This window comes from Jatropha curcas, chromosome 1, assembly GCF_041381405.1.
Source record: "Jatropha curcas cultivar XTBG-Jc1 chromosome 1, XTBG_Jcur_1.0, whole genome shotgun sequence".
In the NCBI taxonomy this organism is placed as follows: domain Eukaryota; kingdom Viridiplantae; phylum Streptophyta; class Magnoliopsida; order Malpighiales; family Euphorbiaceae; genus Jatropha; species Jatropha curcas.
This window is the reverse complement of record NC_143151.1, coordinates 11,824,510-11,896,598: the sequence shown is the minus strand read 5'-3', so window position 1 is coordinate 11,896,598 and position 72,089 is coordinate 11,824,510. Positions and strand designations below refer to the sequence as shown.

The following is a 72,089-nucleotide window of genomic DNA, read 5'->3' as shown; positions in this document are numbered from 1 at the left end:
CTCCATCCAAAGCACTTAATGTCAATATGAAGCAAAAAGTCAACTGTAAAGAAGACAGATAATTAAATGAAACTATGAATCTATTCGGTAAAATTAATTATTTTAATAGCTGTTAGATATTTTAATAACTTTAGCTATTAACTATTTTAATACGCCGCCTTAACTTAATTTTTTATAAAGACGCTATTTTTTTTTTTTTACTTCTAAAAGTTAGTTAACGTCTATATCAATCAAGCTACTTGTTAAAAGATGGTGGGCTAGCTAAAAAGGTGGTGGGTCGTTAGGACCACACTCTTTCATCAAACGCCCCCTTTGCTATGGTGGGCTAGCTAGACAAAAGAAATAGGGGATTATTAATTATGGCCTAATGTATCAAAGTAGTTCTATTTTCTTTTGCTGTACAGAACACTTTTTTCTTTTTTCTTCAACTAAACTCTTCAAAACAATGCCATTTTATGTTCGCAAAAAACCCCTAATTTTTCTTTCTCTTCGCTCTTTTTATATCAAAAGAAAACCAGATAAATCCCTTTTTAATGATTTAGCCTTTCTCGTCAGCCTCTATCCCCTTTGTTTCCAATATTTTGGCTGCCTTTGTTTTTGGGCCAGTCTTAATCGGTCATATGTGAACTATCTACAGGTTACAAAGTACAAATTGATTTTGTAGTAAAAACATCCTTGGATGTGTTGTGTGTTCTGTCTATTCTCTTCTCAAAATATCATTTCTGACTTTTGAGTTGAGTGTTTGTGTCCTTTAAATTTCCTCATATATGTTGTTAATTTTAATCTTCTACTCCTATTAGGAATAGGTCTACATGCATTGGGCTTATATTTTACTTATTATATTTTTTTAAATTTCAACGCAAATCGTTGATTCGATGCGATTCATGCCGATTCGTGCAATTCGCTTCCAATTCAATGTGGTATCTGATTCGCCCTTAAAATATGTCTCGTTTTACCTTAAATTTGATAGGAATCGTACGATTCGTATCGTGAATCATAGGATTATAACAACAATTGTGTTGTGTACTTCCAGATTTGAGCAATTTTCATTCCTATAGATTTTGTTGTTATATTTAAAGAAGAGAAAAAAAATAGCTATAAAATGATACATGTTCAATTATTTTTTATTATCTCCAGTGACAAAACAAGGAAAAAACATAAAAAGAATGAGATTTACTTTCCTAATCGGGTCCATGGCTCACCCGTAGACCAAACGAATGAAAATAAAATTTTTATTGAAACCAGTAAGTGGATGTAACTTTTAAAATTTTTTTTTTATTTTAATTGATTTGGTCTATAGACAGAGTCATGGATCCAGTCTATTACACTATCTCCCATAAGCCAATCCAGTAGCAAGAGAATAACTACTCATTTCAACTGCTCCTGGTAAAAACTATAATATTCTTGTTTTTTCCCCTTCAATATATTTACTGAAACAAATAATGTTTAAAGTAAAGTTCTACAAAGAAATGAATGAAATTCGCTGGTACTACTACAATTAACTTATTTCCAACAATTGGAAATTGAAACTTGAAACTCCAATGTTGGAACCCAATCAATCAGGAAGAAAAATCTATTGAGAAATCGGTGTTTTATGCTTAGATTACATAGTTGTATTTAGTCATTTCTGATCATAGCCTAACATGCAGGATCTAATGCACTGAGATAACCTTATGTGTTTATAACCGTATTACCTTACTCCTTAATTGCAGAACTTGAGTTCCTAAAGAAAAGAAGTTTGCATAATTAAAGTTCAAATCTTTTCAAAAATTGTTGGAACATTAGAGGAAAAAGAATGAAATTATTTCAATATCTATTAGAATGATCAAAGTATAGTTAGGTTTTGGAGATGAAAGCTAGGTACATTCCACCAAGAGAAGATGTTGTTATGCAAAATGAAGTTTAATATGCTTGTTGACCTTACTCTGTATAACTGCTCCTATCTAATGCTTGTTGACCTTATATGTCTTATGTTGGGCCAAGGTACCACTTGCTTAGCTCTGATACCACTTGTTGGACCTCAGGTACCACTTGCCTCAGCTCTGATATCAGTTGTTACGCCCTTTCAACCAATTAAGAGAAAATTAACGCAGCGGAATAATCAACATTGTGATACACAGAAATTTATAGGAGAAGTTAGCGAATGAACTGTGCATTCACAGCCTAAAAACGTGCTACTTTTGTTGAGTTTCTTTGCCAATCTTAGAATTGCTTTGCCAACTTTTGTTAACTTTTCCCTCTTTTCCCAAACAAGTGTGGGTCCCACATGTCGGAGGGACCCACAACACCTTACATGTAGTAATCCTGATATTAATTATAGGAAGCTAATTAGTAGACTTAAGTTTGCATGACTCATATTAAGATGAGAGTGAAATTGCCTCGTAATTCCTTGTAAAAGCATAGAAGAAAGTTCCTCTTAGTCATTCATTACCTTTGAAGTGACATCAATGTAATAATAACTTCATTTAGATTTAGGAGGTAAAAAAATGTTGCGTCAATGAAGTGATAATCTTCGAAATATTTTCTGTTATATTCCTATTATTAGTTATAGATCAACACTTTCCTCTTAAGTTTTAAGAGGTTCTAATGGATGGTGTTAGAAGTGTGGACTTACTTTTGCCTGCTTTGCATTGCATATTCTACTTCAAAGCTTTATTCCAACATCCGGAAGCTTTTGAATTTTCTAATCATCTACCCAAATTTAGACATCTTTTGGCATTGCTGCTGCAATTGTTGAAAGTAGCAATGTGCTATGTGTTCTAATTAAAGACAACTGGAATTGGTTTTATGGTATGTATGGCATTTTCTTTCTACAACATTCTTGAACATTTTAAATATAGTGTAAAATTGTTTCTTTGTATAAACATCTTTCTTTTTTTTTTTTTTTTTGGTTGTTAACAAGATGGTTCAAAATGCAATGCTAAACATTTCTTACATCGTAAGATCAGTTTCTTCTGATCATATAACCAAGTCATTTGAAGTCCTAGCATTTCCACTAAATCCATCTCCTACACACCTTTCATATGTCCATCAATAACTCATGTCATTTTTTTTGTGTTCTGCAAGATTTTTAAGAGTTTTTTTTTTTCTGATTCAATATCGTTGTATGTTCTTTTATTTATGAGAATTTTCCATTGTTCTGTTTCTGCGCAATGAGGATTCTGATCATGAAAAAGAGAGAGTAGTTGGTACTCTGCACTCTGTGGACATGTTTGGAGAAGTTGGTGCACTTTGTTGCAGGCATCCAAAGCTTTACATTTCCAACAAAAACACTTTCCTAAATTCCTGAGACTAAAAGCAGTTGTTCTGGTAGAAAGTATGCAGACTAAACAAGAAGATTATGTTGCTAAAATAAAGAATTTCCTTCGGGTAAATTTAAATGTCGATTTACGGAATTGTCTTCTCTAAGTTTTCATTCTCTAAGGTTTGATTTTAATATTTTGCATTGCAGCATCACAAAAAACTTAAAGATTTGAAGATTGCAGAATTTCAGGATGAGGGTGGAGAAGAAGATTATCCAAATATAGCTGTCAATTTGTTGATTGTAGCCAAACCTCAATACCAAAATATCTAAAGCAACATTTTCACAAACATCGGCTATGCATGTTCATCTGCATCAACAAACCAAATAATTAATTGAAATCAAACTCTTAATCCAACTGAATTTTGCATTAAACACCATTGATTCTTCAAAGAAAACGAAAAATACCGCTTGTGTTATCCAAAGAATCAATAACTTGCATTGTGTGATTTTTGGCCGTCAAATAAGTACATGAGATCGTTTTACTTTTCTTTCTTTTAAAAAATAAAAATTAAAAAGAAAAACAAAAGAACCGGTCACCCAAATCTGCTATATCAAGTTCCCTTCACACGTTGAGCATGTGTAACATTTCACTACCAATACAGAAATTCACTTATCTGTATGGAAGAAAAAGCCATCAAAAGATAATGAGCTATGACTGAACAAACATCGATTAGAAAGTATATTGCTTAATTCCGTGAAACCAACCAGCAAACAGCCCCAGTATAAATAGGCCAAGAAACCCCATAAACTATAAGATCTACATGCTTCAATTTCCACAGAACCCTAGGAGAAATATGATGAAAATCTGCAAAAAGGTCAAGACTTCAAGGAAGCAAAAAATGAGATTTCTTTTAATCTCTAATACCATTCAGAGTGAAGACCCGGGCAATTTTTCATTTATGAAGATTCATCAGAGTTTCAAGTGAAGTAATATAGAATGAGAGGAATAAAAGAATATAAAGAGCAACTTTGTCCATTAATAAAATTTGCTCTGTTAATAACTTATATTGCTCTATGGGGCTTCTGAACGAGTATGAACAGCCTAAGGGCCAACACCAACAGCAAAGCAAAGAAAGAAGAATCGAGAAGCTGCCGCCCTAACCAAAAGCAAAAACCCTAAAAATAAAACACAACATTTCCTATTTATATTAAACCCATATAGCATACCCGTTTCACTTAACCCAAATCCATGTAACAAACCCATCAACCCATATTGTACAGCTGTAATTTTAATTCAGTTACAATAGACAGTATACAATACAGTAGGGCCTAGAGTAAGCAAATACAGCACCCTTGTAAATATAAATAGTACTCATTGTACAAACTTCGGGTAATGAGAAGAGATATACAGTTTCTTCATTTTTGTTTGTTTTCTGTTCATGGTATCAGAGCCTCCTCTGATATTTGAAGTTTTAGAGCTTTCTTCAAGCTTCCTTTCCTGAAATCAATGGCAGAAATTTATGATCAAAACAATGAAAACACAAATGTGCAATCAGAGACTTACAAAGTTTCTGCATCTGAAAATTCAGCTTCAAATCTCATCAATATTTCCTTGAATGGCCGGAATTTCTTATCATGGAACAGATCCATGACCATAGCCTTGAAGGCCAGGGACAAATATGAATTTGTCACTGGTGAAGAACAAGAACCTGCAGCTGGATCTCCATTGAGAAAGAGATGGCAGAGGATCGACAATCTGGTAACATCTTGGATCTTGAACTCTATTTCTAAAGATCTAGTTGAAGCATTTTTGTATTATTCCAGTTCCAAGGATCTTTGGAATGAATTAACTACCAGGTATGGTGAATCAAATGGACCTATGATTTACCAAATAAGGAAAGATATTTCAATAACTGTGCAAGGTAACCAAACAATAGCAAATTACTACACTAAATTGAAAAAACTCTGGGATGAGTTGGCTTGTTTAAGGCCCATTCCCAAGTGCACATGTGGAATTGCAGAAAGGTGTACCTGTGGAGTTGTGAGAGCAGCCTCAGATCTAGATAGAGAGGAGAAACTTATGCAATTCCTCTTAGGACTGAATGATACATATGATAATGTTAAAAATCAAATTCTGCTTATGGATCCATTTCCAAGCATGAGTAAGGCCTATTCAATGGTACTAAGTGTTGAAAAACAGAGGGAGGTGAATACTGCAATCTATGACTCAAGTGAGAATAGCAGCGCAATGTATGTGCAAAAATCAAACTACAATAGTAGAAACACAAGTAATAGCTCCAGATCTAAAGTTGACAAGCACTGTGATCACTGTAATGGAACTGGCCACACTAGAGAGACTTGTTTTAAACTGACTGGTTATCCAGACTGGTTTGTTGAACTCAAAAAGAAAAAGAAAGCTCAAGCACATTTTGGACGAGTAGATGATGAACAATCAATTATTAAATCAGGAGACAATGAGAATGATGTATCCAGAATGGTGAGAATGGAGGTCCAGCGTGCAATCAAGGGCAAGATGCAGTATGATGATAAGGCAGAGGATACACCTGTAGCTAATGCAGTCAGTTTTGCAGGTATTGTTTCTCATTTTCATTATAATGTGCATGATAAGTATGATTTAGTTCCATGGATTGTTGACACTGGTGCAACTGATCATATGACATACATGCATCATCTGTTTCATACATTAACCAAATTACCTAAACCAAGAACAGTGACTTTACCCGACAACTCCACTAGAACTATAACACATGTTGGCAAAGTCATAATGCATGACAGATTGGTATTAAAGGATGTGTTATATATACCAACATTCAAATGCAATTTATTATCTGCATCAGCCCTTGCAAAGGACAATGCACTATCGGTGAAAACACTACCTAACCACTGTTTGTTACAGGATTTGCAGACTGATGAAGTAGTAGCGATTGGCAAGTTGTTTGGAGGCTTATATTTTCTTGATAAGAAGTGTTTTGTACCCATTCCTACCACTAAAGCTTTACACACTTGTACCAAACATGATGACCATTTGAAACTATTATGGCACCTTAGATTGGGTCATATTTCTATGGCTAGACAAAATCATGTAATAAACTCAGATACAAACAGTGGTTCTTTTGAATGTAATGTTTGCCCCCTTGCAAAGCAACAAAGATTGCCATTTTCTCCAAGCTGCAATATTGCTAAAGGCATGTTTGATTTAGTACATATTGACCTATGGGGACCCTATCCTATCATTTCTTTGACTGGTGCTAGATACATGATTACTATAGTAGATGACTATAGCAGATACACATGGGCCTACATGTTACCAAATAAACAACAAGTCCACTCAATTCTTGACCATTTTATTAAGCTAATAGACACCCAGTTTCATACCAAAATTAAAACAATAAGGACTGATAATGGCACTGAATTTGTAAATCATATAGTAAAGTCATTGTTCCTTTCTAAAGGAATTATACATCAACTATCTTGCCCTTATTCTCCACAGCAAAATGGAAGAGTGGAGAGAAAACATAAAGAAATTTTGAACATTGGAAGAGCCCTCCTATTTCAGGCTAAGTTTCCTAAGCTTTTTTGGTCTGAGATTCTCCTATCTGCTGTTTACCTAACAAATAGAGTGCCATCTGCACTCTTAGAATGGTTAAGCCCTTTTGAAAAACTGCACCAAATACAACCAGACCTTAAACACTTAAGAGTTATTGACTGCTTGTGTTTTGCAACCAATACTAACCCACACAAAGACAAGTTTGACCCTAGAGCTAAGCCATGTGTATTATTGGGTTATGGGGCTCAACAGAAAGGTTACAAGTTATATGACATGCACTCTAAGCAGATTTTCTACTCCAGGGATGTTGTATTCAAGGAAACTGTTTATCCTTTCCATCACAACACACCTTTTGAGTCATGTACTTTTACGATACCAGACTGTTTAGATAACACCAACCAGGAAACCCCAGAACACACAACCACTATACCTGAAACACCAACACCAACAACACATGACAACATGATTAATCTTGACCAAACAAGACAACAATTTCCAACAGCTGCTGAACCATACATACCAAATAACCAGACAGAACCTACTCAAACTTTACTACCGGAACAATCAATTCAACCACTTAGAAGAAGCACAAGAAATTCAAGACCACCAACTTGGATGACAGATTATATAACCAATTGTGCTAATTCAAATTCCACACATCCCTTACTCAACTCACCCTATTCACATGCATATGCATCTTTTGCATCTAATGTCAACAAAATCCATGAACCTTTATCATATAATCATGCTATTTCTGATGAAAATTGGGTACAAGCAATGCAAACTGAACTCAAAGCTTTAGAAGACAATGGTACCTGGATCTTAACTGAGTTACCTAAAGGGAAGAGGGCCATCGGATGCAAGTGGGTCTACAGAGTCAAATACAAACAAGATGGGACCATAGACAGGTATAAGGCTCGCCTGGTTGCTAAAGGGTTCAATCAAAAACTGGGCATTGATTACAATGACAGTTTTTCTCCTGTTGCTAAAATGGTAACTGTGCGAATCCTATTTGCTCTAGTAGCTAAAAACCAATGGACTCTTCATCAACTTGATATTAACAATGCCTACTTACATGGCTATATTGATGAGGACATCTACATGCAACCTCCAGCTGGTTATTCTAAAGCTTCTAAAGGCCAAGTGTGCAAATTGACTAAGTCACTTTATGGACTTAAGCAGGCTGGCAGAATGTGGAACCAGGAGTTGTCAAACACATTGATCCAGTACGGTTTTCAACAGTCAGTGAATGATCACTGCCTATTTACAAAAGGGGCAGATACTGACTTTCTAGTGCTTATTGTCTATGTGGATGACATTTTAATTGCAGGGCCTAACATTCAACTTATCTGCAACATTAAGGAGTTTCTCCACTCTAAGTTTACCATTAAGGACCTAGGTGATGCCAGATTTTTCTTAGGAATTGAAATCCTACGGTCCCCTGATGGCGTCTACTTATCACAGCAAAAATTTATTCAAGACATGCTGTTAGATTCAAACATACAGCAAACAAAACATGCATCCACGCCATTGGTACAAGGTCAAAAACTTCAAGCAAATATGGGCCCATTACTCACAGAACCAGACAGTTACAGACGTTTAGTGGGGAGATTGCTTTACCTCAGCTTCACTAGACCAGACATTACTTACTCAGTCCAGCAGTTGTCACAACACATGCAAAATCCTTGTCAGGGTCACATGATAGCTGTTTTTCATCTTCTCCGCTACTTAGCTTCCTCCACAGATCTGAAACTGTTCTTCCCCACTTCCTCTACGCTTGATCTTCAAGCATATTGTGATGCTGATTGGGGGGCTTGCCCTGACACTCGACGGTCCCTCACAGGCTATTGTATTTTCATCGGTTCCTCGATCGTGTCATGGAAAACAAAAAAACAACAGGTGGTTAGTCGTTCCTCTGCTGAGGCGGAATACAGAGCCATGGCTAATACAGTGTGTGAAATCATTTGGCTTGACAAAATATTAACAGATTTGCGGGTAAAAATCAAAAAGCCAGTACCTTTATTTTGCGACAACCAAGCAGCACTGCATATTGCCGCCAACCCTGTCTATCACGAACGCACCAAGCATATTGAAATCGACTGCCATCTCACTCGACACTACATTCAAACAGGCCTTATCGACCCACAGCATCTTCCTTCCGACTCACAACTCGCTGATTTCTTCACCAAACTCTTACCCATCTCTAGATTTCGAATGATGACTGTCAAGTTGGGCTTGGTTTCGTTCCCCCCGCTCCAACTTGAGGGGGGCGTGAACGAGTATGAACAGCCTAAGGGCCAACACCAACAGCAAAGCAAAGAAAGAAGAATCGAGAAGCTGCCGCCCTAACCAAAAGCAAAAACCCTAAAAATAAAACACAACATTTCCTATTTATATTAAACCCATATAGCATACCCGTTTCACTTAACCCAAATCCATGTAACAAACCCATCAACCCATATTGTACAGCTGTAATTTTAATTCAGTTACAATAGACAGTATACAATACAGTAGGGCCTAGAGTAAGCAAATACAGCACCCTTGTAAATATAAATAGTACTCATTGTACAAACTTCGGGTAATGAGAAGAGATATACAGTTTCTTCATTTTTGTTTGTTTTCTGTTCAGCTTCATTTGTTTGATCACTGTCTTCCAGGTTTGTCTCATTGGCTGTCACATGATGCTATTGGAATTGCTCATATATATCAGGTCCTGCTATTAAGGTTTTTGCCTTCTTCTTTTTACCGAAAAGAAAAATGATTATAGAATACAATTGAATTCTAAATTTAGAATAATTTTAATACTGTCATGATTGTAGAATAACTTTCTTGTTCTGGAGGAGGAGGGCGATATATCTCCTAAAATTGAAACACACATCACAAATCAGATATCGTATAAATGAATTATGTTAAGAATTTTATCATTATCAATGATGATAATGTGCAATTAACAACCCCCAATTGTAGCCCAGCCATGCTGCTGTGATAAAAGACAATCAGATGCTTTCGAACAAGTTTAGCAAGTTCCTAATTTATTTTGTCAGAATCCACAATTTCATAAGCATGAACCTATGTTCTACATTGACAAAGCCCTAGCAATTAACAAATCTGAGCTCGAGCTTGGCTTGTTTAAAAATAGCCAAGCTCGAGCTCAAATTGAGCTCGGCTTGATAACCATAAACGAGCTCGAGCTCGAGCTCGAAATTTATTAATCAAAACGACATAATTTTAATATATGTTTAAATTGATTTTGTCTTATTGAGCTAGCTCGCGAGCTAATGACCCAAGCTCGAGCTTGGCTCGTTTATTAAACGAGCTCGATAGTTCCGCTTAAGCTCGGCTCGATAAGCTTATTGAACAAGCATGAGCGAGCTTCTACCGAGCCAAGTCTCGAGTAGCTTACCAGCGGCTTGTCTCATTTACAGCCCTAGTACCCGCTACCCATTTAATAAATATTCAAAAAACTTTTAAAATGATTATTTTTGAAAAGAAAAATTATATATATATATATATATATATATATATTTATACTCCTTTTTTGTTATAATTAATGTTATAATTATATTTAACATTTATATTATATTTTTTATTAAGTCAAAATAATAAGTTTATAATTTTTACTTACTTTTTAATTTTTGAAAAATGAAAATAAAAAATATTTTTAATGTTAAACGTGTTCGAATATTTGAGTAATTATAATCGGGTTTGGGATGGATTCGGGTATTAAAAATAAAATTCTAAACGGATTCGGGTACCTAAATTATAATCGGGTTCTGATAATGCATTTTAAGTGGGTATCCAACCCATTGCTATCCCTAAGTATAACCGAATGAACTTGTACCTTACAAGACACATTAATTTTTAATTACATTTTAATTTACTTCTAGGGAAGCACTAATAGGTAAGTTTATAATGGGTGTGAGGATATGATCTAAAATTGTCAGTGATATAGATTAGGTTGAATACATAAAGTCTTGTGGCCTTCTCAATTTTTAAAATGACCTTGTGGCACCTTAAACTTTACTTTTTTTTTTTTAACAATTGCACATCTTGCCATGCTGGAAAATTCCAATTGGAATGCATGGGCCATAGGGAGAGTGATGGGTAAAGAATTGTCCAATGTGGACTCTTCCATAGCATATGATTTAATTATAAAAAACTATTATGGGATCCACATTGATTACCAATAATTCTTGTTAACACAGTTGTACTTTATTGCTGCTATTTCTCTTCTTTCCTTCATTAAGTGAATGTAAAAACACAAAAAGTACAGATATGTTTTCGCCCCATTTGAGATCCCTTTGAAACCCCGGAAGGATCTCGGAAAACGTCTCCTTTTATTATTTATCGTTGTTTATTTTGGAAAAAGGTGATAAAAATCTTTTTTTGGATACGCGATGCCGATAAATCGGTCTTATAAATTATTTTTGAGTCGTCACCCATTTTTTCGGCAATGGGACCGTTTCCAATTTTAATTTTATTAAATGACTCCATTTAACCCATTTTTTATTCAAGGCCAAATTATTTAGAAAAACTGGTCAGGCAAACCAAAGAGGTTCTGGATAAGGGAATTGGGTACGTCGGTCCGTTGGAAACCGACGCCCGGAAAACCGGCCTCTTTTTAATCTACGATTTCTAATTGATTTTATTTTAGAAAAGCCAATTATTTAAGTAAACCCAACCCGAATAGATCGAACCGAGTTCCTATGTGGAAAATTAATTAACCGTCCCAAATAAATTCATTCATTGCATTCATTCATAAATTAATCATCACATCCACTATTCATCCACAATATATAGCAAAAATAATTAAAAGACCCGCTCTTGCCTTATGGTTAAAGGCGGGCCACAAACCGAGTTTAATAATATCATTAATGGGAAACAATAAATATTAAATCTTAAAATCTCACAATCACAATAAATTAATTGATTTAGTTTGATTAAGACTTAGTTTGCCCATTATTGGTCATTTTTCGTATTAAGATTAAAAATCTACTTAATGACATGAAATTAAAATGAGATAAACAAAATATTTTGAAATTTAAAGGCAGTCGCGTCACGCATCTGTTCTATGAAGAACAGTCGCGTGACGGAACTCTTGTCATTTATTCCGGAATTTAGAACAGTTGCGTCACGCGGGTGTTCTATGAAGAACAGTCACGTGACGGAACTCTAGTTATTGTCCTAGAAATTGGAATAGTTGCGTCACGCAGCTGTTCTATGAAGAACAGTCGCATGACGGAACTCCTAACTACGTGACGGAATTGTTCGTGACTTATTAAAATTCTCAGGTATGTTGATTATTTATTCAAAACAAAATATTAAATACAAATATACAAACAAAACGAAAACTAAATACACGAACAGCTGCGTCACGCGGGTGGTCCAGTCCAGGTTAAGGGCTTTTAGACATGAACAGTCGCGTCACGCAGGTAGTAGCTGCGTGACGCGGCTGCTCTGGTCCGCAACTACCTTTCAAACTACCTTTTTACGTGTTCTTTTTGTCAAAAGTGATTAAACTCAACTCAGAAAAGTCCAACAATAGGGCAAAATCACGTCTAATCAATAACAGACCAACTAAATACTACGAAAATAAGATTTTTAAGAAATAAAAGACTAGAAATGAAAGAGAAAAGTTGAAATGGTTACCTAGTCCTCAGATTTGAGGATTGCATGCACTTGGATTGGCTCAGAGACAATGTTTCACGACCCCAGAAGTGTAGACACTGAGTTTTTTCACAAAGTAAATCGTTTTCTTTTTTTTTTTTCTTTCTTTCCTCTCTTTTCCTCTTCTTATCTTTTTTGTACTCGTTGATTTTAAATCTAAATATCTATGACTTGATCTTCCTCAAGTTTACTCACTTGAGTTCTTGAGGAAGAACTCTAGCCGTTAATCGAAAAACTTAAACTCAGAACGTTATATTTCTTAGAGAAAATGAGAGAAAAGTGTCAAAAGTCCCGTTTTTATTGTAAAATGTTGTATTTATATGGGTAGGGCAACAGAACATAGTCGCGTCAAGCAGGTAGAAGCTGCGTGACGCACCCGTAAGCTGCGTGATGCAACTTACTTTTCGTACAGTTGCCGCGTATCCATACAAACAGTGCAGGCCGTTGCATGGGCGCGCCCCAGAGGTGTCAGCCCTGTTAGAGCTGCGTGACGCGACTAAGAGTGCCGTCACGCAGGTAATAGCTGCGTGACGCAACCCTAACGCGGGTCAGACTCTTTGGGCCGGTTTGATTCAATTTTTTGGTTTAAACACTTCTGGTTGATCGTGATGCCTTATCCCTTATCCTCATATCATCATCGGGTCAGGTGGGGGCATAAAATTACACGTCAACAGTTTGCCCCCCCACTTTATCATTAATTGTATAAACGATTAATGTTAAAGTGGTCCATTGACGTGCCTCCTATCTGGCAATCACTCCCGAAGCTCGGTTTGATCGGCTTGCAAAAATGCTGAATTAATCATCTGGACACCTTCTCAGCTCGGTTTGATCGGCTTTGTCGGCTTCCGTCAAATATGTGAATAAATTCAAAGCTCGGTTTGATTGGCTTTGAAAACACCTCCGAGGCTCAGTTCGATCGGCCTGAAGGGTTTGAATATCTGGTCACCTTCTCAACTCGGTTTGATCGGCTTTGTCGGCTCCCGTTGAATCTGAAGAGACATCCTCGAGGCTCGGTTTGATCGGCCCGAAAGACGTTGATTTGATGAAAAAGTCTTCAAAGCTCGGTTTGATCGGCTTGAAGGACTTTGATCTGGCCACCTACTCAGCTCGGTTTGATCGGCTCTGTCGGCTCCAGTCGGTTTTAGAAAAGGCATCATAGAGGCTTGGTTTGATCGGCCCGAAAGATGTCGGTTTTACCCTGGTCAACTTCGCAATTCATCATCATTGACTGGGGAAGAGATTTCAAACAGCTTCGCAATATATCATCACTGTTTTGAAATTGTTCTGATTAGCTTCGCAATGCACCATCACTAATCAGTAAGACCTATCGGCTTCGAAAAACCATCACCGGTTGGCCTGAAAAATTGTTCACAAGAAAAAGAGCAATATCCGTGTACAAACAGATCTTGCCTTCTGTTAGAAAAATATTGGAACATCACATGTTCCCATGCATTAATTATGAAAACAGATTCACATTAAGGCAAAAGGTTATACTTTTGCCCCCAGTCCGGAATTCCGACCTAGGACCAAAAATATCCACTTTTGTAGGCATATTTTAATCATTTTGCAAAAATTTTAGCAAAAATTTCGGCATAAAAGATTTAACAAAAATTTGTTATCTGCATTTTCAAGTATACCCTTTATGATATAGTGGTTGAAAGAAAACTGACCTAAAGGTAATCTGGGCAATTTGGTGTTTCTGCCCCCTGTGCGGTAAGTAGACAAAAATTGCTGAAGTGTACGAGCCGCACATTGACGTCAAATTACTGAAGTGGACTGTCGTGGACTTTTAAATGGGCCGCATGGGCTTGTTGGGCTCGAAAGGAGATAATGGGCCCATTGCTTTGGACTTGGAGAAGTGGGCTTGGGCCCAACTGTTTACTATAAGTAACTTCTTTCTTAATCAATTCATTTTCACTTATTCATAAACCATAAGCGATTGAAAACTCTCTTAATTGTTCAACTGAAAACGATGTCTCAGATCTCAGAAATCCCCACTTCTGCTTACACTCCGGAGATGGAGACCCTCGGGGCCCTATCGGATATTCCGACCTTTGACGGCGAGCCGGTGCCGGTGAGCCGAAATTCGCTGACCCCCGGGACACAGCCGCTGCAGCTTCTTCCATTGCCGGGCACAGAGTTCCCGGTGAGATACGAGACGAGCCGGATGCACGGCTTTCAGTCCGAGGTAAGTAAAAAAAAATTTTCGATTTTACCGCTTTTGATCCATAATTGTAGCATATGACTGTTTTTTATAGTTTGTGCCTGTGTCAACAGTCGCGTCACGCAGGTAGGAGTTGCGTGGCGCGGCTGTTCTTCCGTGAACAGTTGCATGACGCAGCTGTTCTTGTGTGAACAGTTGCATGACGCAACTGTTCGAGGCGCCAGAAAACCCTAGCTTGCCTTGAACTTTAGAATTGACCCCTTTTCATTGTGTTAGAACTCGATTTATTGATGCTTGCTTGTTGGTACATCTAGACGACTTGATTTTGCCCTGAGAATTGCATGAGAATAACACAAATATAGTGAAATTAGGCTTAAATCAAAGTACTGCGTACCTTCGACAGTTGCGTCACGCAGCTGTTCTTTGGAAGAACAGTTGCGTGACGCGACTGTTCGTCAACGAGGCAAAGCCTTGAGCAGTTGCGTGACGCAACTGTCGAGATGCGTGGCGCATCTGCGTAAGTGCGTGGCGCATCTGTTCTTAGGGCAACAAATTTCAAACAGTTGCGTGACGCAGCTGTGGAGTGGCGTGGCGCGGGTGTTGAGGTGCGCGACGCAGCTGTGCTTTAAGGTGCGCAACTTGGGCAAGGTTGCGTGAAGCAACTGTGTAGGCGAGTGACGCAGCTGTGTAGTTGCATGACGCAGCTACGGTTCAAACAGAAATTTGGGTTTTTATTTTTCCTGTCATAGAAGAAAATGAATAATTGGTAGTATTATATTTATTGAAATTGGAAATTTTTCTTACAGGTTAATCTGGGCAAGGCCCACTCGGGTGGATCAGCCACTGATGCCTCCGCCTTCTGGGATTTGCTTGACCCGCATATGCGAGCTCGGGTCGTCGCTGCAGGCTTTGGGGATTACGCTGCAGGATTGCGCCGCACACAGCCCCGTTTCCCGCCCGCTATGCGATATGCATTCATGGAGCGGTGGAACGATTGCACGCACACCTTCGTGTTCGGGTTCGGCGAGATGACCCTCACGCCTGTAGACTATGCTGCCATCACAGGCCTTCGCTTCACTGGTCCGGTCCCCCACTGGATGCTCGGTACCAGACGGCTACTCTCGGAGCTCAGCTAGTCCGCTCTCTGCTCGGTGTCACCACACAGACCCGGTACACCGTGCAGGGATGCGTGTCTTATGAGATGGTCTTCCGGTTCTAGGCCGAGAGGATCAGGACCAGACTGGCTGCTTGGAGGGAGTTGCCGGTGGAGGCCCGACTTGCTGCTCCTGCATACACTCGGGAGGAGAGGGACCAGGCTGCTCGGTCCTTCTTGTTCTACATCATATCATCCCAGCTGCTATGCACCTCCCAGAATAAGGGAGACCCGGCGGTGCTGGCATGTCTGAGGGATTTGAGCCAGGTCGGGTCCTTCGACTGCGCCACACTAGGTTTGGCTCATCTCTATCACGGTCTGGATGTCTAGACTCGTGGTAGCGGTGAGTCAAACTGGCTGTTCATCCGGCCTCTAGAGGTAACATTCTTTCACTCTTCAGCTTCTTCTTTATCATTCTTAACTGTTCAACTAACTGATATCATTTCTTTCTCTGTTGCAGGTATGGTCATACGAGTACCGTATCTATCCGGGTGGTCCGAGCGGTGACTCTCCTGCCGAGTCGAGGAGGATCCCTCGTTATCTGGCCCATTGCCATCACACTTATGCCAGTGGCGAGGATCCTGAGTATTGGAGGAGCTTCCTTAACGACCGGGAGCTGTCCGACGTAAGTACAAAAAGAATCTATGAACATTTAGCTTGGCATTCTCCCCTTTTATTTTAATGCACAACAATTACTGATTTCTTATTCTTTTGCAACTGTTCCTGACTCCGTGGGATTGCGAGGCCTGGAGGACCTACCCGAGCCGGGAGGTGGCTAAGTTGCACACCAGATCAAGGCTGCTGATGCGAGGGTACTGGGCTGATCGATACTTCCTCGGAGAGAGAGTTTTCGACACTCTAGTGGCCCCAGCACAGCGGAGGGTGCCTCATGCCCCTCCTCGGCACATGTGTCTCCTGGAGGGCTTGACCCGGGAGGATCTGGAGGTGGAGTACAGGGGCTTCTCAGCGAACGATTTTCTGTCCGTCGGTGATTTCCCCTCTTACTTCGCCTCTCGGATGCAAGCGTGGCTTCCCGAGATTCTCAAGTACACTCAGGTGATTTTTCTGATCTTCGGTCTTATTTACTTTCACTATTATTTTCACTGTTTCAGATCACTGATACCATTGCTTTCTCTGTAACTTAATGCAGGAGCGGAAGATGCATAAGACTGCGGCTCACTACAGGGCGGAGGCAGCGGCTGAGGCGGGTGCTGCGGCTGCTCCGGCCGGTGTAGTATTGGGTGACGTCCCGTTCCCACCGGACATGGAGGTGGTGCTAGACCCTGGTCTAGGCTTGGGATCGGGCATCGTCATTCCTGCTGATCTTCGGCAGGCTCCTCCTCCGGTGCAGCTGGACCCTGAGCATACTACACATGTAAGTTATAAACCGAATTTACAAAGTTAAGAACACTTGACCTGAATAGCCTTTTAATGGATTTTCTTGTTTGCAGGTGCCGGCCCAGAGGTACCAGGAGATTTGCCAGCGATTCGGGTTTGCCCAATCCTACATCGGTCGGCTCTACTCTGATGTACATGAGCGGGTAAGTACAGCCTTCTTGTGTCTTATCCTTCTTCCTTATTATTATTTTTATCTTTCCTTCACATCTTTGTTCTGCAGGACCTGGAGATCGGTAGGCTGCGGAGGCATCAGTCTCGTCAGTCTAGCGCTGTGAGCCGACTCCAGGTGGAGGTAGAGCGACTTCGGACGAGGCTGGAGGTTGAGGGCATCCCGCTCGACTCTTCTGAGGAGGACGAGGACGGCTTTTCTTCCGATGATGCTCCACCGTCTCCGCCCCCTCAGGCGGCTGCTGGTCCGAGCCGTAGGCAGCGGTAGTCCTGCTCCGCAGCTCGGCCACTTTTGTGGACATTTTTTGAACATTTAGAATATTTAGTAGTATTTTATTATATTATTATTATTTTTAGGATGATTGTACATTTATATTATTTTTATGATATTATTTACCCTTTTCTTTTCTCTCTTTTTTTTTACAGTATTTTGTTCTTATTATATCACCATACCTGTTTATACTTTACAGTTGTGAGATCTATTCCTGCAAAAATAAAATATAAACAAACAAAAGCACAAAATAGCGGTGTCCCCCTTTATTCACAAAAATGGTTCACCTTGTTAACAGTCCATGGACCGATTTATTGTAAATGAATAAATGACATAAAATGAAAGAAAGAAAGAAATAATAAAATAGTGGATTTAAAACAAAATACTACAAAAACCAATTACTGAATAACAGTGGATCGTAGTACTTACCTGATAGGGTGATTAACGCGGTCATAAAGATTCGACCGTCTGATTGTACTAACCGTCCTTCTTATTGATTAATGCGGGTTTAAATGCTCACCAACCCAAGCAGTCCATACATGAATAACTTTCCAACTACCCTTGACAGTGGACATTATGTCAGACAATGACGACGCTTCGCTCATCGATCCCTTTACCCTTCTATAAATGGGGGTTTCACTTCATTTCTCCTTCACATCCATCATTCGAAGCAGATCAGTTTCTTAAGTGACCTTCTTCCATGGCCTTCAGAAACCAAGTCTCATCTTTCGTCCAATCCATTCCTGACGATCTATGGCGAGTTCCTCCTATGAATCAGCTCGTTTGGCTGAAATATTTCAAAGATTTGAAACTTGACTATGGTTTCTTGTCTTGGCTCGTTACTCATTTCAATCCTAACACCATGGTTTTCCGGTTTGAAGACTCTGAAGTAACTCCGACCTATGAGGAGATGTGTGCCGTGATGGATCATCATCCTGATCAAGACGAAACTCCGGCTTTACCCCCAGGTCCTAGGTATGATCTAGCTGAGATTACGGCCTTGTGTCCGGTTTACCTTCCTGATGGCATAAATGTGGATCAAGGCCTTCCCTTGGAACCTTTCTTGAACAGGGTTTTGTCTACTGATCTAGATCTCCCTTGGATCCGACCTTGTTGCTTCTTGCTGTTGAATGTGTATGCCATGAAGAATCATCAGCCCGGAATTGGAGATTTCCGACTTCTGACCGTTGTTCGTGACATGCAATTGTACCATCGTATTGTCTTCATGATGATCATGGGAGAAACAATGTGTTGGGTCAGGGATATTGCCCTTCACATTACCGACTTCAATGTTCATCATCGCGGTTGTCCACTGCTATTGCAAGCCTGGGCTCTGGACAAATTAAGCCTGATTCCTCCGGTTCCAGCTAGCTTAATTCCGACCTATGGGGCTGCATTTTTCAATCTCGGTCTCGGAGACGCTTCGATTTTGGGGATAACCCTACTATTCGGTGGACTTGTCCTTGGTGGAGGATTAGACTGGTCACAACTGGAAGTATGAATCTCAACTATGTGTTGTACGCCAATCTAGACCGTTCCATGGCCTATTTCCCTGATAGGATCAGCCGTCAGTATGGGATGATACGGCGTGTTCCCAGAGTCCATAACTTCGAGAGTGGTCTGATAACACCACATCTGTTGACCAATTTGGCTGATCGTTGGCGAAATCGAAACACCGTGTATTTAGATGAAGGAATGATGTAGGACACCGTGACACCCGCATATGCCAACTGGTTCTTTACCCCATAGTCATGTCATGCTCTGTGAAAATTGGTTTCTATTAATAGGCCCCACTAGAATAAATTGTTGTTTGTTGCTTTTTCTTTTGTACTCAGGCCATGAGCTTTTATTTGAATGTATCTGCTCTCCTTTTAGTTAATGATCCCGATGATCCTATCTTTATTAATTCCTGCTTTCTGCACATATGAATCAACAACAGACAACAAATTTTTTCTTTCGAAATCGTTTGTTGCGTTAGTTATTTGGGCCTCCTGCCCTTGGGTTAACAAATGAAAGCTCATAAGAAAGAGATTATTCTATAAAGATAAAAGCTTACACTGGGAAATAACAAAGAATGGGGGGACTATTTTATTACCTGCACAAATCAGACAAAAACAACAAATGTAACTCCTTTATGTATGCATGAACCTATATGTGTACTAAGGTTTATTCAAGGTTTTATATTGATCTTTCCGGGGAAATCACTAAGAAAGTGGTGCTCGTCCCTCCGATCAATGTCTTAAAAGAGTTCATTGTTTAGGCAGGACCAACAGCCGGAACATTTTAGACCAAATGAGTCGATCTTTGTTTAAATAAGCAGAGAGGAAGGTCTTGCATTCTTCGGCTATAACCCCGGAACAAAAAGAAAAATTTTGAAATTCAAATCCTTTATTGATCTTACTTCTTTTCAACATTATACAGAAGTAAACAGAACTTATTTTAATACAATGGTCATTTGCTCTAACTACTCGGTTTCCCATTCTCCTTCAAGTCGAGTTGATGACGTTGAGCAACTAGTCACAAATTTATCACGAACGCATGGCATGGATTCTGCATTTAAACTAAGCACCACGCGTTGATCCCGAAAATTTTATTTTATTATCATTTTTATTCATACTCTAACTTTTGCCTAGGCCGCCCTTTCGGGTTTTCAACCTAGCGAGCTTAATTTTTGCCTAAGACGCCCTTTCGGGTTTTCAACCTAGCTAAAAATTTTTTTTTTAATCGAAATCATCATTTCAGGCATAGAATCTCTTCATTTGATCCTGATTGATAATTCGGTTGACAGGCTCCCCTTCCATGGTGACTAATTCAGCAGCGCCTTTTGCTAATAACTTGTGAACTCTGAACGGTCTATGCCAGTTGGGCTTAAATTTCCCACCAGGATGATTCTGGGCTTCGTGATCCAATAATCTGATAAAAACCAAATCTCCATTCTTTAATGCCCTTGGACGTACCCGTTTATTATAAAAATGAGCAATTCTTCTTTTTCTCATCTGATCCTGGAATCGAGCATTCAGTCTTTTTCCGTCTAAGAGCGCCAAATCTTCATACCTCTTCTTGACCCATTCTTCTTCGGTCAGACCAGCTTCTACCAAAACCCTGAGAGACTTCTTTTCGAGCTCTATCGGTAACACTGCCTCCATTCCGTATACAAGTTCAAAAGGAGAGGCCCTATTTACTGATTTGAATGTAGTGCGATGCCCCCAGAGCGCGAAAGGAAGTTTCTCAGCCCAGCTTTTGTACCTTTCACACATCTTCGACAGGATTCTCTTGATCTCCTTATTCGCAGCTTCTACTACGCCATTAGCCTGAGGGTGATAAGGAGAAGAATGGTGATGCTCAACCTTATATCTATAAAGCAATTGGCCAACATCTGCTTGAAAATGAGAACCGTTATCTATAACTATGTGATGGGGAACACCATAGCGACAGAAAATGTTCTGTTCAATGAATCTAGCAACATGTTTGACGGTTAAGGTTTTGTAAGATTGAGCCTCTATCCATCTAGAGAAGTAGTCAACTGCAACGAATATATACTGATGACCGTTCGATGCTGCTGGCGAGATTTTCCCAATGACGTCTATACCCCATGCAGAAAAAGGCCAAGAAGGAGTTGTCGGATGGAGTTCGACAGCAGGTAAGTGGGTTTTATTGTCATGATATTGGCAAGCTTTGCAATGACGTACATACTGAACACAGTCACCTTCCATCTGCATCCGGAAATAACCCTGTCTCATCATTTTTCTTGCTAGGCTCATGCCGCTTAGATGAGTACCGCAAACTCCTTCATGCACCTTCCTCATTATGTCTTCTCCCTCTTTCTTACTCACACATCTCAGCAACATCCCATCCCAAGCTCTTCTGTAGAGTTCACCATCGGCTAGAACATAACTCAAAGCCATTTTTCTGAGAACTGCGCGGTCTTCTTTCGTCGCGTCATCAGAAAAAGTACCGTCTTTCATATACCTCAGAATATCCGTAAACCATGGTTCTTCCTCCGACTCTACCTGGTTCACAAAATGTTCTTTATAGCACGGGATATTGGCTGTGGTAATGATAAATGGCTTCTTCGGAACTTTACTCAAATCCTGCCAAGCCGATGCTAAGTTTGCCAAGGCATCTGGAATTCTGTTATAGGTTCTTCCTATGTGAGTGAAAGTGATCTTGTCGAATAGTGCTGCCTTCTTCAACAAGTACTCGACATAGGGTTTCAGCCTTTCTTCCTCTACTTTCCATCTCTCGTTGGCATGTTCAATAACCAATAACGAATCTCCTATTACCTCGACCTCCTTAGCGCCGGATGCAAGGAGAGCTTCCATCCCCATAATGCATGCTTCGTTTTCCGCCATGTTGTTAGTGACCGGGAACAACAGTCTCTTGCACATCGTGGTAACCTCGCCATTAGGTGCTTCAATTACAATACCAGCTCCAGCTCCATTTCTGTTGGCTGATCCATCAAAGTACAATTTCCAAGCTCCTGTTTCGACACATAGTAGGTGCTCATCTGGAAACTCCAATTCCCAGGGTTCATCACTTGTAATTGGATTCTCTGCCAAGAATTCTGCTACAGCCCGGCCTTTGACCGTTTTCTTTGTTACAAATTTTGCATCCACGCTAGACATCTGAATTAACCATTTAGACAACCGTCCTTCTAGAGTAGGCGTTCTCTGCAAATACTTCAAAGGATCAATTTTGGAGACAAAAGTGACCTTGAAGGAATCAAAGTAAGGCCGCAACTTCTTTATTGACCATACTACTGCCATGCATGTTTTCTCCACCAAGTTGTACTTCTCCTCTATAGGCAGTAGTTTCTTACTAATATAGTAAATAGCCTTTTCTACTCCAGCGGCGTCCGGTTGTACCAACATTGCTCCAACTCCTGCATCTTCTACAGACAGATACAAGATCAAAGGTTCTCCTGGTCTTGGTGAACTAAGCACCGGTGGATTCATCAAATATTTCTTTATGTGATCAAAGGCTTTCTAGCAATCCTCGTTCCACTTGACTAGCTGATTTTTCTTCAGTAACTTGAAAATTGGAGCACAGGTGATGGATAACCTCGAAATGAACCTGCTGATGTACTGAATTTTACCCAAGAAGCTTCTCACCTGACGCTCTGTTCTTGGCGGTTCCATATCCTGAATGGCTTTTATTTTATCGGGGTCAACCTCAATCCCGTTAGGTCCTACAACGAAACCTAACAACTTCCCTTTCGTTACTCCGAATACGCACTTCTTGGGATTGAGTCTCAAGTTATACTGCTTGACCCGTGCAAAAAACTTCTCCAGCATTTCTGCGTGTTCTTCCTGTGTTTTTGTCATGATCACCATGTCATCCACATATACTTCTAGCCCTTTATGGATCATATCATGAAATAACGTTGTAGCCATTCTCTGGTATGTTGCCCCGGCGTTCTTCAGTCCGAATGGCATTACTCTATAGCAAAACGTTTCGAAATCCGTGGTGAAGGCCGTCTTGTGCTTGTCCACTAAAGCCATCAGTATTTGGTTGTATCCGGAGAATCCGTCCATGATAGAATAACATCTCATTCCGGCAGCACTGTCGATCAAAACATCTATGTGCAGAAGTGGAAGGTCATCCTTAGGCGAGGCTTTGTTCAAGTCCCTGTAGTCAACACAGACCCTTATCCTCCCATCTTTCTTCAGCACCGGGACTATATTTGCCAACCATTCCAGATAATGAACTACTTCTAAGAATCCTGCATCCAACTGTTTCTGGACTTCAGCTTTGATCTTATCCTGCCACTCTGGTCTGACCCTTCTCCTTTTCTGCTTTACTGGCTTAACACTCGGATCAGTAGGAATGAAGTGCTCTGCTATTGATCTGTCAATCCCTGGCATGTCCGCATAGCTCCAGGCAAATACCTCTGAATTTTTTCTAATGCATTCTTGAAGATTCTGTCTAAGCTCAGGTTTAAAGTCTGATCCGATTTTGATTATTTTAGGATCTTCAGTGGTGCTTAAGTTAAATGCAAAATGATGCAATGCATTTATGTCAAATATGCGCGTGATATAATCAATGCCATGAACGTGACAATCAGGAAAACAAGAAAACAAGTAGTCAAAGTTCACTTCCATTGATTGAAATAAAAGAGGAAAACCATCCATATTGTTCTCAAAACAAGCATCAGAAAAACAAAATACAGGATTAATTGCCTGCTCAATACATTCATTACAAGTGTTTTTTATCGCCTGGATTACTTCATCGGCATCTGCATCTTCTTCTTCCTCCGGGGTAGCTCCCACCTTCTCTTCGGCTAGCTTCATCTTCAATACCTTCCTCTCTACCTCTTCGGCATCTTCAGCAGTTAGAACCGACTGGAGGATCCGTGCCTTGGCCTTCTGCTCTTGCACCAGCTTGGAAGCTTCATCCCCAGTCCCCAAAAAGTCTTCAAACTCTGATATCTTCTTTGACCACTCAGATTCAGTGCTTACTTCCGTCATACACACCATAAACTCAGTTCCATCCACCAGCTAGTCCAAGGACAGTTCGGGCGACTTGATCAGCTTCTCCTCATAGTCGGTCATAAATATCTCCAAGCCGGGGTAGGTCGTCCCCCTACTCTGAAATTCTCCTTCGGCTTGTGGAACAAAGAAGATATGATTCAAGTTTGACCCTCTGACCGGAGACTGAATCTCATACCTTTCCTTTTTTCTATTTTCAGAGTATCCCAATCCGCGCTTGTCTTGCTGTCCAAGTGCCGAGGAGAGAGGTTCAAACCTTCCTTGCAGCTCCCGACCTAAACCCTTGTCGTACTGCCAATGCATCTTCTTCATCATCTTTCTCAAGAAAGGACTCATTTTATTCACTGCATTCTTGCTCTTGGTGGTGGGCGCATCAATCACTGCCACCTGAAAACCCGATAACGGTACCGCCAGCTCTAAGCCTTCCACTGTTGCCACACTCAGATCCTCTTATGCATTGACTGTCACCATGTCTGTACCCCATGGAATTTTTACTTTTTTGTGCAAGGTGGACGAAACTGCACCTAAAGGATGGAGCCAGGGTCTTCCCAACAAAAGAGCATAGTTGGTTAAGATGTCAAGCACAACCACGTCTATCCAGCTTTCCACGGCCCCTGTGGATATCTTTGCTTTAAAAGTTCCTTTTGCATTCCTCATGGTGTTGTCATAAGCTTTGACCACCATATTTGATGGTTCAAGTTCTGACTCTTCAATTTTAAACTTGGATAGCATCTTCAACGGGCATACGCACAGTGCTGATCTGTTATCCACCATTACGTTCCGGGTATCACGTCCATTGACGGCGATCTGGATGTACAATGGCTTATAGTGGTTTCTTCCTTCTGGTGGGAGGTCCGAGTCAAAGAAAGTGACCTCATCTATTCTACGCTGTAGCACGTTAATCATATCAACACTTGGAATCCGAGCCGGCACCCTGACAAAAGTCATAGCTTCAAGTAAAGCTTCTCTATGCTCCTTAGATGCTATCAGCAAGTCCCATATTGAAATATCTGCTCTTGTTCTTTGCAACTGACTCAGTACCGAACTGGCGGTCACCCCACTAGGTACCCTATTCTGACTGCTTTCTCCAACCTCGACAGTCTTTTTGTGCCCTTTCACTATCTCCTCTTCTTTCTTTTTCTCTTTCGGCTCCTCTCCGCCTTTCTCTGTTACTCTCTTCTTTGTTCCATCAGCAACAATTCTTTTCCCTTAGCCTGTACACTGCTCTCGGGATTGTATACTCGCCCACTGTGGGTTAAGCTCTGGACGCCTACCTCATTCACGTCCTCTTCACTGCTATAGTACCATTATTCTTCTTGTTCGGCTAAGCTCTTTTGAATTACAAGCTAGAGTTGCTCATCCTCATCTTCCGGCACATCACCCACCTTCACTGTGATGCTTTTCTCAATTTCAATCTTCACTGGCATCTTCTCTTCCTCATCGCTACTGCAGTCATCCCATATATTCAACATTGCGCACATCCGCTCCCCCCACTCGGCCTCTGCCAATACCACTTCTTTCGGTAATCCACTCCCGATTGCGTTGACTGATCCTCCCGACTGAGTCTTACGGGGCGGATAGTTATACTGATATTGGGGAAGCGGGTTGTTCTTAGTGTTGGGCTTGTTCCTCTCCGAAGGCTTGGTAATTTTCCCGCTGTCAATCAGATCTTGGATATCGTGCCTTAATTTGAAACAATCGTCAGTCGAATGTCCCTTGCACTGATGGTAATCGCAGTTTTGGTCCATATATCTCCCTCGCACGGGTTTAGTCGGGTCGACTGGCAGCTTCGACAGCACTCCATTCTTGATGCATGATCTTAGCACTGTACTCAAAGGTCTTCCTAAATCGGTGAACTCTCTTCTGGTTCTTTCATTAACTGCCCCCACTGTATTACTATTTCCCGACTAGTTCTGATTACTACTTCCGGCATTTCTATCACCATAAGAAGTCCAGTAGTTGCCAAACCCTCTATTCTTCTTCTTTTCCTCCTTGTATAGCTCCTCAATGTTCAAGCCAGCGCTTTGAACTAAAGCAAAATCAGTGAGAGGCTGGGTTAACATCCTTTCCTTGAAGAAGGGCAACAAGCTCCTACTGAAGATTCTGATCAACTCTTTGTCTTTTGGCCTTGTCTGAACTCTATACAGCTTTGTTCTCCATCTCCTATAGTAGTCGGAAAAGCTTTCATCCTTCCCTTGTCTTAAGCCCTCCAAATCGCACAAACCGAACTCGTCACTCTCGTCGGTCTTGAAATGCTTGAGAAAAGCGGTCTGCAGTTTGATCCAATTCTTCTGAACCTCCTCATCTAGACCATCATACCACCTCCGATAGTCCTTGTGTAATGTTTGCGGGAATGCTCGCAAAACATCTTCCTCATTGTACCGGTTCATCTGAGAGACTCAGAGAAATTCGAACAGGTGAGAACGGGCATCATTGTCTCCTTCGAATATAGTATGCTTGAATGTCTTAAATGAGGCAGAACTGGTTGGGTGCAAAACATACTCGGTTATATGAAAGTTGGTGACCAGGTCTTTTTCCTTTACTGCAGCCATTTTATCAAATCTTTCTTTCAACTCGGCAAGTTGCTTGAGCACATCATTCTCGACGGGGGTAGTGTTTCCCATAGAGGTCTGATTATCTGACACAGGATCTGGAATTTTCCTCTCTTCAACCACAGGTTGGCTGCTAGAAGGGGGAGTATTTTGGTTTTGGGCCCTATCTTGGGCGAGAGCAGCGGCTACAATCTGAGCAATGGTCCTTATCTGAGCTTGAGAAAATCCGGGCTCATCCCCTATATCATCTGCCATTTCTACTGGATCTGGATTGGGCTCTGAATCTGATGAACTTAAATAGCTCACTGAACTGACCGGAATAAACTCGGGGATTGGGGATGTTCTGACTAGACGCTGACCAGGACGTCGGTTCCAAGCTCTCGAAGTAGTTTCCCGAGAAGGATCAATTCTGACAAAAATGTCTGAGTTAAAGTAGGTCCTGCATGTATGCATGTGAAAATGAAAGCACATAGGATGAGAAATGCATTTCTAATGTGCTAAGGCCAGCATGGAAATAAGATCTCGATTTCGACGACTGGACCAAAAATTCGATATGAATAATACGTCAATAACTTATTTTGTATTTGAACATTTCGGGCATTATCTGTCGTCGAAAGTTCCTTTTGGATTTACAATCAACTATTTTCTCTCAAATCCCTAACTTTTGCCTCGGAATGAAAGAATCTCCGAGCGGGATTTTGCCATTTATTATTTTGTTGTATGCTTACTTTTTGCCTTGGGACATATGGCCCCAAGCAGGATTTTCATTTCATTTTGTTACAAAATTTTGTAATCTCTCACTTATTTTCAGATAATGCGAGAAATGTAAAAATACAAAGGAATCGCAACCCCCTTATATCTCCCTTTTCTTTTGGGTATTGATTCACTATAAGTGATTGCATAATATTATTCGAAACGAATTTGAAGTCCAGTCTCAAAATCAAGGTCAAATGTCCATACCGAACATTAGCTCTTATTAATGCATGGCTGAAAAGAAAAATATTACATGGTGCATGAATGTCACAACATATGTACAGTTTATATCATACAGGGGAACGGGAGTTGGGAAATGCATGCCTTCCAACCTTATTTCTCCCACACACGGATTCCATTGGTATAAAATTCCGACATCTGTTTCCTAGGAATTGGTCTAATCTCGACAACCAACAGGCGGTTTTGAGATTGACGATATCAACTCTCGGAAATGAATGCGGCATAGCAACAGCAAATAGAACCGGGTATTTCCTTAGGGGAAGTAACTACGGTTTTCAACTACATGCATTGGCTTTAGTCTTATTGGGCTTAACAAAGTCTGGGTTCCGCAAACAGGATTCGGGCTTTGTTGGGCCTACTCCTTTTGACGCACCTTTGAGGTACTAGGCTTGCGGTTGGTAGTAATGTTAATTCTCGGATGGATGCACCTAAATCGCATGGTTTAGGCTAGATCCACCGTCAAACTTAACACTAGTACCGAAGGGTAGTATGGGTAGAATGAGGTGAGAAGAGAGAAATGCGAATGAATGCAAAAATCCTAGAAAGAAAAAGGAAAGCATTTTAAACACATACGGACGATTAAAAATTTTCCATCGGCTTTTCTAACCAATTTTATTTAAAAAGTAGGCTTTTAGAGTCAATTCCTAATTGCAATCACTAAATTATTCATTAAAAATAACCGGGGATTAGTGGGTGCAAAATCCCCAGTGAAGTCGCCAAACTGTTTTCACCCCATTTGAGATCCCTTTGAAACCCCAGAAGGATCTCGAAAAATGTCTCCTTTTATTATTTATCGTTGTTTATTTTGGAAAAAGGTGATAAAAATCTTTTTTGGATACGCGATGCCGATAAATCGGTCTTATAAATTATTTTTGAGTCGCCACCCATTTTTTCGGCAATGGGACCATTTCCAATTTTAATTTTATTAAATGACTCCATTTAACCCATTTTTATTCAATGCCAAATTATTTAGAAAAACTGGTCAGGCAAACCAAAAAGGTTCTGGGTAAGGGAATTGGGTACGTCGGTCCGTTGGAAACCGACGCCGGGAAAACCGGCCTCTTTTTAACCTACGATTTCTAATTGATTTTATTTTCGAAAAGCCAATTATTTAAGTAAACCCAACCCGAATAGATCAAACCGAGTTCCTATTTGGAAAATTAATTAACCGTCCCAAATAAATTCATTCATTGCATTCATTCATAAATTAATCATCACATCCACCATTCATCCACAATATATAGCAAAAATAATTAAAAGACCCGCTCTTGCCTTATGGTTAAAGGCGGGCCACAAACCGAGTTTAATAATATCATTAATAGGAAACAATAAATATTAAATCTTAAAATCTCACAATCACAATAAATTAATTGATTTAGTTTGATTAAGACTTAGTTTGCCCATTATTGGTCATTTTCCGGATTAAGATTAAAAATCTACTTAATGACATGAAATTAAAATGAGATAAACAAAATATTTTGAAATTTAAAGACAGTCGCGTCACGCATCTGTTCTATGAAGAACAGTCGCGTGACAGAACTCTTGTCATTTATTCCGGAATTTAGAACAGTTGCGTCACGCGGGTGTTCTATGAAGAACAATTGCGTGACGGAACTCTAGTTATTGTCCTGGAAATTGGAATAGTTGCATCACGCAGCTGTTCTATGAAGAACAGTCGCGTGACGGAACTCCTAGCTACGTGACGGAACTCCTAGCTACGTGACGGAACTCCTAGCTACGTGACGGAACTGTTCGTGACTTATTAAAATTCTCAGGTATGTTGATTATTTATTCAAAACAAAATATTAAATACAAATATACAAACAAAACAGAAACTAAATACACGAACAGCTGCGTCACACGGGTGGTCCAGTCCAGGTTAAGGGCTTTTGGACATGAACAGTCGCGTCACGCAGGTAGTAGCTGCGTGACGCGGTTGCTCTGGTCCGCAACTACCTTTCAAACTACCTTTTTTACGTGTTCTTTTTGTCAAAAGTGATTAAACTCAACTCAGAAAAGTCCAACAATAGGGCAAAATCACGTCTAATCAATAACAGACCAACTAAATACTACGAAAATAAGATTTTTAAGAAATAAAAGACTAGAAATGAAAGAGAAAAGTTGAAATGGTTACCTAGTCCTTAGATTTGAGGATTGCATGCACTTGGAGCCATTAATCGAAAAACTTAAACTCAGAACGTTATATTTCTTAGAGAAAATGAGAGAAAAGTGTCAAAAGTCCCGTTTTTAGTGTAAAATGTTGTATTTATATGGGTAGGGCAACAGAACATAGTCGCGTCACGCAGGTAGAAGCTGCGTGACGCACCCGTAAGCTGCGTGACGCAACTTACTTTTCGTACAGTTGCCGCGTATCCATACAAACAGTGCAGGCAATTACACGGGCGCGCGCCAGAGGTGTCAGCCCTGTTAGAGCTGCGTGACGCGACTAAGAGTGCCGTCACGTAGGTAATAGCTGCATGACGCAACCCTAACGCGGGTCAGACTCCTTTGGGAAGGTTTGATTCAATTTTTTGGTTTAAACACTTCTGGTTAATCGTGATGCATTATCCCTTATCCTCATATCATCATCGGGTCAGGTGGGGGCATAAAATTACGCATCAACAAGATCAAATCCTTCATTTTGGATGCTTGTTTTTTATTCAAATATATGGGTTTTATTTTTTCTTTCGAGTTGAGCAACAAAGCTTGGCATCTTGATATTTCTCTTTGAGAATTCTAGTTTTTTTAAATCATCACTACCATCTCCAGTATCAAACCATCAAACATGGTTAATTAATTTGGGTTTCTTACCCACAAAAAAATTCTCAATTAAACTAAACACCACTTAGAAATTTAAAAATTTTCTCAATTAATTATCAATTACTAATTTATTTATAGCTGAGAATCAAAAATCAAAGTTAGAAAGTTTGAGTCCGTAAGAGTACTAGAACGCTATTGCACCTTGTTAATATCTAAAATAATCAAAAAAATTTCTTGATAAAAATCATTAGACAAGTTAATAGAAAAATCAACAAAAATAACACTATTAATAGAAAAATCAAATAATCTTATGGAAAACCCATTTGAATTTAGACCACAAAAACTCCTAAATCAAGAGAAAAAAAAATAGCCATGACTTTTGAAACAAAGAATATGAAGAAGAACAACAACAGTAAAACAAAGAATACGAAGAAGAAGAAGAACATCAACTACAAGTAAAAAACCAAAGTTGAAAATAATATTTAGATTTTTTAATCCGGGTGTGCTTGTTGTAAATGAGACTCATCTGATAGCACCAAACGAAAATAGTCACTTTGTTGGGGTTGCTTTGTTTGCACCTATTTCAGCTTCATCACTTATAGAGTTAGCTTTAGTTCTGCCATGGTTGCCCGTTGCTGGTTATCTTGGCTATCGCTCCCTTCATCAAATTCATAATCTTTGTTAAGAATAATGAATTAATCGAAAAACTTGAAATTTATTAGATTTATGATAAAATGATTAATTCGCTTAGGAATTGAAAGAAAGCAAAGGAAAGTTTTGAAGCAGAGAGAAAGGAAGCATAGTGCTTGGAGATGAGATAAAGATGAAGATGGCGGTGTTGATGATAGAGTGGATGTATAGGTGAATGGTAGAGATGAGATGGACAGATTTGACGTGGCAAAACTAATTGCCATTTTGAATGCATTTTTCCACGTCATCACACGTGTATTATAGTATGTATGTTTTACTATAGCAAGGTGTGTGATTGTTATAAAGAGTAAAGTTTAATATGGAATTATTATAAAAAAAAAGAAGCAAAGTTCAAAGAGCCACAAGGTCATTTTAAAAATTGAGGGGCCACTAGACTTTTTAGAGCAAGTTTAGAGGGCAATACGATGACTATAGATATTTTCGAGCATAGGATGGGAATACGATGACTGCTTCACTAAGAGATTGTAATGGGCGCTCTGATCATCATTTCATGAGGGCTTCCGTTGATTTTCCACACTACACATCCAGTAGTGTTGGTCAAATAAGGGATAAGAGACAGTAATGCAACTAATTTAAACAGGGGTCTCTACTCTTATAATATTGGGAATTTATCTTTATACAAGATTTAAAAAGTTAATAATTTATTTTTTATTATTTGATTACAATATTAAAAGACTACAAAAACATTTTGAGGTATAAAATTTTTATATTTCAAAAAATATTTATTTTTAGTCATAAAAAATGTATAAAGATAATAAATTGTTGTTTGATTGGTGACTGGTGTTTGGCTAGTAATAACTAATTATGTGATTTGGTAGATTAATAAATCACTTTTATAAAATCATATTAACTTTGTCAATATTCGAAAAATATTTCATATTTTAAAAGTACAAAGGCATTTATTTTTAAAACAATTCAGTTGTTCTTTCGATGAAAAAAATGTTATTCATTTGTTTTTTTTCTCAAACACTCTAAACATTAAAAATTTGAAAAATATTTTTCAAATATGTTATTTTCTGAAAATAAATACAGGATTAATTTCACTTTTTATTTTTTATTTTTTTTTTTGAAAGAGAAAAAGTATCATATATTATCTCAAGGAAAAATAATCCATCAAACAGTCAGGCACTGAGTCCCAAACATGAACACGATTAAAACGATAAGACGCTCTAACTAGACAATGAGCACCTATATTATCGTGTCTTCTAATCCAACGAACTTTGACTAGAGGAATGGAGGCTAATAACAATATACAATCAGAAATAACAATACTCAACTCACTCATATCTCTAGTCTTAGACAAAAGAGCATTAAAAATACTTTGAGAATCTATGAGGATAGTACCCGCACTCTGAATATGCCGAGTTATAAACTGTAAAGTGAAACGCAGAGCCAAACCTTCTGCCATAAGTGGAGAGGGTTGACCTTCATAAAAGCTGGAAATAGCACGCAAAAAATGGCCTTCATTGTCTTCAAAAACAGCCCCTATATTCGCCGATCGTATATTAGAAAAAATAGCTGTATCCACATGGCAACTCCACTCTCCGAGATCGGTAATAGCAGGTGTTACGTACAAAATTTGTACCTGGGGTATTTGCGGCTTCACCAAGGCATTCTTGAAGTCTTGAAAAAGAATAGAAGCAGTAGCACTAACATTCAAGGGAGTCCAATCCATTTGTTGCCAAAGAAATTTGTTCCGAGCATCCCACACACTCCATGCGACATAAGAGATAAAAGCTAACTTTTCATTATTGTTTTGCTTCAAGACCTGCAAATAAAGAGATTTAAAAGAAAGGTTAGTAAAAGCTTCCTCCACCCTACACACCCTCCAAACCTCCAACACCTTTGTGCACAATAATAATGCATGATTAATATCCTCCTCCAAATCACAATAAGGGCATGTAGTGTCCACATTCACACCCCACCTGCTCAATCCCCGACGAGTAGGCAATAAGTTACGCAAGGTTCTCCAAATGAAATCTCTAACTTTTGGTGCAACATTCAACTTCCAGATACTCCCCCACCCCTCACCATCTATGCTCTCATCACCCCTTCCCAACACCCTCAAGGCAAGATAATAACAAGATTTAACACTAAAATTACCCTTCTTATCGTAATGCCAAATCAGCTCATCCTCCAAATCTCTTACACTAAGGGGAATATCAAGAATAGTGTGGATATCCCTCAAAGAAAAAAGATTAATAATCTTTGCCACATCCCATTGCCTCTCCCCCTCCACCAAAAGATCTTTCACCAGGAGAGTATTATCAATAAAGAGACTATCATCCTCCACATAAAAGGCTCCATCAATGGGTAACCAAGGGTCCTTCACAACAGAAATACGCCTACCATTGCCAACCCTCCACCTAACTCCATGTTTCAAGACCATGTTAGAAGACATTATACCCCTCCAGACAAAACTAGGGTGATGACTCGTTTGTGCATCAAGCAACCTCCCATCACGGAAATATTTAGATTTGAAAACTCTATAAAGGAGAGTATTAGGCGAAGTCAAAAGACGCCACCCCTGTTTCGCTAACATAGCCATATTGAAACAATGAAGATCCCTAAAACCCATGCCCCCATCTTTTTTACTCCCACACATTCGATTCCAAGCTAACCAATGGAGCTTCTTCTCACTACCCTTCGAACCCCACCAAAAACTATTCATCATTTTTTCCAACTCATCACATAGACATAGAGGCAATTCAAAGACACTCATGCAATAAGCCGGCAATGCTTGAATCACGGACTTAATAAGTATCTCTCTCCCCGCTTTGGAAAGAAATCTGTTAGACCAGCTATTTATATGCTTCCACATTCTTTCTTTGAGAAAACCAAGAACTTCTCTTTTATTCCTGCCAATCAGAGAAGGTAACCCCAGGTAAGAACCACCCTCAAAGGGGTTAAACACGCCCAGAATATGGCTGATATCGGCTTTCACAGTCATGCTAGTATTCGGACTAAATGTAATGCCAGACTTCTGAAAATTAATTGATTGACCAGAAGCACTCTCATATGTAGCTAAGATCCCTTTAACATTAGTGGCTTCAGTATTGGATGCTTTGAAGAAGAAAAGTGAGTCATCTGCGAAAAATAAATGGGAGATTTTGGGACACCCTCGACCAGCTTTACCACCATGAATCTTACCACACCTTTCCGCTTCTAAGAAGAGTAGTGATAAACCTTCTGCACATACCAAAAATAAGTAGCTAGGTATAGGATCCCCTTGCCGTAAACCTCTTCCGGGGGCAATAGATCCAACAGTATTCCCATTAACAATAACTGAATATTTTATAGAAGTCATACACATCTTCATCCAATTTACCCACATAGCACAGAACCCCATTTTCTCAAGCATGGCACAAACATACGCCCAACAAACTTTGTCATAGGCTTTACTGATGTCAATTTTCAGTGCACAATTTCCACATCTACTTTTACTTAGCTTCTTAAGATGATGCATCATTTCAAAGGAGATTAAAATATTATCAGTGATAAGCCGTCTAGGTATAAAAGCAGACTGATAGCAAGAGATAATATTTGGCAACACAAATTTTAATCGGTTCGCTAGGATTTTAGATACAATCTTGTAGAGCACGTTACACAATGAAATAGATCTAAAATCAGTGACAAAATCTGGTCTATCTTTCTTAGGGATCAAAACAATTAAGGTATCATTTAGAGAGTCTGGGAAAATACCTTGTTGAAGCCAATGGTTACAGGCAGTTACCAAATCCCCACCAATTAAAGGCCAAAATTTCTGATAGAAAGCAGGGTTCAAACCATCCGGGCCGGGTGCTTTATCAGGACCCATTTGAAAAACTACTGCTTTTGCTTCGTCAAGTGAGATGGGAGCTGTCAACATGCAATTATCTTCATCACTTATTGTACTGCGTACCAATCTCAAAATGGGCTGAAAATTGGTGGCATTATGCGTAAAGAGATGAGTGAAGTAGTCAACAAACAGCTGCTGCTTCTCACATTCCTTTTCAATCCACTGCCCGCAGCGTTTTGTAGTTTATTAATGGAATTCTTGCGTGTTCTTGCTTTAATTTTAGCATGAAAATATTTACTGTTTCTATCACCATGCTGCAGCCAAAATCGTTTACTGAGTTATCTTCGTCTAGCATCCTCCTGCGCTAGAATATTGCCCCACTCTCTAATTAAACTTGTGGTATCGGCAAAAGGATCAACCTCTCGAGTAAAATCGATAGCACGCTTCAAGCTGTTCTTTTTCTTCCAAAATCTCGAATTCCTATCCATACCCCAACTTTGCAATGCGTCTATACAAGATTTTTTATGGAGCATTATATCAGACCCCATGGAGGAGTACCAACTGTCTCGAACTACTCCAACCAGATCTTCGTCATGAAGCCATGCATTATCAAAATGGAACCTCCTCTCCTTCCTACGAGGTATCTCACTCTCAATTGTCGAAACTAACAATGGCTCATGGTCCGATGTTGGTGAAACCAACGTAGTCGTAGAAGCTTCCTGGAATAAACAGGACCATCAATTATTAGCCATAGCACGGTCAAGTTTCTCACGGGTGATAATTCAGCCAAATCTTTTTAATAACCAAGTAAATTTAGAGCCTTTAGCAGGAATATCACATAAATCACTCTCCACTGCCGCCTCCTTAAAACCATTCAACAAGTATCTAGGATATTGGTTTCCACCAATCTTCTCTGAATCAGCCAATAGCTTATTAAAATCCCCAACACATAACCAAGGACCATTATGTCTACGGGATAAATTTTTAATCAAGTCCCAGGAGTCCTGCCTTCTACATCTTTCTGGAAACCCATAAAAACCAGTTAGGCACCATGAAATACCAGAAGAAAGAACCATAGCATCAATAAAATTATTTGAGTAACAAGATATGGAAACATCAACTTCACTCTTCCAAAGCAAACCAAGACCACCGCTTCTCCCAATACAATCCATAGAAAAGCAAGAATCAAAACGCAACAAAGAACAAAGGTCAACAAGCTTCATTTTATGAACTAAAGTTTCACAAAGGAACAAAATAACAGGGCGGTAAATTGCAACAAAGTCACATAGAGCTTGTACTGTCCGAGGGTTGCCAAGTCCTCGACAGTTCCACGAAAGGATCTTCATTGCTTCCGGCCATCCTGCCTCACAGGATCGACCGATTTATGTTTCTCCGACTGATTGATGGTCGAAGTGGTATCAGATGCAGAATCATTTTGATTAGAAACTACAGCGGTGCTAGGAGTTGTAGGAATAATTCGTTGTCTTTTTTTAGTCTCATCACTGATACATAAAGTCACATCTTCAACTCCGCCCTCTTTAAAAAAATCATCTTCCATTTTATCGGAGTTATTGCCTTCGTCAAGATTTGAAGATGTACCATAAAAGGAGTTACAAAAATTTCTCACCACAGTGTTATCTCCTTCCAAAACGAATGTCGAATTTCTAAGTGTCCAATTTGCTGAAATTTCAGCGACACCAAAGGATCTGATCCAGGAACTCTGTCGTCTCGCTCCACGCCTCACCGGAGCACGAATACTATCATCCCAGGCCAAAATCAGTTCCTCTCTTGGTTTAGATAACCGAAGATCATAGAATGACTCTGTATGACCAATGCGGCCACAGAGAAAGCAAATCGTGAAAACCTTCTCATATTGAAAATGAACATAATAAACCTCTCCAGACAGAGCAATTGATTTCTTTTTACGTTTGAGAGGCTTCCTAATATCCAGTTTCACTTTGATGCAAAGGAATTCAAAAATGGCCTCCATAGATGTCTTAAAATCATATTCCAGAAAAGATCCGAGGAAATCACCCAACGCTCTAGCTGTTCCTTCATCCACAATTCCATTCGGAACATCTCTAATTTGGACCCAAATGTCAGTAAACAATAAAGGGATCTCCAAAGGGTTTTCACCACTTTGGATCTGTTGCTAAACAAGAAGATGTTTATTAAAGAACCAAGGACCACCGGAGATAGCCCTGTCCATATCAACTACATTGTAGAAACGGAAGAGAAAACGTTTGGCTCCCACTTCCTGAATATCCATTCCGCCTAAAGGATTCCAAAGATCTGCTAGCGTGTGTTTCATAGCCTCAAAGTTGACTCTGCTATATGTGAGAAACATGCCAACCAAACAGAAACTATACGGATCAACTAGGGGGTTATTAGTTGGAGTAGGAAGGGAAACCCCAGTCTCCTCCTCCTCATCTATAGAAAGGTTCCATGGCTGAAACGGAAACAAATTCAGGCAAGGGGAAAGAGTTATGGTTTCGTTGGGTTGATGGAAACTTGAAGATCTGGAAAAGATGGAAGATGGTTATGGTTTCATGGCGACAAAGAACAAGGCGTGCACATAGTGGATAGTATCCAAGGCGTGTGAGTGGAAGACAAAGATTCATTGTTTCAAGGCATCCTAGGCTTGCACATGGCAGAGGAGTTTTTTCATTATCATAAATATTAGTAAATAGAGAAAGCAGATAGTACTGTACTGATCCTGTCACTCCAAGGTTACATTGGAAATCTTTTCAATCTTTACAGGGTCGTGTCTAATATGTCCACTTCGAGTGGTGACCATTAGAGCACCTTCATAATGGCGGAGAATGCATGCCACTATTTATTTTTTAGAAATTACAATATCTATTGAAAATCAAAAGGCAGCTAGACAATTAGTATTTTTCAATATTGATATGTTAAGAATCTCATATTATTAAATACTAATATTTTAGTATATTGGTTGACTCAACTCAATCTCAAATAAGTTTAAATTACACAAGTTTCACTTCATAGATTATAACCTCTTACCCAATCTACCCATATATATATTTTCAATTCTCAAATTATAATAAGATCATCCAAAATTTATATAATTAGTTTTATTGTACAAAAGTTAACTAGAAAGATATGACCTAATCATAAATAATTTTAAATAAATTGTAATGTATTAAGAATAAATGTAAAATATAATGCATGTTGATATATAAAAAATTGTCATTCATAAATATTAGTATAAGCTTATTATTAGATTAATAGATTAAACTACTATAACCTTATATTTCCTTTTAAAAATTTTTGATAGATGGAGTTAATTAATAAATAAACACAACCAAACTTGTTTTTGATGTAAAAACTATGTAGATTACCATTTAAAATAATCAACGAAAAGAAAGGTGGATTGTGTAAAGGGTCAAACCAAAAAAAAAAAAAAAAAAAAAAAAACTGAACTTGAAGAGCTGAAGAGCTCAAGGTCTAAGTTTAAAGAGAATTATATTATGAAATATTATAATAATGCGGATATCCGTTTATATATAGTTACTCAATAAACTATTTAGTTTCCCGGTGAAGTTATTTATTATTCTATTAATTATTCCATTGTAACTTTTGGAATGTATGGTTGTCCTTAGAATGTAAGGTTATGTCGAATGTATGATTATGACCTTTGAGATGTATCTTGTACCTATAAAAAGAGGTACATTAACCCTATGTAGATGCACTTTTCTAATGAATAAGAATTACTCTCCCTATATTCTCTCTGCTCTATTTCTATATATTCTGTTTATTTATTATATTTTATAACACGTTATCAGCACAAGACTCTGTCATTTTGCATGAAGATATAACCCAATCATATGAATTTGTTCTACCATTTCTTTGATTTTATGGTATTATTTTCTTGATCAACTTCTACTGTGCTTTCTTGATCAAATTGAATAAAGAGATGATAATTGATGGTTTGAGACAATTGGTAAAAGTTGTATATCTAAGGTTGTTCATGTTTACAATATAATTTTATATACAATTTTGTCATCTATATATTATAGATATGCATTATAAATATAAATTCAATCTTGGATTTTATATTTGATTGGTTATTACATAGAATATAATTCTATATAATTGGTTAGAGTTAAAAGAAAAAACATTGTTATTATAATTTGTTAATAAAAATGTTTTTTAGGATAGTTAGTTTGTTAATTAGTTAATTTGTTAATTAGGTTAGCTTTTTAATTAGGCCTAATGACAAAAAAAAAAAAAAATCTGAACTTTTACCTTTTTATTAATTCTAGCCAATTCTTTTAATTTTATCAATCAATACCGCGTACTTAGTTTTCTGTATACAATTCTAGCCTCTGTTTGTTTCCGTCAATTTCATACTAATACAGCAATTATCTCTCACAAGTAGGCCCTACAACATCCAATGTCAACGCCAAGTCATATATCCACACGTATACTCAAAACAAACCTGAACATTAATATTTTTATCAAATATAGCTAATTCTTTTTATTTTATCAATCAATATTACATACTAATTAATCTCTGTCAAAACGACTTTGTTATATTGATATTTATTGAATTAAATAATTTATTAATTAACTGTGTATATTAAGTGTATAATAGGATTAATCAATTACAATTCAATTTTACTATATAGTCTTTTAAAAATATTATTTTTAAATATACTAATCATACATAACAGAAGAAGTTAAGCTCTTTTGAAAATGTAATGTTTAAATATACTAACAAGTTAAGCTCTTTTGAGCTCTGAAAGGTTATAATGTCTCAGTTTCTGAACTACCCAATACATGATAGAAGAAGAACGTTGAATTGAACATTCAAAGTTATACAACCTTTTGCAATACTGAGAAGAAAAATGGCGGTACAGTTGCCTAAACAACAAACATGCATATATATACACAGATAAAAGGAGAGAAAAACAACTAAAAAAAAGAACTCAACAAAAAATTCGAAGAAACAGATATACCTCTGCCTTAACATGAGTGCAAGTGGGCAACTCTCTGCCTTTTTGCAGTGGAGTGTACCTCTTCTATCTTCGTCTTGTCCACCTCTTTATGTTTTCTTCTTCGCTTTTCTTTCTCTTTGCGGATTTAGCTACTAATGTCTGAGCAAAATCGAAGCATTAGTCACACTCACATCCACAAAATAGAGGGTTTAAATAAGGCTGACAATGCAAAGCGGTTCAATTGATTTTGAGTGGGATTGGGTCTGGGAGTTAGTGTGATTTCCTTTGTAAAGGACAAATTTGTCTTTCCACTCGGTGCAGATGTGGACCAAAGAGACAAAAGACCCAAATGATGAACCAAAACCAATAACAGTGTAGCGAGTAATAATCCTTTCTTCCTGATCAATTTCCAGCCAGGTTGTGTCCACTCCAAAGTTAAAACTCTATAGATATTTTCTTCTTCGTTCGCTCCCCAAAACACACAGATGGAAACAATTCCAAGAATTACTTGCTTCTCCACATGCACCATACCTTCAGTTCCAAGGTCATCTTCAAGGACTCTTTTCAAGAGAAGCACAACAACAGTCTCATTGTTTAGAGCTAGTTCTGATGCAGGTTCCGATAATCTCTCTGTCTCTTTATGCAACTCTGGTTCTTTTGATGAGTGGTTGACAATTGACGTGTGAGGATAAAATGATTATATTGGTTACTAGGGGATGCTTACATTCTAGATAAATTCTCCTAATGGAAATTTGGGTTTAGGGTATTTAGATTCAGGATTCTCCTCCTCTTCTGTCATTGCTTCAAATGGGTGACTCTGCCCTTTTTTATTTATGGGCTATTGTTAATTTATCTCTGTTTTATTATTTTTTACAGTGAGGGAACTTGCAGAAGAGGATGTCTTGAGAATGTTCATTAAGGAAAGGGAACTAAATGGAGATTTTATATCCAAAGCTTCTGATAGGTTTTGGCTCGGAGAGTTCTTGAAATTTGTTGATTTTGATGCTGGTAAACTTGCTGACAACCCTCAAGAATTAAAGCAGGTAAGATGAAATGTTTATATTGGAAGAGGTACATGAAAAAGAAAATTTGCAAGTTAATCAAAGCGCACCTGGTACTAAATTAAATTTGTTTATATGCTGCCTATTAGAAGAATGCCTTCAGACTATCATCAATTATCATAACAGAGTAGCATTTAGATTACACCAATCAAATGCTTGGAAAAGTTACTTCAACTGTGGTACTGTAACAGATCACAGAAAGCTTTTGAGCATCTGCAGTGTTGAATGTGCTAAACAAACCGTTCTCCTTTTCAAAGATTTCATCACTTGGGACATTCTTATTCCGTCTTCTTAATGCTTGTTAATTTTCATTTTCCTTTTTGTAGTACTATATAATCTTTTAGGCCAAGCTGATTCAAACGCAGATGTGCCATTTTTAGCAGCTCTGATACATATGCAGGTTATGGGAAGAGATGATGATGGAGGATTTTTGAAACTTTCCAGAACCCAGGAATGGATATCAGGTGACAACTCTGCACCAATGAATAAGAAAGCCATTGCTAAGGTGTGCATATCATTATGGTTTGTTTTTGCTGAACTAAACTTCTGGTTGGGTGTTATTACCTATGCATTATGATACAGGCAATGCAGGATGATAGAGACAGAAGGAAGAAACTGAACCTTCTCAGATATGAAGCTGTATGATATTTCCATTAAACTTGTTGTTTGGAGCTGTTAATATTAAGTTTTTTCTTCACAGTCAGTTCTGGGATTATAATGTATTTAGATTAATACAATTGGTTGTTCCAGATCCAGTTCCTTGAATTTTTCTGCTAGGGATTTGTGTCTTATCTCTTTTCATAATATATTTGCAGTTTTCTAAGATATGTTTATGGTGGGATGGTACTTATGATTGTATCTGAAGCACTTATCAGTGTTCAATCTTCCAACTTATGTTGCTATTCTACATGTTAAATCGTATGGAAAAAGCCCTTTGCTAGCTATATTACATTATACTGTTTTCAATTCAATTTTACAACAAATAGGATCCTTAAATTTATTCGGTTCGTGTAAAATAATCTTTTGTTGACCTTGAGCCACATAAATATATCTGTTATATAGGAGCATATGTACTTTGTGATCAAGATTTTTTGTCTGGTTTGTGTTGTATTTTTTCATTTAACTTGTTTTACATAGTTGTTATAATCTGCAGAGTTTCCATATATTCCTTTTATACATGTTGCCTCTAATGTGAAATTGTGTTCCAAGTGACTAGAAAAATGGATTAGTTGCCTCCAAAATTGAAGCAATCTAACCACCTTTGATTCTTTTTCTTTGTGAATTGTTTGTAAAAGAATTCTTCTGCGCAATTTATATCAAAATATTTGTGTTATCTTGCTCTGGAACATGCTGATTCTTTGGTTTTACTCTTGCAGCTCAAAAGGGAATTGATGCTTTTATCAGTTGGTATAGGAACTGCATGTAGTGGATATTGCTTGATTGCTTTATCAATTGAGGTAAAGTTTTCACTTAGACAAATGATTTTGCCATGGCTGGGTTTCAAAAAAAAAAAAAAAAAAAAAAATTCTTGGCTGTTGTAGAGCTTCTGTAGTTAATCATTTGTGTCTATCTGATTCTGATGACAGTGAGAATTGGAAATATCCGGTATAAAACACAATTGTTTAATCTATATATAGTTTAGAGATTTTTAAGTTTGTTTATACCTTTTGTTTTGGTCTTTTGGGTAACTAAAAAGTGCATAGTTTAATTTTTATGTTCAATTGGAACTGCATCTCCTTTTGATGCTATTGAAAATTGAAATCTTGAATTTAATTCTTACAGAAAACTGACGAACTTGCTAATTTTACAGGCTGCAATTAGTTATGCGATTGGGGTACTTTTCAGGTATATTGATACCCCTCAAGACTAGTTGATGTGTTATTGTATTTAGGCTGCTTTTACTGAAGCAAAAAGCTTTGAGCAAGGTCGTGTCAACCTAAGCTTGTAAGGACTTCCCAAAATTGGAGCTTAATTCAGAAAGGCAAAAGTGTTACAAGCCCCTTACCAATACGAGAAATTATTTGAACCTTTAATACTTGACAAACATGGCAAGTTCTATTCATCTGTAATTCAACAGAAAATACAATCATACAAAAGTTCCAGTGGAGAAAGTAAATGTTAGGTATATGGATAGTAGTTGGTGGTAGTGGAGAAATGTTTTTCATAGCATCATCCTCGAACAACATTGAACTGCACATTAATTTACTCACTTAAAATTTTTCCATGGATCAGTTGGTATCTGTCGACCTCAATCATAGAAGTTTCTCATGCTCTCTTTTCCCTTTAGGAAAAGGAAAAGGAGAAATCTTTTTACTCTTGTCCATTCTACTTAATTCTTCTATTATGACAAATTTTGCTTTCAGTGCAGTTGCTTGTACCTTCAACTTTTATGCTGGCATGCAGACAACCTTTCCAAAGAGATAATTCCTCCCATCTTCATGCAAAAGAAATCTAAGAAGTAGTGCTTAAAATTCCTGCCTTTATTTATTCACATGTCCAAAGAGATAATCCTGTTGGAACTCATGTTTATTTTTTCTGTCAGAATTGGGATAAGAAGCGAGGACCTTAGGGACTCATTAGAGAGAACAATTAAAGGAAGTGGTCTTGCTCTTTCATCTCCAAGGCTTGTGATACCAGCTGCAATTTATGGATTGTGGGCCCTTTCTCACCACTCCTTTGCTAATGATTTTTTTGATTTTCAGGTAATCTGTAATATAATTTCTCTTTCAGTTTTCTTGCTCTATAAATAAAAATGCTGAGAACTGCTCATAGAACTAATTCAATAGCAAGGCAAATTTGTACTTGCTATAACATGTTCTTAGTCACCAACCAACCATGCGTTGTTCTTTCACAGCTTGTCCCTGCCATGTTTGGGATGTTTGTGTACAAAGCTGCGGCTCTTGTTCAAGCGTATAGAGATAATGAGGACCTGCAACTTGTCTTCCCAGAAAATACGGAAGGTTCAAGTGACTGAGATCTTCATTTCGAAGTCATTTCATAGCAGAATTAGATGCTTCCATCAAACTTTCTGGGTTGTATCCATTCGGAATTCATTAAATTCATTAAGAAGATCACAGCTTAAAGACCATGCCCATAGTTACTCGATAGGAGGACACATGTTTTATGGAGAAGTTAAAACTGTTGTCCGTTGTTTCAAGAGATAATCATGCAAACTATGCAGCTTCTTCTATTCCAGCATGGTCTCATGACAGGAGGAAGTTACTCGTGTGATCTGTGATGTCTTTCATCTCCGCATACCTCTCATATCAAGATGTTTTCTGTGGAAGATGTAATGATAGGTGATATAAACTGTCCTAATATGGATTATTTCACAATTTTGTTTTAAGTTGTTTTCCTGAAGTAGTAAGTGGACAAACTCAGAAATTTCATAGGACGTTTTTCTGATTGCATTGTTTATAGAGCATGAAAGTTTGATTTGCTGCTTGATTCTAAAAATGTGTATGTGCACACTTGTGCACTGCCATGGCTTAGATTCTAACCAGTGTATGGGTGGCATTCGTTAGTTTGGTTCAAAAGAGACTAAACCCGATGAGCCTGAAAAATTACAATCCAAAATGGGATTTGATATATAAACTCTATAACCCAAATTAGAAACTTTAATTCTCAAAATAGGAAATTCTTCTTGAATGAAAAAATGGATCCTAATGTAATATTTAACTAGAAGTATGAACTAAAGATATCAACATAGAATTAAAAGCCACAACTTTAATTATTTTGGTAAGTTTGAAAGTAAGTTTAACAAATAATCAAAGAAACTTCACTTCTTTTGAATTTAATTGCAGCTAAACGATTTCCTATACTCTCAACTTGACAATTTGTAACAATTACACTTTAAAATGAATTTAACCCTGCAGATGCAGACATTCTACATTCTAATTTCAAACTTACGTAAAAATTATACCTAATTATAAATTCAGTCAAAATTGACATTAACATATAATAAATGCGAGACCCATGAAAGTTAACTAATCCAACTTTAGTTTGTTCTAAACGATGCCGTTTTGGTTATTCTAACCCAACCCTAATTCTTTTACGGCCTCTCTTCTTCAACTATTCCTCTCTCTCTCTCTCTCCATCACGGCTCTTCTTTATTTTGGACACAGTTTATAAGCATGGCTGGTACAGGAAGTTGGATGGTCCTGTCGCCATTATTGCAATAGTATCAAAAAAATCATGGCCCATGTGCACCATGTGATAGAGATAACCACGATTCGGTTTCAAATTGAAATCGAATCGATTAAAATCGGTAGTAAACCGTGGTCAACAATTTTAGTTCTAAAATTTTAATTAAAACCGTAAACTTAAGATATGATTTCGATTTTTCATTTTTTAGATCGAAATCAATAGTTTTGGTTTAAAATTACGATTTCGATTTGAAACCATGAAAAATATATTCTTAAATAAACTTTTAACTTTTTTTTTATTATAGTTTTTTTAAGTAATTTTTAAAAATTTTTATTAAATTAATTTAGTTTTTTCAATAATATTATTTCTTCAAGCTATCAATCTTAAAAAAATATTTGAAAAAGTTTAAAATATATTATTTAATTATTAGTTCAAAACTAGTGATTTTAAAACCGTACGAAAAAACTGTTTAAAAACAGTTCCATTTCAATTTTTTTATAACCGAAATTAATTTTAAAACTATGTTTTTTTATAACCGAAATTAATGTTTTTGAAACCGAAACCAACGGTTCTACGAATGCATCACCGTAGCTATTGGATCTTCTTTGGGGCAATGTTTACCAAGATCGGAAAGTGCGGTGTCCCCATTATTGAAATTCGGAATCCAGAATCAATAATCACACGAATTGTTGAATCAAAGATTATTAATAAGATAAATAAACGAAAGCGAGGATTTAGGATAAGAAAGAATCGGAATTTGGGGTTTTTCGGGATTTGATTCGAGATTCTGGAATTCAATGTTGTCCGACAGCTAAATTTGAAGTCTGCGTATATAGAAAAGAAGCGTGGAATTGAAAGTTCAATTCGATGAAGGAGTCCAGTCATTGAAGAAATCGCCTTAAATTCCCTTTCTGCTGGGTCGGCTTTCATTTTCTAACAATTCTGAGGAAATTGCGCTCGCTTTTTTGCGGGCTTTCTTCATGACCAAAGAAGACATCAAATAACAGATCCAAGGTCCTCTCATAATCAAAGATACTATGGCCCCTGTGCACCAGGTGAGGAAAGAGGAGAGAGAGAGAGAGAGAGAGAGAGAGAGAGAGAGCAAACAGATCCAGATGAAGAACTTGAGGAGGGAGACGTCGTCGTAGGCTACGGTGAGAGAGAGAACAAATTGCACATGAAGGGGCTGAGATGGGTTAAACTTCTCCTATCCCTAAACGGTGCGTTTTAGTAAGCCTATCCAAGGTGGGTTAATTGACTCATATGGGTCCCCCGTTTATTATATTTTTATTTTAATTTTGACTGAATTTGTAATTAGGATGCAATTTTTACACAAGTTTAAAATTTGAGTGTGTGGGAAATTAAATTCATTTTAGAATGCAATTATTACAGGTAACGAAGTTGATGGTATCTAGAATGGTTTAGCCGTTCAATTGCATAATGCTTGAACTGTATTTTATCTTTGCAATACTTGAAAGCAAGTATTTATATGCTAAAAAACCCTAAAGACTAATCTGATATATATATTTGTATGAAAACTGAAACAAAGAAAAAGTTCAAATTACTGTCTTTGCTTAAATTTTTTTTTTTAAAATTTTAAGTTTTATATTATCTTTCTGTATTTTGATCGGCTAATTTAATTAATTTTTCAATTTAACATCTAAAATATGATATTGATAATTTTTTACTAATTTAATCATCTAATCCAACTAAAACTTAACTTTTAAATTTTTGAATTTTTTAATCCATATAAAATCATTTAAAATTATCATTTTTATTTCCTATAACCTAATATATTTTATCTCTTATATCAATATAAATATTGTAGCAATTTTTTCTCAACAGCCATTTTTTTCTCAGTGATCAAAGAACCATTATGATCAATGGCTATTCAAAGAGAATATATCGCAGTATATTGCTGAACCTATGTTTTCAACTTGCTATGCCTGTTTTTGTTTATTACAATATTTGATTGTCATTATTTTTTCCTTCTTTAAAGGTATTGATTTTTCCTTTATTTCATTCTATTTATATTTTACAGGCTTTGTCAGCAACTCAAATGCAGGTCAGTTCTCTTTTATATAGCTTTTTTTTTTTTTTTTTTAAATCAATTTCGTTGCATCTTCTTTTACTTTCAAAAGTTTTTTCTCTTTCTAGAGCTTTTGCATCTGATTTGAAATCTGATTATTTTGTTTTTGATGGTTGACTTTGAAGGAGATACAGAGGTAAAAAGACCTTGATTAGAATTGTAGGTAGAATTCTTAATGGATAACTATTCGTGAAGGAATAAGAATAAAATCTCCTAATCTTATTCTGATTCTATCCAAAATATAATTAGCCCTTATATACAAATTATATTTATATTCTATCAAATGTACTCCACAAGTCTAGAACATTTATGTCCTAAGAGTCTAAATATATCTTTGTAATACCTTTTACCTTTATTATATTTATAATTTATTTAATTTATCTTCATCATTTATCGCTTGTTATTTAGACACTTGGTGTTGCTCACTTGGAGCGGTAAAGAGAGCACGTAGCTCTAAGTCACTTAGCTCTTATTTTCACTGTCTTACAGTTAAAAAATATTAAAATGCCGAGCCCAACTTGCCAAATATCATAAAGTTCAAGCTTGTTTAGTAAAGCTTGACTCATGCTTGAGCTTTCCTCATGTGCAATATAAATTGGACCAAAAAAAGTTTTTCAAAGATTTCCTCCGTTGGATTTAGTGGTTTAAATTTTTCGTGTTCGTCATAAATAATTAGTTTATGGATATTAAATTATGTACAGAAAATTTAAAGAGTTTGTCTAGCCAACCATTTTAAAGATCTATTAATTTTTTCAAATTCAACTTCTAATTTTCTTTAGGATTTCTTATTAGATCAGTAAACAATAATTATTTTAATTATAAAAGTTTTGTTCATTGTTTGATCTTCAGGAGAGGATTATATTCTCCCTATATTATTTGTATCGATTCGAAGTTTTTAATGAAATTCTAATACATTATATTAAAAAAAAAGCACAAAAGTTAATTCAATTCATTATAGCAATAAGCGAAAGTTTGGTAACCAAAAAGTACAGACTTGAATCAAAAGCCTAGAAAACAATTAAACATGGTCCCCCTCCAAACATGAGTCCATCAGCATCAAAAAAAAATTTTGCCACGTATAAAGTCAAGTCAAGTGCCTGACATGTTTGACTAATTCATTAAAAATACTCTAAACTTTGAAAGTAGTTTTAATTATATCTTAAATTCAATTTTCTTCTCTTAGTACCTTGAATTTCAATTTTAGTTATAATAATATCGTAATTTCAGATTATATCCAATTTAATGAATAAAATATTATTTTTATTGGATCTACGGTCTCTCTTATAGTCAAGTTAACTAAAAATTTACTTTTTAATAACGCCGTAACAAATATTGATTAGGAATTTAAATTCATAAAAAGTAAAGCCAAGTAAAATAATAAATTTTAGTCAGTGATAAACATAAAATATTAGTTTAGATTTTTGTTTTGACATATTTTAAGCATGAAATTTTGTTTATAATAAGGTAAAATCTCTTATAAAGATAGGTTTTTATTCATTACGAAGTCAGTTTATTTTTACAAAATCATTACTTGTTGTCAATATTGTATTAATAAATAAAAGTATTTTATTTTTAAGGTGAATAGTTTATTTTTTATTTTAATATTTATTTATAAGTAGTAGTGGTGGGAATGAGTTTAATTTGAGAGAAAAAGTTAAATTGGGTCTCATAAAAATAATATTTTATTCATTCAATTAGGTACAATTTTGAAATTAACGTGCTATTATAACTAAAATTCAAGTTCAGAGTGCTAGAAAAAAAAATTGAATTTAGGGTACAATTAAAATTACCCGTAAAATTTAAGGTATTTTTAATGATGTAGCGGACACGTTTGGAGGGTCAAGTATTAGCCAATATTCAGTACATAATTACTGCAATTATCAGCATAATAATTTCACTTTCAAGCATTTAAACTAATTTATTTCCTCGCAAAATACTATTGAGAGAAGGTGAACAATAATGATTGAGAGTGGAAATGTTGGGTTTAGTTTTATATTCAAAACGTTGTGTGTAGGAAATTTTAAGATTCATGGGTTAAGTTAAACCCAAGTGGTTAATTGGGACCCATGATTTTTTTTTTATTGTAAATGCTCACCCTAATCCTATTTTAGGGTGCTAATAAATTTAAATTTTAAAATAGGATGCCGATGGAACGAACTTCATTTTAAGGGAATTTTGCTATATGTTGAAAAGTTAGAGTATTTTTGTATGTTAAGCCTTTAATTATTATTCTAAAATATCTAAGTAATTATTCTGTTAAAAGAAAATTATATAAACCTTTTCAATTATAATTGATGTTATAATTATATTTAATATTTTTTATTAAGTCAAAATGATAATTTTATAATTTTTACTTACTTTTTATTTTAAAAAATAAAAATAAAAATATTTTTAATGCTAAATAAATATTTAAACATGTTCAGATATTTAAATGGATAATTATAATAGAATTCAGGTACTAAAGAAAATTTCAAAACAGATTCGAGTACCTAATTTTCTAATTGGATCGCATAATGCATTTTAAGCGGCTACTTGACTGTGAACTTGTAACTATTAGAAGTTCAAATAAAGTTGAGATTGAGAATTCATGCAAACATTGGTTAAAAATAACAGAACTGAACATCTAATAAAATTTTAACCAAACTTTTTTATTTAAAAGCTTGAAAGCCTGTCATTAAGCCTTATTCTAACTAATTGCAAATTTATTTATTTTTTTAGACAAACTAATCGCAATTTAAAATAAAGTAATTGAAACGTGAACAAATAAAAGCACAGCTATGAAATTCAAATCAACAGAAACATTAAACGAATCTTAGCAATTATAAGACTTGTACTTCCACTTCTCGAACTCAAAGCAAAAGGAAATTTAACTTGTATTAAGAACAAGTATTCTCCAAAGAAGGCAAAACTTTCTAAAACGTCTATATTACAGACTTCTCATATCTATTTTAATCTTAATATAAATTAAACCATCCATATGGGCAAAACTCATCCACTGTAGTATCTATCATGCCGCAGAGTACAACCGAATTCAAAGCTCTTCACTTTTATTTATTTATTTATTTATTTTTATAGTTCAGCAGTTGCTCAAGTGTTTCTGAAGTTTTGAATTATGAGAGGATTTACCATCTTTGTCTCTGTAAGAATTTCTAGAAGCAAGACTCTTCTGTCCCCTTTGGGCAACTGCTAGAGCGCGTCTTCTCTGCTTGTTAAGGCGCTTGCTCAGTTCAGCATCATTTGTATCTACATTCGGAGAGTAGTAAATAAGTATATACACTTATCACCAAGGTATGCTTCGATATATAACAAATATCTTTACTTGACTAAAAAACAAGGAGAGAGCAGTGGATATTTTTTTACCATAATTACAATGAGACAAATTTTGCAATCAGGCATATTTTTATAATTTTCATTACATCCAACCTTGAGAATGAAATGCTTAAGGAAGTTAGAAGAAACAAAAACAAAAAACCCTATAAACAGACACATATTTAAATATCAGCTGATAAGCCTAATTTTAAAAAGTTAATAGTGAATATGTTGGTACTTTGAAAGTTATAGTAGAAAGCAATAACCAAACCCATTAACTGTTAGTCCACAAATAATTTACTAACCAGGACGCAGATCACAAGAAAGAAAACATTACGCCATGAAACATCTAATTGCATAAAAAGACCATATGCAGTAAGAAAGATCAGGGTGTAATATATGTTGATTGCAGATGAGATTTGTAAGAAAGCTTGGGATATACAATATGTTCTTTCAGATTGGATCCATAACTCATCATTCATGAGCCTGTAAACACTTGATCATGTGGGTATATCCAATCCCTTGAACAATCAATGTGAAAAAATATTTGTCAAATTCAGTACCAGAGATTCAATATTTGGAGCAAATGATATCAACTTGTACCCTGTCACTCGCTTCTCGTGTTTCTAACTCATTGTTTTGACTTGCTTCATAGCTTTATTGATTCTCATCTACTTTGTCATCCTCATAAGCATTTGAAGTGCATTCTTCCTGCATTGGTTTTATTATTAAAAACTAAAAATCTCAAGCCAGAAAAAAAAAAAAAAAAAAAAAAAAAACGGAAAAGAAAGAATGCAGCATAATATATAATAAACATAAAATAAACCATAAATGACATAAATATGGGATATAGGCATACAACTAAGTGGATTTTTTAAAAATTAGATCTAAACCACAAACTAAAAGACTGCCCTATGAACTAGGCCACCCTTCAGCCTTTCCAATAGAACCTATTGGAAAATCTATCAGAATCTGTTACTTCGGTCATCTGGCACTTAAAATAGGAAAATATTTATCTACTCTGTTAACATAGGCCTAGCAAATCTATTAATGAAAATTAGGACAAACAAGGGTATGGGTATCTTTTTACAGGGAAAAAGAAAATGTAATGAGTAATAGATTTTTTGAATGACAATCGACTATTGATAAGTATGAAGGATGCATAGTAATAATAGTGTAGCAAGTATTTTCGTTTAAAATATATTCAACATGAACAATTTGTTGGCCGCCTTTGTTGAAAACAAAAAAAAAAAAAAAAAGGTTTTACTCAATCCCACATCGGGGAGATGAGCAAAAGAGGGTGGTAGGTTTGGTTATAAAAGGAAGCTAATGTTTAGCTTTCTAAACACACCAAAACACACAAAAAACACTTGAATGTGTTTTATATTAGGGATTTAGAGCAAGTCTTTTAGAGCCCCTTGGAGTATAAGATATTTGGGGTGTTTTGAGAGTGTCGGGTAGAAAAATATTTTGTAATTGTGGTTGTAACAATTTGCTGCATAGTGAATATTTTTCTTGGTTTTCTTGGTTGTCGTTTGGCAACGGCCGTGATTTTTCTCCACTTGGGGAGTTTTCCACGTTAAACTATCGTGTTATTTATTCTCTTTAATTTATCAGTCATTATTTTATTTTCTCATTTATTCCTGCTTGAAGCTGATCCGAAGGGCGGAAAAATAGCGATTTTCCCAAAAAGTGGTATCAGAGCCTAGTTGTTAGGCAGAGCTTTTAGTGTTAAAATAATTTCTTGTAATTATAAGTATGCACTGTGGTTGCAGCTTAGTCTGATCTTCCACATCAGAAATACTGTTGTTAGAAATTATTTTATTTTAAAAGCAGGTGGAGTTTTGGAAGTCTTGAAGCGGGTGGAGCTTTGCTTTGGTGTGCTTGAGTACCGGTGGTGAAGGTCCTGACGATAATTATTGAAGTTATTCTGGTACGAAAGTTCTAATAATATACCGTGCACGTAACTTCTGTCTAGAAGGCCGTATTTTAAGTGGGACCGCTTGTGACCCCTCCATCCAACTGAGATTTTACGTGGAATGGTAATATTGTCTAGGAGATCATTGTGATCTTTCCTAGGTATTGCCGAATCGGTTTACTTCATTAATTATTAGGTTCACTGTTATAAGCACAAGTAAGCATGTCGGCTATGAGATGTGAGATTGAGAAATTTGACGGGAGAATGAATTTTGCACTGTGGCAAGTGCAAGTCAAAGACGTGTTGATTCAATCTGGACTGCATAAGGTTTTGAAAGGTAAACCAGTCAGCGGAAAGAATTCAGAAAAAGACAGTAGTAGTGGAGACTCAGAAAAATCCAAGATTAGCGATGAAGAATGGGAGGAGCTGGATATCAAAGCGGCAAGTCAAATTCGCATGTGTCTATCAAAAAATGTTCTTGCTAATGTGTTTGGATTGTCCACCAAGAAACTGGAAGAATTGTACCAAGGAAAAAAATATATCCAATAGGTTATATTTGAAGAAGCAATTTCATACGTTGAAATTGGCAGAAGGTACAAAGCTGTCAGATCACCTGAGTGTTCTTAACAGCATCGTCTCTGAATTGGAAACTCTTGGAGTGCAAACCGAAGATGAAGATAAAGCTCTCCGACTCATCCTGTCACTTCCTTCGACATATGAGCATATGAAACCTGTTCTGAAATATGGTAGTAAGGAAGTGGTGTATGCAGATGTGGTTAGTAAGCTCATTACTGAGGAGAGAAGACTGAATGAAATGAAAAATGAATCATATGAGGATTTAGCTTTATCTGTCGGTACCAGAAAAAAGAATAAAAGCTCCAGAAAGAGGAAGGTTGTCTGCTGGGGTTGTGGTCAAATTGGACACGTGAAGAGGGATTGCCCGAACGGTGGAGCTGATTCGGCTAGAAGCTCTAACGTTGTTGCTGCCAATGTGATCTCCTGTGGCGAAGGAAATGATGTGATCTATCTGTAAATGAGAGATGTGTGTCCTCATGGCATGATTGCTACCCGTTGAAATGCCATGGAAGAGGACGGATTATTGGTAGCTGGTCCACGGAAATGTGCACGGCATTGGTTGACAGTTGATGCAAAGTGTGTGGTGGAAAAAATATGTCGATGTCTAATGAATTCTCGGAAAAGTCAACAGGAGGGTTGCACCATAAACTATTAGCGGGATCCGACATGGCTAATATAAAATTCTTGGAGTCGGTAAAGTGGTTCCAAGTGGCGATACTCTTTTATGGTGGAATATGATAATTCTTGACGATAAGAATTATGATTGTCGGTAGCAGACAATGTTGTGTTTTTTTTTAATTTTATTTTCAAAGTGGAGATTGTTAGCCGCCTTTGTTGAAAACAAATAAATAAAAAAAAAGGTTTTGCTCAATCCCACGTCGGGGAGATGAGCAAAAGAGGGTGGTAGGTTTGGTTATAAAAGGAAGCTAATGTTTAGCTTTCTAAACACACCAAAACACACCAAAAACACTTGAATGTGTTTTATATTAGGGATTTAGAGCAAGTCTTTTGGAGTCCCTTAGAGTATAAAATATTTGGGGTGTTTTGAGGGTATCGGTAGAAAAATGTTTTGTAATTGTGATTGTAACAATTTGCCGCATAGTGAATATTTTTCTTGGTTGTCGTTTGGCAACGACCGTGTTTTTTCTCCACTTTTGGAGTTTTCCACATTAAACTATCGTGTTATTTATTCTCTTTAATTTCTCAGTCATTATTTTATTTTCTCATTTATTCCTGCTTGAAGCCGATCCGAAGGGCGGGAAAATAGCGATTTTCCCAACACAATTTGGCCACTATTTTGAAAATCTATCTTGACCATTTCACTCAATTCGATTCTAACAAGACATGGTACAACATATTTCTCATTCTCCAACTTAAATAGGCATAGTAATTAAAGGCCCAAAACACAACTTAAATAGGCATAGTAATTAAAGGCCCAAAACACACTGAGGCAGCCTACGCGCTAGCCTCCAGGCGAAGGCGGAAGTCTGAGTGAGGTGTGGTGCATTAATAAATAAAAAAATAATTTAAATACATAAATCTGTAAATTATGTTTTAAGATATAAAAAAATGAAAAAAAATTAGAAAAACATGGAAAGGAACACACATAAATCAGGAAAAAGAAACCAACATGACAAGTTATATTTTAAGATATTAGAGTTAAGATAGCAAACGGTAGAATCGAGAAAATATGGGGAAAAATAAAAATAAAAAGCAAGTATAGGAAGAGAAAATGAGAAAGGCATATATGAATGGCTATTGGCTAAAAACTAGATTGCAAGAGGTGAGTGCTAGATGAAGGATTGGAGGCTAGATGAAGGATTGGAGGCTAGATTACAAAGCACATAATTGGTTTTTCTGTCGCATTTTATTTCTTTCGTTTATTTTATTTACTTATTTTGCCTAAGCATATGTTGGCTAGAAAGCTTTATATTGAAAGAAAACCCTAGGTGACTTCTTCAGAAAAACAAAAAAATAGAAAGACATGCCTATCTTGAGCCTTAGGCGCAAAAAAGGCGCACGCTTGAGGACTATTGAGGCGCAAGCCGCTGAGCCTTAAGTAAAGCGCGTCATTAATAACTATGTAAATAGGTACTATAATTTATCAATAATATAATTAAATATAAGATGCATAAATTATAGAAAACCATGCGGTAATCTTACAAGCAAATCAAGTATTAGTAACAAAAGGAGGTCTATGTACGGTAGAGAGTAGAAATTTTCCTAGATCATCGTTTTCGTTTCCTTTTTTGTTGATTTCAACTCATAAACCTCCCAGTTTTTGCAACTTTGCCAAATGTTCTTCCATTTTCCTAGCAAGAGCTCTCAAAATTTAGAAAAGAAATTAAAACCATACACAATCAATATATTGTATAAAAGCTGAGTCTAGAAGTTATTAAGCAGAATCTCGCCAAGTGTTAAAGCCTATTTTTTTGACAAATGAACAAAAAAAGTGGCTTCTTATGAGGCCATGGCATATAGTATTTCTCTAGGGTTTAACAATAAACATGAATTTTGTTATTCAGCTTAAACATACTAACTCATGGATTGATAATTCCTCTCTTCGTCACTCTCTCTCAATTGACAACTCGCCAAGAAAAAAATCTGGAGGCTTTTCTTGAGTTCTTCTCATAACCGCAATCTAGGGTAAATTGTACCTTTTAAATTTTAATTCATTTCTATAAATAAAGGTAAGAAACAACAATAAAGGAAACCAAGTCCTAAATTATGAAAGCAAGCAGGAACGGAGATGAAAATTCAATTTAAATTCAGTAGCCAAACCTTATGTAAAACAACTATCAGTATTTCCAAAAATGATTCATAGATGGGAGATCGAATAATTTTAAAGACACCAAAATAGTCATATCAAAATTTTAACCCTGAAGAAGCGGTATTCAAAGTCTGGTTCTTTTGTGTTTAAAGCCGGTCTCAAACCGAGCTAGATGAGGTTAGAAGTATTAAGAAACTAATCCAACCCATCTGATATTGATTTCATATGGATTAATCGTTTTATGGAGGTTGGGTCGGGTCAGATTATGCAGGTTATTCCTTATCTTGTTAAATGTTATTACTGATTCCAAGATAGAAACACAATGGAAAGGAGAGCGAAGGAGGAGTTCTATGACAAAGTCAAAATCACTATCCTTGAAAGCCCACTAATATTTTTCTTGATTGTCTGATCTGGTGACCTTGAACTTAATTTTCTGAAAGAGATTATGGAGAGGTTAATAATTCAATGCAATGTTTTTCTCTCACTCACTGCTAATACTGTTTCCGAATCTAATTCTTTATTTGGTGCTTTCTCAAATATGATACAATATGGAAAGTCAAATACCAATAATTTAGGAGAAAATTAAGCCTAAAATCAATAGAGCAGAATATTTTGACTTTCCTAAACTAATACATGTATACAGTATAAATTTAACATTACAGAAGAATGAATGATAAGAAATTCTATTCCTCTAAATTATCTTTCTTTCTATCTTCTATCATGGTATCAGAGCAGGTTCTTCAATCCAGAAGGAGAGAACCAGCAATCATCATCTACCAAAATCCCTCCTTGAATTGATCCTTCAAAGCCAAACCAAATAATGTCAGAAAGTGATTCTGAAAACAATTCCAACACGACTGGTAATACTAAATCAATGTTACCAGACGATATAGCCCTCCAATTTGCGAATCTGTTAAAACAAACTCTTCAAACAGATTTGACAATAGCCACAAAATTAACAGGAGATAATTATGCTATCTGGGCTCGGTTGATGCGAGCAGCAATAGGAGGAAAGGGAAAAACAAAATACATGTCCTCTAATCCTCCTCCAAACACAGATCCTACCTTTCAATTATGGGATCAAGAGGACCAAATTGTGTTTACCTGGATCATTCAAAATATTGATTCCAGTATGGTAAACAGTGTGATAAACTACCCTACTGCCAAAACCTTGTGGGAAGGTTTAGCCACAACATACGGCAGTGGTGTAGATTCGTTACAAACATACGATTTACACAAGAAGGCAAGTATCATCAGACAAGGCAATGGGACTCTTGAAGGGCTGTGGAGCACACTACAGGGGTATTGGCAGACAATTGATCGTAGACAGCCAAACCCCATGAGATGTCCAAAAGATATAGCAGAATTCAATAAATATGTCAATGAGCAACGATTATACCAGTTTTTGACGACAATCGATGAGAGGTTCGAATCGGTCAGGAAGGATCTTTTGAAATAGGAGCCTAAACCCTTAGTAGAGGCTGCATATGCCTCGGTTCGTCGAGAGGCCACAAGAATCCAAGTATTGAAACCTGCTACCTCCAGCGACGATGATACATCATCGGGTGGCATAAGTTCGGGCCTGATCGCAAAACCAGTGAATCGAAGCAGAATGTCTGGACAGCAAAAGAATCGATCAGATTTCTCAGATCGTAGAAGCTCATCACAGGAAGATCGCTTAAAACTTCAATGTTCTCATTGTGGTATGAAAAAGCATACCAAGGATGGTTGTTTTGAACTAATTGGTTACCCTGACTGGTGGGAGAATGGGAACCGAATTAAAAAGAAAGGTACAGGTAAAGCAAATACAGCTTCGGGCAACCAAGAGGCTACCGGCAAAACTGAAAGCAGCGAGAATTGTGGCGGAGGAACAAGCTAAGCGGGGATCACTGCTATGGCAAGCGGCGGCGCTGGAAGCTTTGGTAAGAACCCTAAAATTCTCTCAAGTAATGAAAGAGATGGGGATGTGGGAAATAAACTACCCACTAGGCCATATTTCAAAAGAGAAGAAGGGTCTATGCTGTTCGGCCCACTACCAAAGCCAATAAATCGGACCAAAAAGGAAGAACAAGTGGAGCCAGCCCAATTAAATTCTGCTCAGATTCAGCCCAGTCCGGAAAAAGAAAATAAATGGATTCTTGACTCGGGTGCCTCACATACCGTCACTCACGATGCTTCAGATCTTATTACCTCAGAAATTCCAGAAAAAAACTTCATACAAAGTGCAAATGGCATGTTGTCAAAAGTGGAAAATGCTGGAAAAATTAAATTCAATCCTAAAATGGAATTGGAGCAATGTCTTTATGTCCCCTCACTCTCGCATAAACTTTTATCAGTTAGTCATATTACTAAAGAACTGAATTGTGTGGTTCTCATGTATCCTCAATTTTGTTATTTGCAGGACATTCATACGAAGGAGATCATTGGGCGTGGTACTGAGTTTGACGAACTGTATTATGTCGATGACGTGGTAAAAAAGGGGGCTGTATTACTTGCTCATGGAACTGAGGATAGACAAATTTGGCTATGGCATAGAAGATTGGGACATCCGTCGGCAAGTTATTTACGGTTCTTATTTCCTACTTTGTTTAAAAATAGGAACTCTTGTTTGAATTGTGAGACTTGCATACTTGCGAAAAGTCACCGTGTTTCATTTCCTTTAAACAATACTAGACTTGATAAAGCATTTAGTTTGATTCACTCTGATGTTTGGGGTCCTGCTCCATGCTCTACTGGTTTTCAATATTTTGTGTTATTTGTGGATGATTTTTCTCGCATGACGTGGGTGTATTTTTTAAAGCATAAATCTGAGGTGTTTGAAAAATTTGTTGCATTCTTCCACATGATTCAAACTCAATTCCACTGAAAAATTAAAATTCTCCGTTCTGACAATGGCACTGAATATGTCAACGGAGCCATGAAAAACTTCTTCCTTGAAAATGGTCTAATCCACCAAACTACATGTCCCTATACACCACAACAAAATGGTGTTGCTAAACGTCGGAATAGAACCCTTCTGGATATGACACGAGCAATGCTTATCGAGTCCCGTGTTCTGAAATTTTTTTGGCCAGAAGCCCTTGCTACTTCTGCCTACCTTCTGAACCGGTTACCCACAAAGATTTTGGATCATAAAACACCCTTACAAGTCCTTGGTAGTCAAGTAGACGTTCCCTAAGCTTTATCTTTGCCTCCACGGATTTTTGGGTGCTCTGTTTTCGTTCACATTCCAAAAGGGGATAGAACTAAACTAGACCCTTGTGCAATCAAGTGTGTTTTTATGGGATATGCACTTCATCAGAAGGGGTACAGGTGTTATAGTCCTAGTACACGCAAGACCTATGTGACTATGGACTGTAACTTTATCGAGACTGAATATTACTATATTGCCCATTCTAGTGGTCAGGAGGAGAACAATAGTGATCCACTAGCATGGTTGAACAATAGTGCTATCTTAGACAGTGCTATTCCAGAATCAACTAAGCTTGCAAATGAATCTATCAGACAAGAATCAGAAGGTGACACACACTCAGTACCACAAGAAGTGCCATCTTTACCCAATGTCTCTCCTTCTGAAGATGTCCAACTAGAGGTAAGTGAGGAATCACACTCCTTTAGTAATAATGATTTGATTGATACTAACTCTGAACAGGAGATCCAAGAAGAAAGATACCATCTGCCTCCAAGAAGTACTCGTGGGATTCCACCAAGAAGGTACTCTCCTGAAAGAGTTACTAGAGGTTTTAGATACCCCTTGGAACATCTAGTGAGGGGTAGGACCAGTGAAGCTGTAAAAACTTTCTCGCTTTCCATTCATGAGGTAATTCCGAGATCAGTAGAGGAGGCAAAGCAAAAAAAGGAATGGTGGGAAGCAATGAAAGAAGAAATGAAAGCTCTAGAAAAAAATGGAACATGGGTAACATGTGAACTACCAAATGGGAAGAGACCTGTAGGGTGCAGATGGGTGTTCACTATTAAGCACAAGGCTGATGGGACAGTTGAAAGATACAAGGCCAGACTAGTTGCAAAAGGCTACACTCAAACCTATGGCATAGATTACTCAGAAACCTTTTCTCCAGTTGTAAAGATAGACACAATTCGGGTTCTTTTTTCCATTGCTGCAAACAAAAGATGGCCTATGCACTAGTTTGATGTGAAAAATGCATTCCTACATGGGGATTTGAAGGAAGAGGTATATATGGAAATTCCCCCAGGCTTTTCTAAAAACTTTAAAGGAAACGAAGTTTGCCGACTTCAAAAGGCACTATATGGATTAAAACAATCTCCACGGGCATGGTTTGGAAGGTTCACCGAAGCAATGAAAAGATATGGCTATCGGCAGAGTAATTCTGATCACACCTTGTTTTTAAAGAAAAGAGGAGAACTAATCACATGCCTGATCATCTATGTGGATGATATGATCATCACAGGTAGTGACAAGGAAGAAATAACAAAGCTTCGAGATAATCTGTTTGCTGAATTTGAAATGAAAGATTTGGGAGGTCATAAATATTTCCTTGGAATTGAAGTCCTAAGATCAAAGATGGGGATTTTCATTTCTCAAAGGAAATATGTCTTAGATCTTCTTGCTGAAACAAAGATGATTGACTGCAAACCAATTGATACTCCTATACAAGTTAATCATGGCCTTGTGTTGAAGGAAGGAGGAGAGCCTGCCGACAAAGAACTGTATCAGCGGCTAGTTGGGAAATTAATTTACTTATCTCATACTAGACTAGATATAGCATATGCAGTCGGGGTGGTTAGCCAGTTTATGCACTCTCCACAGAAGGAGCACATGGAAGCTATGACGAGGATTGTGAGGTATCTCAAGGGAACTCCTGGACATGGAATCTTGTTTAGAGACAATGAACACTTGGAAATAGAAGCTTACACTGATGCTGATTGGGCAGGAAATCCAAATGATAGAAAATCCACTTCTGGTTACTTCACTCTGGTTGGTGGAAATCTGGTAACTTGGCGTAGCAAGAAACAAAAGGTGGTTGCTCTTTCAAGTGCTGAAGCTGAGTTCAGAGGAATTGCCAGAGGAGTAAAAGAGGTATTATGGCTAAAAAAAATTCTTGATGAATTGGGTTTTCCACCTCAAGGTCCAGCCAAACTAAAGTGTGATAACAAGGCAGCCATCAGCATTTCTGGAAATCCTGTCCAACATGACAGGACAAAGCATGTAGAAGTTGATAGACACTTCATCAAGGAGAAACTTGAAGGAGGTATCATCGAGCTTCCATTTGTGAGGTCTGAACACCAATTAGCCGACAGTTTTGACTAAGGGAGTTACAACTCAATCTTTTCATGAAGTATTGGGCAAGTTGAACATTGGAAATCCCACTGATCAACTTGAGGGGGAGTGATACAATATGGAAAGTCAAATTAAGCCTAAAATCAATAGAGCAGAATATTTTGACTTTCCTAAACTAATACATGTATACAGTATAAATTTAACATTACAGAAGAATGAATGATAAGAAATTCTATTCCTCTAAATTATCTTTCTTTCTATCTTCTATCAAAATACTAAAGCAGTTTTTTTTTCCTAGTGATATAACTATTATTGATTCTAATCTAACATTAAAACTCTGATTTCTCCTAAAGCAACTGTTAATAATTTCTTTTCTAGTTTTCTCTAACCTGCATAAAAGAACAGTGCAAGCAGTAAGAGTGTTGATGTAGGAAATTGTTTAGTGGAGAACACTAAAAAACACTCATGCAAGCTGCAGGAGTGATCAAAATGGGGATCGGACAAGAATTCAACAATTTCTATTTGCCATAAATCAATCATTCTTTGCAAAATTTAAAAAAAAAAAAAGGAAACAAAAAAGAAAAAGAAATTCAATGAAGACACCTAGTCACAGAAAATAACTAGTCAGAGACAAAAGAGGAAGGGAGGAGGTAGGACTTTGAGGGACTCAGATGAAACGTGGCAGTGACTATGAGAGAATATCAGTTCTACTTGGTACCATGATGAAAAAGGCAACCAATCCGAATACAAACGTTGCATGTTTCAACACAATTAATAACCGAATAATTATGTGTAATTCAAGAAATTCGGGTTGCATTGATAGGGAGACTTGAACAGATTTGAACAGCGGTTTATCTGTACGGCAAGTGTTTCTAATGAAGATTCTTATATGCCAATTATACATGATGGCCAATAGTAAGTCCTCAGTTTGTAGCAAACTTGTGAATTGCATGACTTGGTTATGATAAAAGCTTTGACAATACATACCTGCTCTGCCAAGTGCAAAGAATCTAACTTTTTTATGGTTGTTTCATTTGACTCAGATGCATGTTCTTCATCTTCAGTTCCTTCAGTGTCAGAGCTCGTATCTTTTGCACTCCCAGCTTCAATGAACTGCAGGAGAAAAAACAACACTGGATTAGAAAGTGGTAATACAAATTTGGGCAAATTACATTCCAAGGCACAAGCTAAACCTAACATAACCGAATTATGATAGCAGGTGGAATGGCAAAACAAGACCCGCATAGAAAAAGATACTGCTATTAAATTATTTGCAGTATTGTCAAAATTCTAGAAAAAGGTGCTTCAAGAGTATCGGTGATTGGTGCATGCCTACAAGTGTAAGGTATGGAAGGTTGGACAGCGTATAATCACATTTGAATACAAATTGATGAACAGTTTATGTAGACGATATTTGGTGCCACCACCATAATTAATAGGAGAAAACTAGAAAACGAATATCAATCGACTCACTCACATGCATCAATTAATAAGACATGATTTGCCATACTTTCTCAATGTGATTCAGATCTTTCCTTGTAAATCCACAGCAAGCTCCTTGTTGAGAAAGCCGACTGTTTTTGATATAGAAGAAAAAGTAGGTACTGCCAGTTTCATCCGAATCTACATCCGAACCATCAATTTCATCTATGTGTTCTTGAAAGGACAGATTAAATCTGGGGGGAAAAATGAAAAAGGAAAACATCACGGATTGAAAATATATGTACATTAGGAATTCATGCACAGGAATGTGATAAGAAAAATCCTAGGAGTGGTGGATCATTGACATGTTAGCCGCCATTGTTGAAAACAAAAGAAAAAAATATATATAAAAAATGTTTTTTGCTCAATCCCACATCGGTGAGATTGAGTTTTGAGGGTGGTAGGTTTAGTTATAAAAGAAAGCTAATGTTTAGCTTTCTAATCACACCAAAACACACCAAAAATACTTGAATGTGTTTTATATTAGGGATTTAGAGCAAGTCTTTTGGAATCCCTTGGAGTATAAAATATTTGGGGTGTTTTGAGGGTGTCGGGTAGAAAAATATTTTGTAATTGTGGTTGTAACAATTTGCCGCATAGTGAATATTTTTCTTGATTGTCGTTTGACAACGGCCGTGGTTTTTCTCCACTTGGGGAGTTTTCCACGTTAAATTATCGTGTTCTCTTTAATTTCTCAGTCATTATTTTATTTTCTCATTTGTTCCTGCTTGAAGCCGATCCGAAGGGCGGGAAAAATAGCGATTTTCCCAACAAGTGGTATCAGAGCCTAGTTGTTAGGCGAAGCTTTTTTAGTGTTAAAATAATTTCTTGTAATTATAAGTATGCTCTGTGGTTGCGGCTTAGTCTGATCTTCCACATCAGAAATACTGTTGTTAGAAATTATTTTATTTTAAAAGCAGGTGGAGTTTTGGAAGTCTTGAAGCGGGTGGAGCTTTGCTTTGGTGTGCTTGAGTATCGGTGGTGAATGTCCTGACGATAATTATTGAAGTTATTCTATTCTGATAATATACCGTGCACGTAACTTCTGTCTAGAAGGCCGGATTTTAAGTGGGACCACTTGTGACCCCTCCGTCCAACTGAGATTTTACGTGGAATGGTAATATTGTCTAGGAGATCATTGTGATCTTTCCTGGGTATTGCCGAATCGGTTTACTTCATTAATTATTGGGTTCACTATTATAAGCACAAGTAAGCATGTCGGCTATGAGATGTGAGATTGAGAAATTTGACGGGAGAATGAATTTTGCACTGTGGCAAGTGCAAGTCAAAGACGTGTTGATTCAGTCTGGACTGCATAAGGTTTTGAAGGGTAAACCAGTCAGCGGAAAGAATTCAGGAAAAGACAGTAGCAGTGGAGACTCAGAAAAATCCAAGATTAGCGATGAAGAATGGGAGGAGCTGGATATCAAAGCGGCAAGTCAAATTCGCATGTGTCTAGCAAAAAATGTTCTTGCTAATGTGCTTGGATTGTCCACGACAAAGGAGTTGTGGGAGAAACTGGAAGAATTGTACCAAGGCAAAAATATATCCAATAGGTTATATTTGAAGGAGCAATTTCATACGTTGAAAATGGCGGAAGGTACAAAGCTGTCAGATCACTTGAGTGTTCTTAATGGCATCGTCTCTGAATTAGAAACTCTTGGAGTGCGAACCGAAGATGAAGATAAAGCTCTCCGACTCATCCTGTCACTTCCTTCGACATATGAGCACATGAAACCTGTTCTGAAATATGGTAGTAAGGAAGTGGTGTATGCGGATGTGGTTAGTAAGCTCCTTACTGAGGAGAGAAGACTGAATGAAATGAAAAATAAATCATATGAGGATTCAGCTTTATTTGTCGGTACCAAGAAAAAGAATAAAAGCTCCGGAAAGAGGAAGGTTGTCTGCTGGGTTTGTGGTCAAACTGGACACGTGAGGAAGGATTGCCCGAACGGTGGAGCTGATTCGGCTAGAAGCTCTAACGTTGTTGCTGCCAATGTGATCTCCTGTGGCGAAGGAGATGATGTGATCTCTCTGTAATTGAGAGATGTGTGTCCTTATGGCATGATTGCTACTCGTAGAGATGCCATGGAAGAGGACGGATTATTGGTAGCTGGTCCACGAAAATGCGCACGGCATTGGTTGACGTTGATGCAAAGTGTGTGGTGGAAAAAATATGTCGATGGCTAATGAACTCTCGGAAAAGTCAACAGGAGGGTTGCACCATAAACTATTAGTGGGATCCGACATGGCCGATGGAAAATTCTTGGAGTCGGTAAAGTGGTTCCAAGTGACGATACTCTTTTATGGTGGAGTATGATAATTCTTGACGATAAGAATTATGATTGTCGGTAGCAGACAACGGCCGTGGTTTTTCTCCACTTGGGGAGTTTTCCACGTTAAATTATCGTGTTCTCTTTAATTTCTCAGTTATTATTTTATTTTCTCATTTGTTCCTGCTTGAAGCCGATCCGAAGGGCGAGAAAAATAGCGATTTTCCCAACATGACATCCATATTTGCTGCAGACATTAACAGCATACAACTACATTAAGTTTTTTGCTTTTTATTTTATTTTTAAATAAGGTGGAATAGTTAGAATGGACAGTTTTTATAGCCACCAACAAAATTTTGAATCACAGATACAAAAAGTCTATTTTCAGTACCAACTGAAGAAAGGGAAATTACGAACAACGCAGATAGAAAGGAAAAAATGAAGGGAAAAAAAATGATGCTTCATTGAGAATAACTATATAGAATTTTTTTTTTTTTTAAAAAGAAAAAAAGAAGGAAAAGAAAGAAATATATCCAAATAATCTCTTATTAGATCAGCAAAAATGATAGCTAAAATGTTTCAGAGTATTGTCTGAGATCCAACAATACTTTGAGCAAAATAACCAATTACCTCTTGCTAAAAAACTTGAAGATGCATTCAACATCGCGGTCAAAGTGCCTGAGCAATGAGAAAAAAATAAGAAAGCATAGAAATAAAAGACTATTGCAGATTGAATATTAGAGTAAATCAATAACAGGTACTAAGATCCGACACATACATTTCGGCATTTCGATGTGATACAGATACCATCTAAGGGAAATCAATCACGGTGATCTTTTCATCATCACCGATCTACAAAGTAATTGAGCACAAAAATGTAAAGCTTATCAGTTAGCTGAAATTGAAATTTTACGAGATTTTTGGCCATCTAATAGAATGAACAGTGAACAAATTCAATGCAGAAACTAAACCTAAATGGCATGAAACCATGAAACCCTGTATGCAAAATATACAGAAAAAAAAAGTGCGGAAAAGTTGAAAAATGTATAACAAAGATGATAAAAAAAAAAAACAAGACAAAAAAAAGGAAGTAACAAACAGCTGTAAAGCCAAGAGATGTATGGCATTATCAAGAGGCTCAAACACATACCATCATATTAAATTCACTGAAATCACAATGAATGAGACCATGTTCTGCGAGACAAACAACAACACCAATTATTGTTACAAAAACTGTTTCTGGATTTTGCAATTGCTTCACCTGCACACTGAATTCAAATAAATAACTTATAAATCAACTGCTCATGGATATAAAGCCACAGTTTGGCACCACAAATCAAGACAACCAGGCAGAAGACAGAGATTAGAGCAGGTCAGAATACCCATTAAATATATGAAATGAAACAGAACCTCACTTATCATTTGAGGTCCCATCTAGAGCATAGAATTGGGTGTCTTGAAATTGGAATTGAACCCCTTAATTCTAATTCAGCTGTTTGGCACCCATTTAGAAATAGAATTGCATCATTTCCGCGTCCAATTCCTCAGAATTGCAACATAACTATCATAACTATAATGCGCTTTCACAATTCAGAGGGGACAATCACTGAATTGGAATTTCAATTCAGTTCCAATTCATGGCTCTAAAGGTTGCCCATTCCAAAAATTAACAATAGATATCAATATCAATTGTATTATCATCACTATATGTGAGTGTGTGTGTGTATTATATGTTGATTAAATGACCATAATTGGTAGTAGTATATGTTAGGTTGTCAACAAAAACAAATATCTAATGTTGATGACCAGTGTAACAATACAAGATAAGTATGAAGCAGAAATAATGCAATAGAAATCATACAAAATAACCATAACTAAGAAATGATGAAAATCGAGTGAGGAAAGTGGGGGGTGAATGCAAAGGACAAATTCATAATTTAGGAACGAAACAAGCATAAAAGTAAATGATGGAGGTCAACTTACAGCGGATAACCATAGACACGTGACATAACCACACAATGCCTATTACAGTCCATAGCTTGTGGAACAGGAAACCCATGTTCTTCCAAAGCCTGCAAAAAATACCCAAAAAAATGAGCATCATGTCAACACCAACCAACATAACTACCACTCAATAGACTACAACTAATGTGAACAGACGAGACAACAACAGAACCTTCATAAAAGCAAATTCTTTTAGGGCAGCTAGACAGGACAAGTAGAGCAAATTATAATTGCGACGATGCCTCAAGTAATCACGCTTAGATTTGACAGCCCTGAAAGAAACTCTGCCAAGCCTATGCAGCTTCATTGCCAATATAGTACCATCCTCTGTACAAACCTCAAATATATCTTCAACAAAATGAAAGATATAAAACGTCAATGAAATATCAAAACAAAGTAAAATAAAAAAATAAAAATAATACTAAACTAACCAAATACTCCACGATTAAAAATAATACTAAGTTGCAGAAACTTTCTTATGGTTCAAAAACATACCAGACTCCTTTCCAACTCCGATTTGACGATCAACAGCTCTAAATACTCCACGATTGAGCAACGTTTAAATGGCAAGGTAATCATATCCAAGGTAAGTGAGCCGAAACCCATGGTGCAGCAGACATACAGACATTAACCAAATATATTGGTAGACTCAAATTAGCAGACATACAGACAATACAATGCATTGTTACTCACACTTAGAGGAATCATGGTGCAGCAGCTTATGCTTGAGTAAGCTTTTCAAAACCTTCTATGTCCCTCCATTTCTAAAATAATTGTACATATAGATGTTATTAATAAACTTAAACTCAAATCAAAAGGAAAGCAAAAAGACAAATACAATTCATCAATTATCATTTTAAAATGACTAATTACCCAACAAGCTAATTATGAAGCAAGTAAAATCAACATGGAAAAGGGCGTACTTGACAGAAGCTATACGATCAATGAGCATTGTAGGTACAATTTCATGCTGTTATAAAAGTATAAAGGAGAATGATCATCAATAGCTTACTAAATAACATGAAATAACACGTCAAAATCAACAAACTAAAAATATACTCCATCAGTCACATTTTATTTGCTTTTTATTCTTTTTTTGGATGTCTCAAAATATTTGCAAGGTTTTTAAATTTATACATTTAATCAATTGTTTTCCCATAATAACCTTTCATGATCCTTTATTAAATTAAGGACTTTTATTAATATCTTAATGAATTAAGGATAAATAAAAAAAAATAAAATAATTTTTATTGACTAAATTCTTAATATGCGTTTTTTGTAAAACTATGCAAATAAAATGGAACGGAGGGAGTATTTAAGAAAGAATAAGAGGATGAGTATATACATTCCTCATGCCCATCTCAACAACATTGAGAACCCTAAATTCTTCTTTGCTGAGATATCTTAAGACTTCCACATCTAATTTCATCTTCACCTATTATGTACTTACAACAAGAAAAATGCAGACAAAGATAAGAAACATTAGAATTAAAGTTAAAATATGAACAATTAAGGCAAAGAATTGAAAGACAACCAAATAACTTGTGTACTGACAATTGGACAGTGTTAGGAGAACCAAAGAGGTTGGCGTGGTGATTTTTGGTGATTATTTTCAAGAAATTTAGAGATTTTCTATTTAAGCTAAGTAAGTGTGCTGATGATTTTCTTTCTTATTTTTGGGTTTTGATTTCTCTTTTAGCATTTTCATGTCCATTCATGCTCCAATTTTTCTTTTATTTATTTTCTTGATTCTGATTTTTGATTTTCATCTATGTAGAGGTTCGAGAACCCTCTACCAAGGAGAAAGGCAAGCAAAAACTTAGAGAGCTTTAATATAAGCTTGCCAAAGCTTGTTTTAAGGTTAGTGTTCATAGATACACTTCCTCTCTTCAAATTTTGATTTTTAAGATACATACTTTATATGAAAATTTGGGGATTTTGTATGAATTGCTTAAATTGTTGAACCTTGATTGAATAATTGTACTCTTGGGTGTATTTTAACATTGTTAGTATGATTAGTTGGTTGAGAGAAACTCATCCCTTTGTTCTCCCATTTTGGCCAAAACATGTTTAAAGTAGGAGTTGAGTTTTCTCTTCAATTAATGTATTGATTAGCCTCTAAATGTGTTATTATGGACATACCTAAGAGATAGTAAAGTTAAATTGTACATATTTATGTTTTAGTAATTTTTCATGTGAGTAAAAATTGTTAGAAATTGAGGAAAAAATATGAAATTGGTTTAATTGATGCATGCTAATGATTTAAATGGTTATTTGGGTGCATAAGAATAATGTTAGCATGTGTGATTGAAAGAGGAAACCTCCTCCCCTTGACCACCATAAAGAGGTCGAACCACCCTAGGGTGTTAAGGCTTAGTTTGTCTTTTTATTTTATGCTTGGACCTTCTATGTTATACTAAATATATGTTTTGAGTAATGGTAATTTGATTACATATATATGATAAAATTGATATTTTTTTTATATATGTTTAAAGTTTATGAGAAATTAGTGTTTAAAGCATGTGTGCCTTGAATTGCATAAGGAAAGTATAACTTATATGATAAGATTTTATTTATGATAAAATTTGTTATGACTTTAACAAAATTAAAAAAAAAAAAAAGAGTTTAATGAGAAATTTCCTATGTTAAGTAATTCTGCCTAAGTATGAAATTTTCATGAATTACTTAAATTTTAAATTAAGTTCCTATTATAATTTCAAGAAGACTAAAGAAAAATAAGTTTTATGAGAAGTGTTATGGATTAAGAAATTAAGTTATGTCTTGGGCTTTAATAAACTTGGTATGAATTTGATGTGTGATTGGATTTATTATGTAAGATGAGCGTGCTCGACATTTGATGCCATTATGATATGAAGCTATGATCATATGTTAGGCACGTGAGTGCCTTATGTTAGAGTGGACGCACTCCATATGTTAAGATAGACTTTTGATGCCCTATGACAATGTTGGCATATAAGGCCATTATGAATAAGTTTATGAAATCTTATCTGCTTCATTTTCTCCTAAGTGTATGTGAGCCCCTTTAAAAAAATATTTTTTTTAAGGAAATTAAATTAATGAGATTATATTATTTTAGTTAATCTTAGTTTAGGAATAAATGATTATATTATCAATGAATTTCCAAAGCATTGATAATTTGGTACATGGTTTTAAAACAAATAGTATGTTTATTGGTAAAATAAATGTCTATGTTTATTGGTAAAATAAATGTCTAAAGTAATGAACTTATGATATGAAAGGATTAAGTTATTTATGTTATCAAATTGTAAGTTTACTGTGATATTTCTTTAGCTAAATGTATATGCATGTTGAATATCCAATGATTTTATATTTGCGAACCTTTTTATGAAATTTATGTTTTAAGTATGTTGTCATCACAATGTTGGTAAGTATGTGATTTATGAGCACTACTGAGTTTCATACTCAGCGCGTTGATTTTTATCACGCGCAGTTTGAAGACCGTGGTTGCTGCTCGAAGACCAGAAGAGACCATTTATGTAGTAGTAGTATTAATTTTATGTAATTAAGAATTATGTCATGTATAATTATTACCATTTAGAGATTATGTTATTTGAATTATAACTTAAGCATGATATTAAAAATTATTTTTAGTGTATATATTTGGAGATAAGCATGGAACCTATTTAATGATTGGATATAAAATATTTTAAAGTTAGTTGGCATGGTTGGATTATTAGGACTTGATTTATGAATGAATGCTTTTAGTTTGCTGATTATCGTGATGCTAATGAGAGATTTCATCATATGAAGTTATAGAAGTGCAGTTGCATTGTATTAATGATTTGGAGTTTGTTGGGGTTTGGAGTTTGAATTTAGGAGTGTTTTAGTATTCACATTTTTTGTGAGCTCAGTTTTTAAGAGAAAATCTTGCAGTTTTTCTGTAGGATTTTTCCAAATCATTTTTCAAAAAAAATATATATATCAATTACAAAATATTACTTGCTAAACTTACGAATATTAAATCACTTCTAATTCATAACCTGATTATATGATTTATATGTTAGTTAGAATGGTACGGTGCTTCCAGCACCGAATGTGGCATCCATCGTTGGGTCTCTCGGGACTGGGCTGTGGGTGTTACAAGAACAGAACCTATCTCCATGCATCCTTATAGGATGGCACCTGCAGAGCTAAAAGAACTCAAAACTCAATTGCAATAATTTCTTGATAAAGGCTTCATTAGGCCAAGTACATCACCTTGGGGTGCTCCGATTCTTTTTGTAAAGAAAAAGGATGGAACTTTGCGTTTATGCATCGATTATAGACAACTTAACAAGGTGACGGTGAAGAACAAGTATCCACTCCCTAGAATTGACGATCTATTTGATCAACTTCAAGGAGCCACCTGCTTCTTCGAGATTGATCTGAGATCAGGCTACCATCAATGAAGATTTGTGAGCAAGATATTCCAAAGACAACTCTTAGAACCAAATACGACCATTATGAATTTTTGGTCATGTCCTTGGGACTTACCAATGAATCTGCAACTTTCATGGATTTAATGAACCGAATATTCAAGTCATACTTAGATTGGTTCATGATTGTCTTCATGGACGACATATTGATCCATTCCAAGGATGAAGTAGAGCATTCTTAACATTTGAGAATGGTGTTGTGGACATTCTGGGAACACAAGCTTTATGCAAAGCTCTCCAAATGTGAATTTTAGTTGGAAAGTGTGAACTTCAATTTGCTTAAGAGAAGAAAAATGAAAAGAAAGGAAAAATTTTGCGAATCAATGACAACAATATCCACCAAATCGCCGCCATTTTTGGGATTCAATGGTTTGTGACCATGTTTTTACTACTAAGAAGAATTCATGTCAAAATATGAGTTCTATTTCATCAGGTATATAAACAGATCTACAAAAAAAAATTTTATATAGATTTCATAAGTTTATAAAATAAATTATTGATTACATCCTATACATATAGTAAATACATCTTTCTTTTATAGTTTGTAATGAAAATCAACGTTAAACTTTAAACGTCTCTAATCTGATTGTAAAAAAAGGTTTTAAGTGAGCATGTTTGCGTAATGTAAAAATGTAGAAAATATTTTGTCAGATTCTAGTAAATCAGTGTGCAAATTGATGGGTTGTTTAGCTACTGTAAATACAGTATATATATAGATATTGGTTAATTGAGACTATAAAATACAGATAATATATTTGGCTACAGTAAATACAGTATATATATAAATATTGGTTAATTGAGACTATAAAATACAGATAATATATTTGGCTACTGTAAATACAGTATATATATAAAAAATCATTCAATA

The 72,089-nt window shown here is 36.6% G+C and overlaps 2 protein-coding genes, 2 long non-coding RNA genes and 1 pseudogene across 7 annotated transcripts; 2 read left to right on the top strand and 3 right to left on the bottom strand.

The window, feature by feature from the left end:
- Positions 1 to 4,579: 4,579 nt before the first annotated feature.
- LOC149499010 (uncharacterized) lies at positions 4,580 to 6,397 on the bottom strand. The gene is made up of 2 exons (XR_016322735.1): positions 4,809 to 6,397; positions 4,580 to 4,742 (listed from the first exon to the last, which is right to left on the bottom strand). It is a non-coding gene; the product is annotated as an uncharacterized LOC149499010 (long non-coding RNA).
- A 25,830-nt stretch (positions 6,398 to 32,227) lies between these two features.
- LOC119370889 (uncharacterized) lies at positions 32,228 to 36,261 on the bottom strand. The gene is made up of 3 exons (XM_089721610.1): positions 35,743 to 36,261; positions 35,335 to 35,634; positions 32,228 to 35,137 (listed from the first exon to the last, which is right to left on the bottom strand). The coding sequence occupies exons 1-3, from the start codon at positions 36,259 to 36,261 to the stop codon at positions 32,228 to 32,230; spliced, it is 3,729 nt and encodes a 1,242-aa protein (XP_089577736.1).
- Positions 36,262 to 40,149: 3,888 nt separating this feature from the next.
- On the top strand, positions 40,150 to 44,393 carry LOC105635098 (NF-kappa-B inhibitor-like protein). Of its 4 annotated transcripts, XM_089726406.1 has the most exons (9): positions 40,174 to 40,491; positions 40,753 to 40,919; positions 41,338 to 41,442; positions 41,520 to 41,576; positions 42,314 to 42,394; positions 42,748 to 42,782; positions 43,306 to 43,395; positions 43,480 to 43,639; positions 43,792 to 44,393. In XM_089726406.1, the coding sequence occupies exons 1-9, from the start codon at positions 40,362 to 40,364 to the stop codon at positions 43,909 to 43,911; spliced, it is 945 nt and encodes a 314-aa protein (XP_089582532.1). In that variant the 5' UTR covers positions 40,174 to 40,361; the 3' UTR covers positions 43,912 to 44,393. The 4 variants fall into 4 exon arrangements, with proteins under 4 accessions (XP_089582539.1, XP_089582538.1, XP_089582535.1 ...); XM_089726412.1 differs by lacking the exon at positions 41,520 to 41,576 and having other exon boundaries at positions 40,156 to 40,491; XM_089726409.1 differs by lacking the exon at positions 42,748 to 42,782 and having other exon boundaries at positions 40,160 to 40,491; positions 43,301 to 43,395.
- A 1,244-nt stretch (positions 44,394 to 45,637) lies between these two features.
- Positions 45,638 to 47,469, top strand: LOC149499009 (uncharacterized). Its single transcript, XR_016322734.1, has 3 exons — positions 45,638 to 46,328; positions 47,125 to 47,148; positions 47,298 to 47,469. It is a non-coding gene; the product is annotated as an uncharacterized LOC149499009 (long non-coding RNA).
- A 2,596-nt stretch (positions 47,470 to 50,065) lies between these two features.
- LOC149499008 (serine/threonine-protein kinase rio2-like) lies at positions 50,066 to 68,193 on the bottom strand (annotated as a pseudogene).
- Between the last annotated feature and the right edge of the window lie 3,896 nt (positions 68,194 to 72,089).

Coding starts and splice junctions, on each gene's coding strand:
- LOC105635098 (XM_089726406.1), top strand. CDS start 40,362: ATGGAAACAATTCCAAGAATTACTTGCTTCTCCACATGCACCATACCT. Junction 40,920..41,337: donor ACCCTCAAGAATTAAAGCAG/GTAAGATGAAAT, acceptor ATACATATGCAG/GTTATGGGAAGAGATGATGA. Junction 41,443..41,519: donor ATAAGAAAGCCATTGCTAAG/GTGTGCATATCA, acceptor ATTATGATACAG/GCAATGCAGGATGATAGAGA.
- LOC119370889 (XM_089721610.1), bottom strand. CDS start 36,261: ATGAAGATCCTTTCGTGGAACTGTCGAGGACTTGGCAACCCTCGGACA. Junction 35,635..35,742: donor GTGATTTATGTGATATTCCT/GCTAAAGGCTCT, acceptor TGTTTATTCCAG/GAAGCTTCTACGACTACGTT. Junction 35,138..35,334: donor CTATCGATTTTACTCGAGAG/GTTGATCCTTTT, acceptor CGCTGCGGGCAG/TGGATTGAAAAGGAATGTGA.